Here is a 72,089-nt window from a genome sequence, read left to right on the forward strand (position 1 = left end):
ACAATATTTTATTTTCAGCGATCACAAAAAAAACATAATCTTGAACAAAGTCCAAACATTTATGATAAAGTAATTGGAAAGAAACAAGTTAAGTATTGCATATAGAACTGGCTCTTTGAGCAGTCTCTGAGAGGGAGCTCCTTTTTATGCAGGAAGTAAGGAGGTTTGAGGGCGTTCGGGTCCTCTTCACCTGGGCTGGCAGTCTTCTGGCTGGAGATGGAGTGTTTGGTACAATCCCAAGATACAGGCTTTTTAAGGAAGGCCAGGACCCAGGTCACCCAGGTTTGGAAGAGAGAATCCCCAGCCTGGGATTTTCATACTGCATACATAGGGTGATGCAGAAGAAGGTTGCTGGGGACCGGCATGACCTTCAACATCTGTTTCAGCGGATTTGCTTTCGCCTATTTTACATTTTGGGCTTCTGCAGCAGATTTCATTTGGAGAAAGGGTATCAGTTGCTAAAATTTATTTTTGAAAACTTCTGCTCTATACCATGGTCACGAGCTGTCTCTATGTCATAGGGAGGATGATTGGAAAAATAAGAAAAGAAAAAGGCTGGGAAAACCCTTTGATTGAACCAGGAGGGCAAACAGCAACCCACATTACATAAGAACCACATGCTAAAACTCATAAGCCTTTTTATATTATCAACTGTATATCTAATTCTGGTAAAAACACATTCCTAATTTAAAAATGATAAAACACACACACATAAACCAAGAAAACAACCCCAAACTATACTTCACTTGTGCCTCCCCCTATTCCTTCTATATAAGAAAAGGGAGGTAGAATGTGAGGAAGATACTACAACAGGAGGAAATTGGATGTCCCTTATCAGTTTTAGTATTGTCTGGAACTGGGGTTCCATTTTGCTTTAGCATTACCGAGGATTAGTCTGCTTTTCTTTCTTTGTATTTCTCTCCCTTCTTCTCTTTCAATGGTATCTTGAGAGACTTCTTCTGCCTCTTTCTTTCTTCTTCCTGCTCCTTACAAACATTGTGAGACTCAGAGAAAGAAAGTTAATAATAAGCCAGAGGGAAAGATAAAAAGATATACACTTGTCCCCCAAGTCTACAGAAGATTCTGGCTGAGAAAGGGGAGGTGGCAAAGGAGTGGGATTAGGGCCAACTTGTACAGGCAACAAAGAAGTGGAGATATTAGCCACTGGAGAATTTTTCTATAGGAGGAATTTAAAGTGGCAAGCTGATTCTCACACACTGGCTCCTACCCATGGTTCAAATGGTAACGTCAGTGTCCCTTCCTGGGAGAAAGCTTCCCTGACTGCCCAGCAAAAAGTGGCCACCAAATCACTCTCCACTGTATTACCTCATTTTACCTCTCTACACAATATTTATTATTATCTGGAATTTTTCTTATTTTTTTCTGCTTCTCTCCAGCCTTATCCTTATCTCCTTCCCCGCTAAAATGTAAGCTCCTTGAAGGGCATATATTGTCTGTTTCTTGCCCATAGACTATAAGCCCCAAGGCTGCAGGGACTTGGCTGGTTTTGTTAACATCTGTATTGTTCAAAGTGCTTTGCACATTCAACACTTCAGTGGATAGTTGTTGAAAAAAGAATCATGGAAAGAAAACCATTTTTCACTGACAAGGTTGCATTACGATGAAACAATTGAAACTTTCCATGAGTTGGAGCAATGGCAGCCACATTTCCTCCATTATAAGTATAGCCTCAGTTTTTAATCCATTGGGACCAACAAGGGCTAATGGCAAAGATGGACCTAGAAGTATCTTCTCTGTGCTGAACAGTGGAAAAGACACCATGAGAAGAGAAAGGAGCCTCCTTCTCACTCCAGGGGACAGGAAGAAGTTCTAAAGGAGGTGCTCACTGCAATGCAAGCACGTGTAGATCAGAATAATGCTGCAGTCCCTTAAGCTTGACAAAAGGTTTTTTGGTGTGGGGCAGATTACAATTATACTGAAATACACTATGAAAATATTCCTCATATGTTAACAGATGTCTTCTTCAGGTTGGTAAACATCAAGGATTTGTCTCAGTTGGCTATTTCTTTTTTTTTTTTTTTTTGAAGATTTTATTTATTTATTTAACACAGATAGAGACAGCCAGCGAGAGAGGGAACACAAGCAGGGGGAGTGGGAGAGGAAGAAGCAGGCTCATAGCGGAGGAGCCTGATGTGGGGCTCGATCCCATAATGCCGGGATCACGCCCTGAGCCGAAGGCAGACGCTTAACCGCTGTGCCACCCAGGCGCCCCTCAGTTGGCTATTTCTATCCCAAGTACTACCTATCTTTTTGCTTCATTATATTCTCCCTTCAAAGAAGAATAAAGGAAAGGCGTATGATCATTTACAAGTCAAGATGTTTAATATTAGCATTTCTTTAGTAATTTAAAATATACTCCTTTTAGAATATGTAAAGTACAACAAATATACACATATTTTAAGGTAAATAGAATAGAAATTCGTAGCAAGGGATAGGTTTTTTACACTGTGAATAGTAATGTTCCATTTTGGAGCAAATGGCTTTGGTACATGATATAAAGTAAAATAAAGATTGTCAATGCAAAAAAAAGTGAATTATAACAAATTGCTTATATGCTGGACATTAAAGTCTTCATAGATAGAGCGACCATATAATTTATCATCCAAATGGGATGCTTCTAAGAGTGAAAGGGTATAATGGTCATAATTAACACTGGGGCAACAGACCATAAACCAGCATAAACCAGGGAGTATGATCATCTTCCTCATGGGGACTCTTAATGACAACAAAACTACTTTTAGTTGTTTTTTTTTAATTTTGAAAAAAAGCCAAAACAAACAAAATAGCTTGTTCGTGTACTAAACACACAGTAGGCAACTGGTCCTTTTTTGATTAACTGATTGATTTGTTATAATAAAATTTAACTCTTTAATCTGAACATAAATTATTGTTGACAACTATTTAGAAAAAAAAGAGAAATTCAGTGGATAATCTACCTTATTTTCAAATTATTCTGGTCATTAGAAAATTTTGCCCTGGACCATTAAAATAAATCAGAATAGAGAAATTTGTGGGATGCCTGGGTGGCTCAATCCGTTAAGTGACCGACTCTTGACTTTGGCTCAGGTCATGATCTCAGGGTCTTGAGATCTAGCCCCACATTGGGCTCCTCACTGATTGTGGAGCCTGCTTGGGATTGTCTCTCTCTGCCCCTCTCCACCCTGCTCACACTCTGTCTAAAAAAAAATGGAGAAGTCTGCTGAGTACCATCTTTCAGCTGAAAATATGCATTTCATATTTTAAGATCATCTATCTCTCAGTATTGACCTGGGTGGGAGATAAAGTTCACTTCCAGTCCTAGACCTTAGTGAGTGTAGCCGTCAGGAGCACCATATTGAGAGGATTCTGAGGTCACTTTAAGGCTTAGCAGAAAGGCATGTCATGATCAGTTAGTCATGTCTGCAGGAGACATGGGATATGGGGCGATGGTAGGTGTGGCAAGTATACGTCAGAAAATTACTGTTAAAACAAATATTTGTCCAAATTTATGGCAATATCTAATACACAGTTGATTACAAAAGGAATAATTACACCTTGCTGATATTGCGTCTGCTACTTCAGTTCTGCCATAGTGAAATTAATACATCAACTACACCACAGGGCAACAATGCCATTGTGCTTAACTTGAATGAAGACAGCAGTTTCATCATGTACTCACATCATTGTTTTATAAATCTTTTAGTCCAAAATCAAAATAAAGAAAAATCAAATCCCTGATAACCTGAACAGAAAGTAGTAGAAAAAAATAATACAACAAACATGCTAATTAATGATCTTCTGTTTCTATCCTTATTTTGTTGTTGGAGACTATATTTTTATCTACCTAAGAGAATTTTAAGTCATAAAATGAAAATTCAACTTGCTTCTCCCCTTACAAACAAACACTAATATTTCAATTTTTAAGAACTATCTTCAACGTTTATTTCACCACCACATATCTTGTATTATTTATTCTTCATACAACAGAGAGATCTGTTCTGTGCCTTGCAATGAGGGGAAATAAAAAGTATATAACGGTTAATACTTTTTAAAAAATTCAGAAGGTGTACCTAATATTGGTGCTTCCTTTGTGACTATGACGTATGTTCCATCTTTGGATCTTAACTCTCTAACTTTAAAAAATAGGGCAGAATTAAACTCATTGCTGAAGGAGATCCAACTACAGATTGCAAGGCAGCTTTCCTGTATTAACTTTGACTAGGCAGCTCTACTTTTCCAAGAGTGAAATCGTATTGAAGTGGTTTTCCAAAATATTTTGGGGAAAATAAGAATTAATAGATGGCAACTCCTCATTCATGGCCCCCAAACAGGAAACGAATTCATCGGGCAACAGGGTCTGTTCTGGAATAGTTTTGTTGGATGAAGCATCTTCCAAAAGCATGGTAGTTTCTCCTTCAACTGAGTTTTGCATGTCCAGAGGACTGTGTTCTCCTTGATTTAAAATGAGGCTTAATTCTTCAAGAAATAGTGTGTTGCTTAGCGAATTCATACTTGAGACAGAAAAAGCAAAATTCGGGTATTTTTTAAACCTGGCATTTTCCCCTAGGTCTAAGGAATCAGCTGGTGGTTTGAGAGTTGAGGAAGATGTGTCATCATTTTTGCTGAGATGGTTTCCCCCAGTGAGAAAATTTGAAATCTGGGGTTTATACCCAGTGCTGAGACCAGGAATATACACAACTGTAGTGTTGGTGAGTAGTGACTTCTGCTGGCAGTCTCTTGTCTCCAGGGATCCTGTATTCTCTTCTGTCTTGTAGTCCATGGGCTTGTGTTCTTCTGGAAGAAAGATTTCTATCTCTGTAATCACCGGATCAACATAAAGGACCTGCTCGCTAGAATTATTATTCATAAATTCACTTTTTTCCTAGGAAGAAAGATTTTATTTTTATTTTACAAAAGGCATTTCAGGGTGCTAACTGGATAATTAAATTAGGACTGGAATTCTGCTTTCCCTCAGCTTTCCTTTCCCCTCCCTCTTCTGATATTGTTTCTCTTCCTATACAGTTTCCTCCTTTTGTTGTCCTCCTCAACTCCAAGTCTTTATTAAATTCTCCCACGAGGACACTGAAGAAAGGAATAACAAAAAATAATACCTATTTTAAGCACATGTCTTGGTTTAAAAATTTTAAAGAGAAAGATGTATCTTGCATATTAACTTGCGTATTATTTCAGTGCCTTTTAATATTTGGAAGTTTGATGTGTTGGAATATTTCTTAATATCATGGAGTGTTACTACAAGAAAATATCTTGTTGCCTAAATAAAAGAAAGGAAAGTGGGAGAATCCTGTTTTGCTTCTATTTTCAAATAAGGTAATAATAAATGCTTTGTGCTGAGGTTCTAAAGGTGTGCAGCTACTCACAATTCAGATGAACAGGAGGGTCAGTGAAGAAGGGTTCTATTTGTATAAAAGCCCGATGACTCTTTCGGGTAAGAAAATGTCTCAAGGCCTCACAGCTGATGGCTGGCTTCCTAAGGCAAATAACTCCCACCCAATGCTGTTATAAAATTATAGCCACTTGCTATGGACTGAATGTCTGTATTCCTCCAGAATTCATACGTTGAAGCCCTAATCCCCAGTGTGATGATATTAAGAGGTGGGGTCCTTGGTGGGTAATTAGGTCATGAGTGTGGAAGTCTCATGAATAGAATTAGTGCCCTTATAAGAAGAGACATGAGATTGTGATCTCTCTTTCTGTCCCGTGAGGGTACTGCAAGATGGTGGCTATCTTCAGGAGAGCTCTCACTAGGAACTCTGCCTGCCAGTATCTTAATCTTGGACTTACCAGCCTCCAGGACTGCGAGAAATGATGTTTGTTGTTTAAGCCATCCAGTCTATGGTATGCTATTACAGCAGTCCAAGCTGACTAGAGCGCTACCCGTTAGCCTTTGGGCAGAAAACAAAACTTCATCTGAAGGTTTGTTTCTAATTCCAGGAGCCCAGAATGGGAAGGAAATTTGGCAAAAAGAAAGACCTTGAATAAAGCAGCCTGAAGTGTCATTCAAATTTTCTTCAGGCTCAGCCTCCTTAGGGAACATGCTGGGTTTGAGTTGGGAAGGGAAGACATGTAGTCAAAGGTCAGATGAAAGTCAAAGAAACTAGACATGCTATAAGAAATGAAGAATGCAAGGTGACTGTGTTCCATAGAAGGAAGTATTTTCCTTACTTCAGGCTGGCAACTAAGTGATGTAGGTGGGAGTCAGACCATAGTGAAGGACACAGAAGAGCAACAGGGACCATTCCAGAGCGAAGACAATAATGGAAGAAGAGGATCTGACCACAACAAAGTCAGGGACAATTCTCTGAGCCACAGAAAATCCCCAGTTCCCTTGGATAATAATTAGTGGAGGAACAAAATAGAGCTACCAAGTGGAAAGAATACCAAGATTATAGTATTTATTATCTGTAGTTTGAGGAATATATGCTTGTCCTTTAGTTACTTGTTAACTATGTACTTCGTCACATATGTGGGTTCAATTGTCCTAGATCACCCCTCCACTATTAGTAGACAACATTATCTCCTTCAAAATCAGCCAGTTCACACCCTTTCTCACCTTCAAGTATCCGGAGACAGGAATCCTCCCTTCTGCCTAGGCGAATCTTTCCACCTCATCCCTGTAGACCATCCCCTCCCCTCTTCTTCACAGTCTTGTTTGATCAATAGTCTCTCTTTCTCTGTAATAGTCCCTCTTAAGTCTGTCCAATTTAGTATAAACATGCTTCTGACTCACGTCCCTCTGAAGCTACTGTTGTTCATTCATTGCACGAGGATATGAGAGCTGACCACGTGTCAGCATAGCTCCTTTCTCTACTCCCCTTTAGAAGAATGTCTTCATTCTCAATATCTGCTTCTTCACTTCAATCACTTCTCAACTCACCAGTGACCTCCCCCTTGTCACATTCCATGGAAGGTTATAGACCCTCTACAAAGTGGTCAGCACCATGGATCCTTGCTTCTTGACACTTTGCTCTATCTCATGATGCTCATTCTCTGAACTTCCTCTTCTGCCTCTCCCCTAGGACCTTGTCTATTCCAATGGAAAAGCTCTTAGTTACTCCTCATTGGCTTTAGAAGTAGTTTTCAACCTCTTAACAGTGTTTTCAACCTCAGCTGCATGGTGAAATCACTTGGGAAGCTTTGGATAATACTGATGCCTTGATTTCCCCATGCCCTCCCTCCCTCAGAGATCCTGGGATGTGGCCTGGGCATCAGGATTCCAATATGCAACCAAGGCTGAGAACTACCACCTTAGGGACTTCTCTGGGTTGGATAAGGAGTTGATTAATGGGCTCATAAAAGCTCCAAACAAAGCCACTTTCATTTGTTTTACAAATACTTGTCTTCCTCATATCTTTAGAACAAAGTGTTTCTAGGGGTGTCTGGGTGGCTCAGTCAGTTAAGTGTCCAACTCTTGGATTTGGCTCGGGTCATGATCTCAGGGTTGTGAGATTGAGCCCCATGTCAGGGTCTGTGCTGAGCATGGAGCCTCTCTCCCTCTCTCTCAATCTCTCTCTCTGCCCCTCCCCCTCCACTCATAAAAAAAAGAAAGAAAGAAAAGAACAAAGGGTTTCTAGGCTAAAAATATATATTTTTTAAGTTTGAACACTGTTGTCAACAGAATGAAGTCTGAGTTCTATAACAGGACCTTCTATGATCTGATCCCAGTCACTATTCCAGCAATATACCAACCACCCCTCTCATCAAGTTTTTAAATAAAGTAACACCTAACAAGCTCTTCTCATGCTGTGCTTTTGTTCATACTGTCCTCTCTATTTTAAATGTTTTCTGTTTCTCCTAAGCAACTCCTCATCTTTCCATATGCTTCCTGTATACCCCTATCATGTTTGGTCTCATTTCTGTCACTGCACTTACATCGACACACTGCAATGCTTAGATATGTCTGTCCCATCAGCTGAGTTTTGAGCCCCTTAATGGTGAAACCAGACTGCCAAAAAGTAGAAGAAGCACACATAGCAGAATCTTTTCCCTCCTCCATAATCAGCAGCAGTTCCTCCATAATTGGCAAAGTCCCCTATAATCTCCAGGTCTTCCCAGCACACCTTTCTCTTCTTTTTAAGATGGAAACCTGGCCCAGCCCTGGTGACACCATCTCCTACAGTCCTCTCACATTTATTTTCACCTCAGGAGTGAAGCAGATCTCACCAGCTTCTCCAATCTCATGTAATACAGAAGCCTCTTTGTGTCTTTGAGCCTCATTTTACTGAGCTTTTCTGCCCTTCTCCTCTGTTCCCGAAGTCATCTAACAACTATTGGCCAACAGGTGACTGACACCTGGCCCACAAGCTTCCTCTTCTTTTTTCTCTTTTGAATAGCATTGTTTCTTTCCTCCTTCTCTCTTTCCTTCCCCTAACTTCATCCCCTCATCTCTCTTAAGTATAATTTGAAATATGTATAATTCTGTTTTGACATATGCTTATACATTATGCTAAAATGTACACACATTTATTTATTTGAACAGAAATTCTATTCTAATTATTGGACTGCACCTTAGTCTTAGCTGCCACTTAGTTTTTATTTGATGGTGTTTGATTACCTGTAGCATTTTTACAACATTACTGTTTTCCACATTAGGAATATCTTCATGAAGCCACTTTGGTATTAGCAATAAGATTCTTCTTTTAATTCTAGGAAATAAAAATGACACATTAGAAGAAGCATTTTACTTAAAGATTGGTGCAGGCAATCATATAGGAGGCCAGGAAATCAACTGGAATGGAATGCATAAAACTTCCTGATGCAGATTTCCATCTCCTGCTTTAGAAAGTTAAGTGGGAAGTTGATTCAATATCTTTTCAGATTTTCCTCCTCTCTCTATTGCTCTGCTTTTCTCTAATGAGCCAGAACATTTCAAAACACTCACACTAGATTCAAGGTAAGTGGGAGAACCACCCTGGAAGTAAAATTGTACGCATGTTAAATATGGCTAACCATTATAAGCAGCTATCAGTGTGGAAAGGTTTGGAAAATGTAAGGGATATTTTGTAGAGCTTTTCAAGTCAACCATAGCCACAGAAAAATATTGAAGAGAATGCCATATAATAAAACGGTATAATTCCAGCTCCTCTAATTCTGAATTTGTGCTGATTCCATATAGGGCGGAGGTGATAGTGGTGGCTCCAAACGTTGTTTATGTGGATAGAGTAGGATCCTGAAGAAGTTGTCTTGCAGTTGTATGGCTCAGTGAGAATACTGGTTTTTACTTAGGCTGTGTGCTTATTAAGGACCACTAGGGTGGGGCGATGGAAAGAAAAGGGAGAAGCTGTGAATACCCCTTCTTCCCCAAGCTACCCTCGGCACTGCCACTGTGTCAGAAGCACTTTCTGCATTTATAGTACAAATTGATTTGAGCAGAGGTTGCAACAGGAACTTAGACTAAACTGATCTCTGGAACATTTTTACCTGTAAACAAAGTACCTGTTAGCAACAGATCGGACTTGTTTATATGTTTAAGCAGGTTTACTAAGGACTTTTACCGAGTAACAACCGAAATGCTGAATGAACTTTGCTCACTCAACTTGATCTTGAACTATAGGGTAAAAATAATTTCTTTACACATATTTATATAATGTTTTATGATTCAGTGTTTTTACTAATTCACACTCTTTCTATACTTAAAATGAGACCAAATTAGTAAGTTCATGCTATTACAGAAAAGTTTTTATATAGCATGCTGATATAGTGAGAACATTTACATATATATGTGTGTGTGTGTGTGTGTGTATACATATACATATATATATGTATATATTAACTCATTTTTGGTTTCAGTTTAAAATGTTTTCCAGTTTTGTTTCTGAAGTAAGTCTTTTATAAGTAAATGTATAGTTATAGTAAATAAGAATGTCTGCCTATGTATAAAATAGTTGTATTAATGTTATCTCATTTCATTTATCTTTTTAAAAGGAATACTTATTTAAATAATTAAATGAACAAAGAATTGTCCTATTTTCTTATTTGTCATTGCCAACTGGAAATTAATTTTTATGTTATTAATAATAAACTTAATGCTATTTAAAATTTCACAGTATCTTTGGACAATAACATAAATATTAATATTCTTATGTCATACAAGTTCAAACACTAAGATGTTTCTAGGGGCTTTATAATCAAGTATGTTTTTAAAACAACCTAAAACAAAGTTTTCTATTAGTTTATCCACCTCATAATGATATCAGGTATATATTTATTAATGGGTAATTCAAATTTTGAAATATTACTAACCTCCGAGGAAACACCTATGTAAATTTAAAAAATCACAAGTATACCTTACTTAGGATAGCTCATTCTCAATCTTCTTACTGCCTTTTGATTATAAATTTAAAAGAAAGAAAGATTATCTCATGAAGCAAGTGATGGCAGGAAAGAGAAACTCAGTGCCAGTTAGGCAAAGAACATTCATACGGTTAAAACTTGTGAGTCATTAGCTGGACAGGGAGACTGCCACATCGAACAACTCTAGTCTGTTAGCAGAGTAGAAATACTCAATGCATCTGGTAAAATTTAGAAAATGGAAGGCTTTGCTTTCCTCAAGGTCTCGTTTATCCATAACTAGGCATAGATCTTTACTAATTCCATATTGGGAAACAGTGATCGAAGGAGGCCAAGGAGAACGGGCATGGGAGCTGGATGCTAATAGACCGACACAACTGCTGTCAAAGGGACGGATTCAGATGTTGCCATACTTCTCTTCACACTGATTCAGAGGATTTGTTTGGGTAGAACTTGAGGCAGGTTATGACCTAACCACTTTAAAGAATCCAGGCACAGTGAGCAAGCCGTGTAGTTTAGGAGAGCACGTGGGTTGTGATGTTAGCCGGGTCTGGGCTCTTGGCTTAATGCTTAATGACCTTGGGCTGACCACTTCACCTCTTGAAGCCTAAAGTAAGTGATCTGTAAAATAAGCCTTCGGTTTTTCCCGGCAGGGTCATCATGAGGATTAAATGAATGACATGTGTCAAGAGTTTGGCATGGGTCAGTAATCATTAAACACTGCTTTTATTTTTTTCATTCTCTGATTAAAAATGTTGATGGGTTTTCCTAGTAAATAACTGAATTGACTAGTTTTGCTATATATGGTCTAAATCAGAAAATAGAAATTCTACAGAAACCTACCCAGTTCGCAGTGATCTGTTTAATATCCCAATCAAAGAAATAATTGACAACATAACAGCAAAGAAGACCATTCCTGATAAAAGTCTAATGTCTTGTTGCCTGTTGTCTGAAAGAAAGAAAAATAAGTTTAGCTAAGCATTAGTGTCCGTGGGATGTCAGAATCATTGTTTTCTCTACTCTGTGCAAAGCAAAAGTCATTGATCTCAAAGGAAAAAGGGAAGGGGAGAACAAAATTAACTTTTACCTTGGGCTGTGTGTACAGTGACTGTCTTTGCAAACTGCACAATACCTTTTTTCTGAGAAAATTGGGCCGCATATATCTGGTATCAGTGGGTTTCTAGAAGTGCATCTCTGGCAAATGTGGTCAACGTTAGACATTTTTTCTGAGCTTATGCATGCATATTTTATATAAAAGTGTTTAGTGATGAACCTCATTTGTTTTGTCTGACACAAGTGAGAATTCCCAATTGCTGGTACACAGTCTAAAGCTGGCCACAATCACAACTGAGGTTTATTGGGTTTTCTTTTTAACCTTTAGAGCAAGACAGAAGTTATGTAGAATTTGTCTCCACTCTTCTAAATTTATTGTTCATGAATGTTTTTCTGCCAAGAAAGGACATTTGTTCTACTTAAAACAATTTATAAGAAAGAAATTCAAGTTGCTGTATATCTTGCACTCATATTTTATCTTAAAAACAATGCTTTTCTTGCGTTTTGAAGCATCAATTAATCAACCCAATCTTTAAGCAATTAATATGATATATTCAACACATGTTACCTACTAAGCTCATTGCATTTTCTCCCTAGTACATGAAAAAAATCCTATTTTCTATTTTCAAATATAGACTATTATTGAGACATGACTATCACACTGGAGTTTGTTCTGAGTGATGATAGATATTGGCCTCCTTTCCATCCTCATTCCTTCCTTCCTCATTCCCTTTAGCAAATATTTATCAGATACTTACCATGTGGCAGACATTTCACTGGCCCTGACCTCATTATTTCTCAGTTGCTCCTGACATGCACCTGGGGGTCTCCAGGCTGTCTGGTCCCTCTCCTAAAGCCAACTGGTAGGCAGGGGCCAGGCCAGCATAGCTTAGCTTACTCCAAAGTGCCAGGGGTGAGGGTGGGGGACTCTGGGTGGCTCAATCGATTAAGCATCCAACTTTGGCTCAGGTCATGTTCTCAGGGTCCTGGGATTGAGCCCTGGGACCGTCCTGTATTGGGCCCTGTGTGGTGGGCTCTCTGCTCAGTGGGAGTCAGCCTGAGGATTCTTTCTCTCTCTCTGCCCCTCCCCCAGCTCACGCATGTGCCCGCTCCCTCTCTCAAATAAATAAGTAAATCTTAAAAAAAAAAACCAACGCCCCCCCTCCCCTCCAGCCCAAAGTCCCAAGGGAGATATGGAATTAGTGTTTTTCTGGGACTAAAACTCTAATTCTGAAGATTTCATACAACTAATGGTGCCACATACCTTTGGGCATTAGTGCCTAGGAGAGAATAGAGAATTTTCACAATAACATGGGGCCAGGCAGCCAGGTACAGGGGTCTAAGGATACAACAGAGTGATCAAGAGATAACCAGAGATACACGGGTTCACATTGGGCTCTGCCCTTTACCAGCCCCGTAACCTCGCTGAAACTCAAGTTACCTCTTCTGTAAAATAGAGATCATAACATCTATCAAATAGGGCTGCTGTGAGCTCCTGGCCTCCCCAGTTCCCACAGAAATACCAAGGTGTAGACCTAAGTAGGCATCTGTAATTAGAGATCTGTACTGGGCCTAAACACTTGGCTCATTGATTTACATGTACACATTCAGAATGGCCTCACCTTGCTTCATGTTTCTTCATAATACTTCACCACAACCTGACTCTTTTCTTCTTATTGTTCTGTTTATTGTTTTTCTCCCCATCTGTCCAAAATGGAAGCTTCATGAAGACAGGGCCTTTGTTCATTTTTTTTCACTGCTAATTGCCCATCCAGAATAGTGCCTGGCACATAGTAGTTGCTTAATGAATATTTGTTGAATAAGTGAATGAAAGTCCCAAGAATGTCAATGTAACCTGCAAAAATTCTGATACTATTCCTGCCAGATTTCAATGCAGGGAGATACATGGTCTACCAGTGGTCAGAGGTGAAATAGTATGCCTGAAGTTTTTCAATTTGAAATTTCTATTTAGAGTTATATTTGTCCATTGCACAACTCGATCTCACAACTTTTTATGCCTAAAATATTCAGGTAAGCTCATCAAAGGAAAATACTGAGTCATACTAATGAAACAGGAGCTGGTTTATACAAGACAAAGAACACAGACTTCAGGATTTGAAAACAGGATTTGAATTTTAGTCTGTCACTTCTTGTGACCTCGAACAAGTTCCTCAGCCTCTCTGAGCTCGTTTTCCCATCTATTAAATAGATATATAACACTTGTCTCAGCTGGTTGTTTGAAGATTGAACAAATAGTGTAGACAACCTCCTAGCACATGGTAGACACTGAAATACTGTTTTTTAAGAAGGAGTTTTGGGGTCTTGAGCCCCAGCACTCATTGAAATGAAAATGTATCCAACCCATAGCAAAAGCTGGCAAAGTCCACCTAAATCGTTCTTTAAATTCAGTTTTAAGTGGATCTTTATTGATTATTTTCCTATAGAAAGCATATAGCATATCTTATTATCAAGAAATTTATGCCTGACACATGATTTTTCCGTTGGAGGATTCAAACAGATGATTAGTAAAGACAATCCAAAAAACCCAAGTAGTATTTTCTTACCAGAAGTAAGATGTCCTTTAAAGATGGAAGCAATTAGATGCTCAGAATTCTGAGTATCATGTTGGAATGATTTCCATGTGATCTGGGGAACTTCAACAAAATGAAAATAGGGTGAGTTTCTTACATTTTGCATTCAGGTTACCCAGTTGCCTAAAAGAGTCTCTTCACTTGTTTGGAGATGATTAAAGTACCCTTTAATAGGCTTCAAAGTGAAATAAAAGCAAAAGCCTTCGAGTATGAGTGTCTTTTCTTCTCCTTTTTATTTAATTGGGCAAATCCTAAAGAAGGAAACACTGAAAGGACAATGAAAACTACCTAGGGTTTGTAAAACTTCAAGATGTGTCCTCTAATTTCATGAGGCTTCTAGGCAACAAATACCAAGGAGTTTTATTTAATTCATTGACCAAAAAATGCACAATAACTGGTCTCTACTTGATTCCTTCCAACGGATGATACAGTAAGTTTAGGTTTCCTGAAGAGCCTCCAAGATGTGTCACTTTTGCCTTTGCACAATCTTTGAGATACTGTTGGTGAACAGTACCTTGGCTCCATAAAAGAAGGCCAGTTTTGATTAGCAGACACTTTGAGGTTATTACACAGGGGTGGAATGCTATTAATGACTTCCCTCTGCTCCTTTCCCACTGGCAAAGATCCTGGCCAGCCCTGTCTAGTCATAAAGACTGTCAGGACACGGCTAATGAAAGCTTCTGACCGGGGTGGGGTGAGCAGCCTTGGCAGCTAACTCGCTTTCAGTCTGAACCCAAAAGAGTCCTGGAGCTTTCTTACTCATCTCCTCCCTCCTGATAATTAAAAGCTGCCAGAGGTGAATTCAAGGACACTATTCTTCCAGCTGACAGAAGACATTCCTGAAAATGGTTCTAAGCTCTGGATTCCCAAGAGTGCCTCAAGCCCTATTTATTCAGTTATCCTGATTTCAGTGTTCAGATTTTTCTTTTTGAAGAATTACTTGTGGGGCCAGGGAGAAATCATGACTTGAGGCAGGCTTGACTTCCACCGTGATATCACAGGCTTGTATAACAAGCTAAGTGGCCCAGACAGCTCTCTTTGAGAAAAATACCATGGAGTTTAAATAAAAAGCTTCCTGTGGTCTTTGGAAATTTTTGAAACAGGTTGACCTGGGTGCAGGCACAGGCTCAGTAGTTTTCTAAGAACAATGGGCAGGGAATTTTAGAAGGTGAAAACATCAGAAGAGCCAAAAGTTCTTTTCTGTGTTTTTATTCTGTCTTCTCTGCAGCAAGAGGAAAATGTTGCGCTGTGAATTGTGACAAATCAGAAATTCTTTTTGGCTTCTCAATGCTTCACTAAGTCTCTTTTGTTCCCGAGTATTTGGTTCCATCAAACTCTGGGAGTAAGGTTATGCCCCAATGGTCACCAGCCAAGTTTATTCACCTAAATGAGTATTTTGCAAGCTGACGTTCAGTCTTGGGGAGCCCAAGCAGGAGTCTGCATCTACATTATTTTGAAATGTTAAGACTAGACATATTACATTAAAATGCAATGCAATTTTCAACTTGGCAAGATCATGAGTTTATAGCATATGTTGCTAGATTATTTTTGTTTTCACTTTCATTATTTTAAAATTAGCATTTTTATTTAAAAGTAATATGTGGTGCTGTGGCTTTTAATGCAGGTTAACTTAATTCTGTTGTCTAAACTACAGGTGATTATTTAGCAATGAAACTTCGATTATTAATTTGCTTCACATAAAAATAATGTTCATCTCTAACTAGGGCTTTATTAGCCCTAATAGGGAGAATAAACAATCATCCTTTAGGGTCTTTTTGTTATCATAGTTTCACATCAACCAGGTGCATTAATTCAAATTAGATTAAAGTCACTTAAAAGAGATGATTAGTTATCAGAGGTAATTTCACAAAGAATCAGATATCTGAAGTGAGACAAATTATAAACAAGATAGAGAAGAAATCAAGCCAGTGGCAGAATTTTTAAGCACAGGACTGAAATGAAGCTGTATATAATATATCCTTCATGGTATACTGCCACCAAGTGGCTAGGTCATTTCTTTTAAATCATACCTAATATTTATCGTTATAAAAGCAGTAACCTTAATAGAGAGAAGAATTTTAAGAGGACAATAGAAAGGGAGAGAAAAAGAACAATCCCTAATCCTATCCCCTTAATTCACTTGCCGTTAGTATTTTATAGTATTTCCAGTATTTTGACACAGGAAAGCATTCACAAACGCAGAATGATGTACACACACACAAAAATTTATAGCTAAAAAACATCTGTGTCTGTCAGCTCTAATCATCAGTGCGTTGCCTAATGTGCTAGAAAAATCTCATGATATTTTCATTATTAATTTAATATCTATGGTGCTATATCCATAATGAGACAATTCTGTCCCTACTTGTTTCTCTCACAGCATGTGCCTGAGTATACTCAGAAACTCAAATTATCTCTAATTTGGTAAGAATCTTATACAAACTGGTATCAGACTTTAGAATTCTTCTTGCCAAAGACAGTGCATTTAAACGAAATTTAGGGGGAAGTTAGAGTAGTTTTTAAACAACAAAAAAAAATGTAGTCTCGTATTCTTGAACAATACTAGAAGCATATAACATAACTACATTCTGTACCCTATCAAATGCCAGCCTGTTTTAATCAAATCTGCTCAAAAGTGCTTGGTTTTAGTCATCACGTATTTCTTCTGTTTCTGAGGGATGATACCAAATCCGTCTCCTCTTGCCTCTCACTCTATGCCTATACCACGGGGCAGAGTGTGTTTTATTATTCTTTTTAAGTGACCATTCATTGAGTACTGAATATGCCCCAGGTAATGTACTAGACTTTACATGCTTTCTCTCATTTAATCCTTACAAAACCTAATCAGGCAGAAAATATTATTGTCCTCATTTCATGGATGAAGAAACAAAGGTGTAAAAAGGATAGGTGACTTAACCGAAGTCACCTAGGTAGAGGTCAAAGAGTGAAAGTTCCCATCCAGTCCTGACACGTAGTTTGTGCTGGTCACTGGCTCCATTAATTAATAACCTCACTTCTGCAGCAGGATGGCTCTGGATGGGGCGGCTCAGTCAGCCCTGCAACAGCTGCTCCCATGCTGAGACTTAGCCATTGCTCCTCTGGAGGTGGCCACAGTTTGTTAGAGCTGCCTGGCCTTGTAGGACTCCAGCCCACACCATGATGGGCTCTGGCTGAGCTGACCCATGTAGCACTGATTCCTAGAATCTTCCAGCCTACAGTTATTTCCTTCTGAAAGCCAACTATTTTCTTTGATTATACTATCAAGGCACACTAATTGTAGGATGCTTGAAAAGTATGGAAGAGTATGGAGAAGAAAGTGCAATTTTATGTTTGTTCACTAACTAGAAGCAATCATTTTTTAAAAATATTTGTCAACAGTCCTTTGTGCCTATCTGTACCCTAGTGGAGATCATTCTCTTTACTAAGTGTTGTGTCTTGTTTTTTCCTTTCTTTCAATATTATGTCATGAACATTTCCTTATTTTACTTAAAAAATGTCCAGAACTTTCATGCTAATAATAATTTAATATTTCATCATGTTTGTACTGTATTCAATCATCACCCTATTGAGAAACTGTCTAGCTTGGTGGTTTCAAACGCCATCTTTGGATTCAGACAAAACTCACTTCAAATCCTGGCTCCACCACCTGGAGTTGCATGGCTCTGGGTAGGTTGTTTAACCCCTCTGTGACCAGTGTCTTCATGTGTAAAATGGGATAATAATAGCACTTCACCCCTGAGATCTAATAGTTCACATCAAGCACTTAGTACCGTGCCTTACACAAATTAAAAGCTTAATAAGCATTAGCTATTGCTTTTAGACTTTTAGATTGTTTCCAAATTCTTACTATTATAATGTTTGTATAAATATTTTACATAAATCTTTTTTCCATATCTCTCCTTATTTCCTTTTTTAAAAAAAGATTTTATTTATTTATTTGACACAGAGAGAGCACAAGCAGAGGGAGCTGCAGGCAAAGGGAGAAGCAGACTCCCCACTGAGCAAGGAGCCCAATGTGGGACTCAATCATAGTACCCTGGGATCATGACCTGAGCGGAAGGCAGATGCTTAACCAACTGAGCCACCCAGGCATTTCTCTCTTTATTTCCTAAGGCTAGATTTCTGTTAATGGAATTACTGGTCCAAAGGGTATGGACATTTATAAGTCTTTATTTACCTTTGCCTTTGCTAATCTTGGTGTCAAAGCCATGCTACCTGAGGCCTATATCTTAAAGGCTTTGACCAGAGCTGACAGAAGAACCTTTCTAGACGCTTCTTTCAGTAGGTTCTAGATACAAGAGGTGTCATATTAAAAGAGACAAAGGGTGTTTTTCAAATTATTTTTCTTAAAACATAAACATCTCCTTTTGGGTTCTCTCTTCCTAATCTCCTTCTAATAATCGCAGCTGTTTCACAGTATTTACGTCCTATTTCCCCAGGCCAGTTTAGTTCTAGGGTTGAAATTCAACATTATTGGGCTAAGGGTAAGGGTAAGGATTCGACACTAGTCTGAGTCAGCTGACAAAGCAGAAGACAATGGGCAGACCTATCGAATAGGCAGCAGAAGCCCAGGGCAGGGAAAATGATATGTCAGAACAAACTCATTACCACACCTAGAAAAACAAGTCAAATGATGAATCATTTCATGAGTTACAGTGTCATCCTTGTTGTATTAAGGATAGGAGGGTGTGCCTAGACGTATTCAAGGGATTATCTTCATGCTTATGTTCCTAGCTCTAAGTACTTGGTATGCATAGGGAGAAAGAGGTAAGAAAGAGAAATATATGTATCATGATCACATGTTTAAAGAAAAAGATTAAGATAAGAGGAAAAATAAAAAGCAGTGGTAACCCAGGAAATTTTCTTACGTGACATGGAATACACGGAGTCATGGGTCTGATGTCAATGTGTAACAAAATTCTATGTGCAGGAATGGGCAGCTTCCAAGTCTTATTCAGTAGCTTAAGATTCTTCAAAAATGCAACCTTACTCTCAAGCATAGCATGTGCCTATTCCTGAGTCTGAATAGTCTAGTGGACATTTGTCATTTTTTAGTTGCCCGGCACCTGGACGTACTTCTTTGTGGGCATCCTAAAATAGGTAAGAAGCAGGTAAGGCTTCCCACTGTGGATGCGTCAGTCTCCCCATTGCCAGCAAGTAGCTACAAGCAGATGACCTAAACCTACCCGATCAGAAGCTTTCCTCCCTCCACTGGCATGGAACACTCAGCTCCAGGAAATTTCTTATAGCAGCAGCTCTATCCAGGGTCTGGTCACAGTAGCACCATGGGGCGTCCAGGAGGGCACGAGGCAGGCAGTGGCAGTGACCACAATGCCAGCTACAGGGTCTTCACCAGATTCTTCCTAGGCTGCAATTTTGGCTGCGGTTCTGGCTCCTGCTATCCCTTGTATCCTACTTATGACCATTTTGCCAGCCCTCCTACTGATTTCTAGCTATCTTTCTAATAATTCCTTTTCTGCTTAAGAGAACAAATTTGACTTTTTTTTTTTTTGGTAGTAAAAATTGCAGCAATAGGTGGTGGGGTTAGATAGGTGAGGAGATGTGGTAGGACAAATAGTGATCACCCTCCCCGTCCCCCCAAAGGTCCATGTCCCAATCCTTGGAACCTTCGAGTTTATAAATATATTTATATAATCTATATGACAAATATTTACTTGCTATATTTATATTTAGCTATATTTTATATAATTATTTGCTATGATTATATTAAATATTTATAAAATATTTACATATAAATTATATAATTTATATAGCAAATACACATTTATATATATATTTATGTAATTTTTATAACAAAAGTGACTTAAGATGGGGAAATTATCCTAGATTGTGGGTGTGGGTCCGAATGAAATCACAAGAGTACTTACAAGAAGAAGGCAGGAGGGTCAGAGAAAGAGATTGGAAGATACTATGCCTCTGGCTTTGATGATGGAAGATGGGGGTCACAAGCCAAGAAATGAGGGCAGCCTCTAGAATCTGGAAAAGGCAATGAAACTGATTCTGTCCTAGAGCCTCCAGAAAGAATGTAGCCTTGCTGATATCTTGACTTTAGCCTAGTGATTTTGGATTTTGGATTTCTTATCTCCTGAATTATAAAATAATAAATTTGTGTTGTTTTAAGTCACATAGCATATGGCTTAAGTTTCTAATAACTGGTTAAGCAACAATAGGAAACTAATACGGAAGATAATTACTTCCTCATAGAAGAGCATAATCTTTATTCTTTATTAGTGGATATTGTGAGCTTTGGAGAGACTGTAAAACTCTTATGCATTATTTTTTTTTATTTTGTAGAACTCTGCTTCTTTATTAAGAATAGGACATGAAGAAGATTAAATAAATCCAGGTGAAGAATCTAAACTGATTAATATTTCAGGGAACACTGTGTGTCTGTTTAACCTGGTTTAGTAACCATGAATCTACACATTTATGATCCATCTCAAATTAAATGAGTCAGAAACCCTTAATCACAAGTAACGGATTTTTTGAAAAGTACAATTCTGTGTATCAGCCTCTAATCTGCGTTCTATATAATATCACTTATATTTAGTTCCATTGACATAACATTTGTTTTTTTCTCTTGTAGTCACTAAAAGATCTGAAAAATTAATGAGAGTCTTTAAGGAGTCATTGGTAATGCAACAACCAATGGTGTTTTGTGAGAACAAAACACACTGTGGTTTAATATCTTGCTCATACTTGCCCTCCTCTGGAGAATTGTCAAAAAAAAAACCAATATGATTTCTCTGGGAAACTTTCCTACATCAAGTAGCAATTCAAGCAAGTTAATTAATCTTTATGAAATATGACTGCCCTTCCCTCAGGCCTCTGACTTGTCATTAATGGGATTATGGAGCCTGTGCCTTTCCTTCATTGCAAAGAGACTTGTATTGCAACACAGTTGGACAACAGTCCTGCGCAAAAGTCATCTGTTCACCTTTTTCTTTTTTCTTTTTTAATATCAGTAATATTGAATTTAGGCTACTGACTTTCACATTTTCAATGCTGACTTTCTACACTCACAAATTAGCTTCTCCCCTTTGGGGCTCTTTCTGTACTGCATAAAGACCCCAGGAATTTTTCACAGTGACTTTCCAGGTTGGTGGGCTAGAAGCTCCAAATTCAGCAGCCCTCAATGGTTCTCAGAGCTTCAGCCGGAACTTTACATCCAGAGGCTGGGCAGGGTCTGGGCGGAAGGGGGTAATATGGGACAGGGTGGCTCACTGGCACAACGGTCCTGCACCCTGTGCTTCTGGGGATCCTGGACTGCCACGGTGGGCTGGGGTGCTCAGTAACTCAGGAAGCAGTGGGCAGGAGGAAGAGGAAGCAGCAAGGTGACAGAGAGTACTAGAGATAATGGCCTGAAATTCTCATATACCCACCCTGTTCTGACCCCCAAAACCACTATTACTAAGGCAATAGCTTGGGCAATCAGGTCTCCCCATTTCTGTCCACATTTCCTGCCCACACTCTACATCATTTTTCATGACACTTCTCTCTCTTAAAGGGTGTGTCTAACGCCTAGAGCAGTGGTTCTTACATTTTACTGCAGAAGTATCACTTGGCTAGAGGCTCAGCAATCTGCATTTTAAACTCAGACCCAAGCGTCTCTAGTGCAGATGGTCCACAGACTCCATTCCAAGAAGCACCGCTTTCTAGATATTTTATTGGACCAGGACCAGCTGGAAAAACACATTAGCAATTGGCCCATGGAGGTCCTGTCTTTAAGAGAACCACTTTTTCCAACCACACCTTGTCTTCATCTCAGACTTCCCCATCCTATTCCCTAATCTCCGGGTTCCTGGAGTCCTGTGGTTTCATTTTCATTGCCATAACCCAAACCTGCTTCCACATCTTGCATTCAGGCCAATATAGAATTAGTCGATAGCATACTGTGGTTCCCTCTTTTCTCATGTATTTGCATTTTCATAACAAACATTACATTAAAAGTGAACTTCTCCTGGCATTGTTTTATTTTTAGCTAATGTATAGAGAGGAGGATTTGGTTCAGTGGCTGAGGGGAGGTTGACACAGGACCCTCTTAGGTCTCTTAGGAAGACCAGCAAAGCTATAGTGCAGGTGCTGGAATCGCACAGGATGAGTTATGCTCTGGCTTTACTGTTATCAGCTTTATAATGTTTGGCAAAACTGCTTAATCTCCCTGAGCCTTAATCTTCTTCATCTAAACAATTGGAGTAAAACTTTTATAGGGCTTTAGTGATGAGTAAAGGACAATTCATATGTAAAATGCTTACCACAGTACCAAACACATAGTAAGCATCCAGTAAATGTTAACGATTATCTATTTATATTATTATTTATATATTTTATAGATAATATAATACAATTTATGTATTCTGTATAATTTATATATTATAATTTATATGTATATATTATAACTCACATATACTATATAAAATTATATATAATATATAAGTTATATTATTTTCTATTATTTGCATATACTATTTATTACCAGGATAAAAAACTATGCATCTCCAATCTAGAGAAACTTCTCCTGTATGTTTGCTAAAGCCTGATATTATATTCTGAGGTTTATTTTTTTCTTTTTTAGTATAAGACTTTGTTTTCCATTGAAGTCCAAATACTTGGGGTGCCTGGATGGCTCGGTTGGTTAAGCCTCTGCCTTTGGCTTAGGTCATGATCCCAGGGTCCTGGGATGGAGTCCTGCATTGAGCCCCACATTGAGCCCCTGCATCCTTGCTCAGCAGGGAGCCTGCTTCTCCCTCTCCCTCTACCTGCTGCTCCCCTTGCTTGTGTGCGCGCGCTCTCTCTCTCTGTCAAATAAATAAATAAAATCTTAAAAAAAAAAGTCCAAATACTTTAAGGAAGGAAAAGAGAATAGGGCTAAAAAGTCACTTAACTCTTACTATAAACGAGTTTGGGGTTTTTGTTGTTGTTGTTGTTGTTGTTTTTGGAGACTAGGTTTTTAAAGACCAGGGAAAGTGATACAGAAGAATGCTGGGAGTTTGCAAGACAAGCCATATCTACTGCGTGATTTGCCCTGCAGTACCATCTTGGCATAATTTTGAAAACACATTGCTTTGAGATAAATCACCTACATAAGGATTTTAGAGAGTAAAATAGCAAATTCCTGCATGGAAGGATCCTAATTGCCTGGGCTGTCTTTCTGCATAAATAAATGAACCTTTAATTGGTAGAAAATTGGCTGGTCAAAAAGCCCCATTATCAAACAAGTTGGTTAATTAAAGTATTATAGAAATTGTATCTTTTATTTTTTTTTGATTGTGAAGCAATTCAAACTTCAGTTGCGAGGTTTGATTCTTACTGCTTTTGCTTACAAGGTATTTATGGTGCCATGTAATTTATTTTTTTATGATTTTTTTACTGTCTGTCTTCTCTAAAAGAGATCTTTGTCTCCTTTGTTCTCGGAGATTCTGCAGTACATAGCAAGTGGTTGGTGCATGGTAGAGGCTATTTGAATATTTCATGAATGACTAAGTGAATGACTGTCTTTTCCTAGATATCTTTTTAAAAACCAATTAATATTTAAAATTTATTAAAAGGCAGTTTGGCAACTTGCATCAAGCATCTTAAAATGTGCTTAAGTCTTGGTTCAATAAGATCTAAACACATAAGGGGAATTTATATAAAGAGCTACTCCAAGAAGTTTATTGATAATGGAAAAAATGGAATAATCTAGATATTGTTGAAATAGGGAAGTGATTCAATGTATTATAGTACATCCATACACTGTGTGGCCATTAAATAGATTTTTAAACTCAACAAGGGAGACTAAGTAGGAAAATCAGGATATAAAACAATATATACACCACAACACCAATCATTTAAAAAATGACAGAGAAATACACATACCTATGATTTTACTTATATGTGGAATATAAAAAAGAAAACAAATGAACAAACAACCTCTCTCTTAAATACAAAGGACTGGTGGTTGCCAGAGGGAAGGAGGGGGATGGGTGAAATAGATACAGGAATTAAGAGGTACAAACTTCCAGTTAAAAAAGAAGTACGTCATGGAGATGAAAATTACAACATAGGGAATAGAGTAAATAATATTATAAAGATGTTGTATGATGACAGATGGTGACTACACTTATAGTGAGCACTGATTAATGTATAGAATTGTTGAATCAATGCCTATACCTGAAATTAATATTCATTGTATGTTAATTATACTTTAATAATAAAAAACACATGCACAGGAAAAAACTAGTGTTAAATTCATTAAAATGTAAACAGCAGTTATTTCTAGGTTGTATATTACAATAAATTTGCATTGCTTTTACAAAAGAAAAAAGAAATTTTCGAAAAGATTTAATATTAGCACTTTCCCTACACATAGTCATCATTTTTCATTTAACGTGTCTTGGAAGAAATTTGTACCAGAAGAAGTTTATAGTTCCTCTTAGCTACATGTTAAATTGGATAGATGCAAGTTTTCAGGGATATTTAATTTTAACTAGTATTTTTTCCTCTTAAGTGATTTTTCCCCCCTTAGGAAACAAAGACTTTACATTTAGACTCATTGTGAGGTGGCTGTGGTTTCTGTTTTCTTCCACCTGAGGTTTAGGACCTTTGCCTTTAAAAGAGAACATTTGTAGTCCTATATTTAACTTGTAGAATACTTTAATAAGCTGTTCCTTCACTTCGATGTAATTGGTTAAAGAAAGAAATTGATGAAATTGCTGAGAGCTGGTGACTAAGAAAACTTATGTTCTTGTTTAGGTGCTATTAGTCACTAGCAATGTGCTATTTAGCAAGTCATGCCTCAGTTTTCTCATTTGTAAAATGGTGCCAAGTAGACTACCAAATATGGCTGGTGTAAAGATCAGACAAGCTTATACATAGTAGTACTTCGCAAGTGGTAAGTAAATACAAGTTATCAATTTGAGTCATCTTGCTAGACAATTCTAAATTTCATTTAAAAATAACAGTTATCAACTAAATTTTCACTATTATAAAATGGCATCTAAAGTCCTAAGAACTTTTAGCAATATAAACTTAAGAAAGAATATCTTAATTTAAAACCTAACTTTTAAAAAGGAAGTGATAGCGGCACCTGGGTGGCTCAGTCGGTTAAGTGTCTGCTTTCATGGGGGTAAACAGAAGGGGGAATGAGCCACGAGAGACTATGGACTCTGGGAAACAAACTGAGGGCTTCAGAGGGGAGGAGGGTGGGGGATTGGGATAGGCCGGTGATGGGTATTAAGGAGGGCACATATTGCATGGAGCACTGGGTGTTATACGCAACTAATGAATCATGGAACTTTACATCAAAAACTAGGGATGTACTGTATGGTGACTAACATAATAAAAAATTATTATTAAAAAAAAAAGTTAAAAAAAAAAAGCGTCTGCCTTCAGCTCAGGTCACGATCCCTGTGTCCTGGGATCGAGTCCCACATTAGGCTCCCTGCTCATCAGGGAGCCTGTTTCTCCCTCCCCCTCTGCTGCTCTCCCTGCTTGTGCTCTCTCTCTCGCTTTCACATAAACAAATAAAATCTTTTAAAAAAATAAAAATAAAAAGGAACTGATATTATAAATTGTTCCCTTGGTAATGCATTTCTAAGATTTGGGCATTAGGGGGCGCCAAAAGAACTGTTTCCTTAGTCTGCCATTTCTCTCCCTCTGCTTGTGTGGCAGCCATCAATGTTTATAAAGTATGCGCGAGTGCTTAAAAAAAAAAAAACTCAGTTCCAAGATGCTATATTATAATAAAGATGGTATTAACAATCCTGTGATTATAATTAAGTGCTTCAGCTCTGAAAAGAAAAATTTCACTCTAGGATATAAGCTACCTACAATAGGGAGCCATCTTGAGGTTAATGGGAGCCATTATGGAGTATTATGACATTTACAATAGATTCATTTTGTTTGCTTACTATTGAAGTCTATTTAGCCAAGATTTTATTGAATGACATGTGTAAATGGATAGAAAATTAAACTAATAATATTAAGAGCAGAGAAATATCTAAAGATAAACAATAGATCAGCCAGATTTTGCTGACAAAAGAATTAAATAATTCCATGTTTAAGTGTCTTAACTTTCTGATTACTTTGCATACAGTAGGTAATCAATACTTATTGATATGATTTCATTTGTGTCTCTCTTAGGAGAATATATTTTGTCAGAGTGGCCTAAAGAGTTTAACGTAACTCTTAATAATGTCTTTCAAAACAAAGTCTTAGATGATTATATGCCTCACAGTCAGTCCGGATGCTTGTAAGAAATACTTACTCTTGAGCGACCCCACAGCTACTCCCTTAGACCCATGGACACAGACCCTCTGGGAGCACGGACAATGAACATGCATACCAGGTGGTTTTAATTGGTTTTTATGCCCAAGGATGTTTGAGAACCATTACATAAATTGTAGTAAGCCTTAACAAAATCAAAGTAAAATGACAATTTAAAAGTAACCACCTGCCCGACAATAGTTTTGTCAATTTTGAAACAAGTCAAGAAGAAAATATATATATATATATTCAAAAGAAAAGCCTAAGAGATTAAATATATAAATACACTCACCTGTTTCAGCTGTTTTATGAGAAAAGGGTGAACTCCAGGGCTGCCAGTACTTTTTACCTGTTTCTTGGCATCTCACTTGAAATATATAATTAGTGTTTGACTCCAAGTAGAATTCTGACTGTTGCTCATATGTAAAATTGGTATCAAATTTTTTAACCTAAAATGAATGAATAACAACAACGAAACAATACAGTGTGCTTTGAAAACAAACAATTATTGCATTTAGGCAGAAATGTATGGAGGACCTACTATGTTCCAGGCACTCCTCTAGACCCTGGGAAAACAAAGAATAGGGCAGTCTATATAAAACATGACCATAAATAGTCAAATACATGTTATTTAACATTAGAAGTGAAATATACATCGCTTTGTGTTCGACAGTGCTCTCAAGCTTTTAAATCTCAGGCTAAGTCCAAAATGTAATATAGTCTTAATTTTGGAGTAGCTGATTTTAATGGGATAGAAGTGGAGGACCTAAGAGCAATTGTTTGAATCCAGACTTTCTTCCACCCTGCCCTTTCGATCTCTCTTTCTCACTCTCTCTGCAGTTGGACATTTACATCAATAATTCTTCATGGATGATGAAATAATTTCACTTGCTAGTGATGACTTTTTTTTTTAAAAGATTTTGTTTATTTATTCGACAGAGATAGAGACAGCCAGTGAGAGAGGGAACACAAGCAGGGGGAGTGGGAGAGGAAAAAGCAGGCTCATAGCGGAGGAGCCAAGGAGCCTGATGTGGGATTCGATCCCATAATGCCGGGATCACGCCCTGAGCCAAAGGCAGACGCTCAACCGCTGTGCCACCCAGGCGCCCCTCTAGTAATGACTTTTGGAAAATAATTATTCATAAACTAAGCTGTTAAATTGGTCCTTATTGTAGGCTTTTGCTGATTTATGAAGCGTATTATTATATATGTGTGTGAGAGAGAAAATAAAACATTTAAGAATGTTGAGCTATGAAAACCCAGTGGAAGATAAGCATGCACATAGCTGAGGTCTAAACTTACAAATCATTTTCTGGAGCACTATGACTTTCTATAAAACATAATGAAAGATGACCCCCTAACAAGCTGGTTCAAATGAGAGAGAGAAACCAAGGCATTTACATAACTTCCGTATGTTGTGATAAGTGGATTCACTGAAAAAAAAAAGTGAAGCACGATTGAAAGTAACCATAAAATATGTCTAGAAATGCACTTAGGCAACAACCAGGAGGAAAGAGTTACCAGACACTCATGAAAAAGAAAGTTGAAACTGTCAAGATTTAAAAAAAAAAAAAAAAAGAGCAACTCTCAAACCTACTGAGGGATTCTTCTGTGAAAACCCAATCTTAACATAAATCTTTAAAACCTTCAGTGTATTGAAAATGTAAAAATGATGAAAATATCAGTTTTGGGGATGTCATGCTCCATCTAAAGTATCGTTCAGAGTTTCCAAAAGCTGTGTCTCCATCCTTGGCTCTGGAATTTTCTGCCAAAAAGTATGACGGGCAGGCATTTAGGGTCTCCTGGGATCCAGGAAAGATTTTACTTGTAGCCAAGTTTGACTTTCAAATGCACTCTGCTTCTATTTGCTTTTCTTGGAAGGGAGTTGTTATTCTCTAGTATGTCTCTTGCCATTACATTTATAGATAAGTCCCCTTGAAGAAGAGAAATACACTAAAGTACAGCCAGAATTCTAAAATGGAAGAATTTTACAGAACTGTTAACAGATTCATTTCTACCATGAGGCAATCCAGGTGACTGCTTAGGGTCTTGTAAGCACGAGATGATACTTCAAGGTATTTTCAGAGGCAAAAATGAACACCGAGAGGGGTAATTGAGTGCCTATGTGGAGGGTATGATCTCGAGTGCAAGAAATATGACTTTAGTTTTTATAGCAGTTAATTTCTATTTAAAGCCTCAATTCTGATTGGAGGTGAGGCATAGAAACTTACTCTCCATCAATCTGAGGTACCCTCTTCTCTTAGGGTTACATTAAGTTTCTGGGAGTATCATTGGGTGGAGGGAAGGAGAATCTCTGACCTAGTAAGGCAGTTCTCTAATCCCCACTTCCTCCAACTTCCTACCTGGGGCAAGGCCCAGGGTGATGGGGCCCTTCTCAAGCACCTACCACCATCTAAACTCTTATGTTTCCTCTTCCTAACTTCCACCACCCCTCCAACTTCCCTCCTCTCTCTGCCCAATTAATCTTTACCTAGTGTTTGATGGAGGAGATGATGACTGAGAAACTATGTCTGTGACTAATCACAGTTCTTCCAAGTCTTTGTCTTACACCAGCATTTATACTTTTGAAATGCAAAGGTCAAAGGTTTGACCCTTTACTCTCTGTGTACTGTTCTATTGGCCTTACCTGGGAAAAAAAATGAATGCTTGGTTTTATGCGCTCCATGAACTACGAATCATTTTTACATTTTTAAATGGCTGTATAAAACTCAAAAGAATATTCTGTGATGCGTGGAAATTATATGAAATTCATGTTTCCATTTCCAAACTTAAAATTTTACAATGCGCATTCATTTGTATATTGCCTATGGCTGCTTTCTCACTATAAATGCAAAGTCGAGGAGTTGGATCAGAGACCTTATGGCCTGCAAAGCCTAAAATGTTTACTCTCTGGCCCTTGAATAAAAAGTTTTGCGACTTTCCGTGCTGACAGTGCTCTTGCAGACATGGTGAATGTTTCTAAAACCCATTGAATTTTCAGTAAGAGGTATAGCAAGCATCTACCCCACAAAGTGACACAGTATAAGAAGGGCAGGGACTCTCTCCAGGCCCAGGGAAAGTGGTGTTATGACAGGAAATAGAGTGGCGATGGTGGGCAGAGGAAGCCGATTTTTTGGGAAAAGTCTAAAGAGTACAAAGAAGATTGTGCTGAGACTTGAATGTGTTGAGCCCAACAGCAGATCTAAGAGATCAAGGGATGCAAGTATTTTGAACTGGGAGGAAGGGCCAAGTTCCAGTTCTAAGTTTCACGTTTTGTTTTATTATGAAGACAATAAAATCTTGAGGTTATGTTAAAAAAAAAAGGTTGCCAATACCATAGTCGAGTTTAATTAGAGAAATGGGTCACCATTAATCCACTTACTTTGAAGGTGCAGCAAAGACTTCTCCGCCTTACCGTCACTACTGTTGGGCACTTATTAAAGTCAAACAATAATATTAATAGCTAATGTTTCAAATGTTATCTACATGAACTACACATTATAAAAATCAATGGAGATACAAAAAGCGGTTATGGAACAGCCTGCCTTCCAGGGGCTTACAGGTAAAGGATGGGGAAATAGAAGTGTAGGCAGATATATAACATGGTAATGCTCCTGAGATGGGATACACAGAAGTGAACAAGGATTACTGGTGAAGACTGTGAGCTTAATTTTTAACATAAGTTTGAGGTGCCAAGGAGATAGTTCATGAAGATAAGCAACAAGTAGATAAATATTTTCCCTATGGTGTCAGCCCTGCAGGATCACCTGAAGGACTGGCTGGTTCACTTCAATACCTCAAAGTCTTTATAGCTTAGTTAAAAGGGGATGAAAAGCAACCTCAATTCAGTAATTTTGATTTTTCAGGAGGGCTTCCTTTGCTCTACCAGACTTGTTGCATGGCTCTCCTGGAGGTTAAGATGAAGAGTAACAACAGCATTACCGAACTTGAACTCTATTCCAGACTCTGGGCTAACATCTTTAGATTATTTGATCGTCCCCACAACCATATGAGGTAGGTGTTTGTCTTATTCCTACTTTAGGTATGGGCGTAATGAAGCACAGAGAAGATAAGGAACTTGCCCAAGGTTGCATAACTAGAAAGTGGCAGAACCAAGCTTCAAATTCTGGAACCTGTCCTCTTAGCCACATGGCTTTCCTGCATGGCTGCCTGTCTCTTTGAAGTAAAGAACCTCCCTCAAGTAGTACCTGATGGAGACACAGGTGAAGTAGAAGATCAAATCTGTAGTCCTTTATGTCTCCTCTTCTTGCCTCTGACTGCCTGTCTCCCTACAGGAGGCAAAGACAACACTTCATGCATGACCCAGATGATATTGATAAGGTAGCAAATGTTAAAAGTCAAAGTTTCATTCTGGCTCTTACTGACTAGACTTGGGTCATCTGGATAGAAATGGTAATTCACGTTTTTCTGTGTGAATGGTTATATTTAGAGGAAGCATGGTAGAAGGGATAGGATACAGGTTTTGGACTGAAGCCTGTTCTTTCATTTCCCAAATATTTTTGGGGTGCCCAAAGTGACATAGGGTCTGTGAGAGGCATTTAGTTACTAACAGTGTAAGTTTGAAAAAACCTGGCTTGAGGTCTTTCAAGCTCTACATCCTCATTGCTGTAATGGAGCTGGTACTAACCTGTCCCAAAGGACTGTTAGGAGGATTAGATGAGATAAGAAACACTCTTTCAGCTCCTCAGCCTGCTTCTGAGTTACCAAGTCTCACAATGGCATAGTAGCACCAGCAGGGGGAGCAGAGAACAAGAGTTTCAACCAGAAAACAGTTGGTTTCTGAAAACCTATTCAGAGATACTGATAGTGTAATTACTTTTTGTTTTCTAAACATTGTCAGAGCCTATAATCTCCGCCTGATTATGCTAAATAAGGGAGTTCTGTATTATCAATATCATCCTATGATCATGACACTAAACAAAAGGCCCCAGGTGTCCTATTAGAATAAAATTCTATTGACTCAATATCTAACATTCAGAGGATTTCATTTGGGTTGTTTTCAAATTTACCTAAATTCCACGTTTGCAAGAGGATTGACTGTGGAATTGTGGTTTGTTTTTATCCTGCTTGTCCCAAACTTGAAGCATAGGGTTGCTGGGCACACAGATGCTGTAACTATTTCATCAATGAATCCCGCAGGATCCACACGTGGTAATTGACCAAATGATGTGGAACATGGGCTTATATCTAAATGTACTGTAAACCGTAAAGTTCCTATCACATTTCTGATTTGAATGAGCAGGGGTAAATAAACAAGTTGATGTCAGGGATTTATTTTTAAAGAACAATCTTTAAAGTATGTCATGAAATCAGTGTAGTTTTACCTTCATCTTTTTATCTTTAAACATATTGCTCTGCAGCAAAACTGATGGTTAGTGTGACTCCAAAGATTAGTGTTAAATACGTATCATTTTATTTAACTCCCTGAAAACAGGTCAAGTCAAACATGATACATAACTCTTAATTAAACAGACAGAAAGTCCACTCCTTAATTAGCGTGACTAAATAGCGGTTTATTGTACTTAATAATAGAATGGCATTTCTTTCGAAATACACCAAAATCGGAACATTTTCCTTCGTCCGACTAGTCTTCTTCCATAGTTCAAATTAGTTTTTATTATAACGTTCCCAGGTGCTGTCACGTGACGTGATTGCATTAATGCACCTTGTACCCATGCCTCTCCTAAGTCGGTTGGTAACTTACCACTGATATTTAAGGATAGTTTGTCTAGACATTCACTTTTTACCTTAGTCTCATAGAAGACTGAGGCCTATATTAGTAACAAATCTTACATTTTGAGTTGCACTTTTAATTTAAAAAGAGACTCTCATGAATCTGAAGTTCTTCTTTTTTGAAGTTATTACCAGAGATGCTTTTAAATTTCAGCATAGAATGCTTACATTTTATATATCCTCACTGATGTAAATTTCACCCTATGGGGCACTGAATTACAAGGAGCCAAACAGATCCCTCTTAGCTGGACATTTGTCTGTTTAGCAACTTAAAAAAGGTAGGAGGACATTTTCAGGAAACATCTCTCCGTTTGGAAGCATATGGTAATGATTATTAAAATTAGAGTGGTTTAGGGACTCTGGGTGGCTCAGCCGATTGAGCCTTGGCTCTTGGTTTTGGCTCAGGTCATGATCTCAGAGTCGTGGGATCTAGCCCCGAATTAGGCTCGTACTCAGCTCAGGGTCTGCTTGAGATTCTCTCTCCCTCTGCCCCTCCCCCCCTTTCTCTTCCTCTCTCTCAAATAAATAAATAAATAAATAAAATCCTTAAAAAAAAACCAGAGTGGTTTAAGGAGCACCTGGATGGCTGTCAGTAGAGCACGCAGCTCTTGATCTCGGGACCATGAGTTCAAGCCCCATGTTGGGCAGAGAGATGACTTAAAAGACCCCAACTAGCTACAGTGGTTTGAGTATCAGACACACAGATAAAAACATGAAAAATAGATCATCGTAAGTCCACTGTGGGTTGGCTTTTCTTTCAGTCACTTACGTGCTAAAGAATAGTGAAAATTAGCTTACCTTCCATGTTTGGTTTGTTGTAGCCTTGTATCTCATTTCACAGGAAATATTTTTAATTGCTGTTTGACTATGCCAGTGAATTATGGTCTTGGGCATTGTAGTATTTATAAACTCAGCCCTGGAAATGATGGATGCAGAAGGTATCGCTAGATAAATAAATAAATAAATAAATAAATAAATACTCAGCAGTTTAAAACTTGCCTTGAGAGAAATCAGTATCTTTTCATCAATATATAGACATGTTAAAACTCAAAATACTAAAAAACAATTTCATGATCTAATTAATAATTAATGAATTTTTTTCTTGTTTTTATAAGCTACTATGTAGGAGAAAACTGCTGCTGTTAAGTGAAATTCTATTCAACCTATTTTCCATTTCTTTTAAGGGGTACTCTTATAGTCCACCTTTCCTCCACCCCCAATTCCCTTATAATCCTAACTAATGAAATTCTAAACTTTATTAACAAAAGAGACTGAAAAAGAGATAAAGGAGATATCTCTTTCCTCCTGCATCTGTTTAGGGAAAAATGATGTTTTGCATTCTAAATTTAGTTCAGAGACTCTGACTTGATAAGATGTTAAATTGAGACCTTTCACAATATTTTTATTCTCTTGTGTCATAGGGAAACTTATATGAATAATTAGATCTATTGCTAACTTATTTTTTTATCTATTAAAATAAATCTGTACTTGAAAGTGTGATTTGAACAAAGCAAGTCTCGTAAGACTCTAAGACTTTATAAATTATTGCCATGCTCTGTGATAATAATTTTCAAAGGGAAACTGAAATTCTGATGGGTTACGTTACTATTGTTTTGTCGTACTAGGAGTAATGGTGTAACTAGAATCTAGGTATTTCTAAACTGTATTAATTCTTATACATTTGTTCTGTCTGAACAGAATGAAATCATTGGCACTTCCCATTTCTCCTATGTGCACCACAGAACAATGAAAACCTATGACTTTGTTAGATGTATTATTTAATGAACTGAAGAGCTTGTATGTTTGTTTTCAAGGACCATTATTATAGCTTAATATTCTCTACGGATTAGTTTCCTTTTCATTTATTCTAGGTGTATAAAGTATTCTTTGGGAATATGATTGCTTTATTATTAATGATTTATTATCTAAAATTATATGCCCAGGTATATGATTTATAGAGAAATATAAAAATTAAAGATCTACTGTGCACAGTCCTATAATAAAATCCTCAGGCTAAAGCTAACATAGGAAGGAAGTAGCAATAAAATCAGTCTAATTAAAGAGTTTACTGTACTGAACTTTTATCATCTGAATGCCACAGTTGATTTCCTTTTGCTAGTGCAGGCTTCTTGTATTAAGGATCAGTATTTGCAGATTTTTATAGACAGGGAAATGTTTCCCAAGGCTCTGAGACCACTTGGGACCATTTAAGCACCCTCAGACTAAATTACCCACCCACTGTTCTCTCTCATCTCTGAGTCTGGCCTGCCATTGGTAGAGTAGCACAAGCATTCCTGAGACCCTTCTGCAGAAAGAAATACTCCAGGGAGGAAGCAAAAGTCTGTTTAGTCCTATGAGAAATGCAGATGGAACAGTAAGTCACGTTTAAGATAAAGTCTTAGCACAGGCAGGTCAATGCAATAGAAAGCTAAGCTTTTAGGTTTGCATGACCTCATAGTTTTCAAATAAACATGCTATATAATAAATACTTGACTATGTACTTTGTTAAATGGCTCAAATGTTGAATGTTTGCTCTCATTGCTTAGGTTTCAAACGTTCCCATCATTTCTTAGGTTTTAAAAAACTGTCAAATCCATTGTAGATGCCATGTGTTTAGGTTTCATTTGTACTGAAATGAAGAACCAGATTTGCAGTCGTTTGATATCTTCCCAACAACATATATTTACCTATGTGAGAGTTGGCGTTCAGGATGGCAGCTGGAAGACCCTGCACTTTCTTTATATATATATATATATATATATATATATATATATATATATATATATATATATATATATAAAAGATTTTATTTATTTATTTGACAGAGATAGGGACAGCCAGTGAGAGAGGGAACACAAGCAGGGGGAGTGGGAGAGGAAGAAGCAGGCTCCCAGCGGAGGAGCCTGACGTGGGGCTCGATCCCAGAACTCCGGGATCACGCCCTGAGCCGAAGCAGACGCTTAACTACTGAGCCACCCAGGCGTCCCGACCCTGCACTTTCTGCACTGGCATTTATTTCTCTGCAGGAGAAGCTGAAGCATCCCTCTCATGGTCGCTTCCGGACAGTGTTACTGTGCTATTAGCTTGGGCCTGCCTTTCAGCACAGCTTCCCTAGCTTAATTAAAGCCCAATCCTATAGCTGTTGTGTGAAACTTGTTCTCAGGAGAGTCCTCTGTCCCCAGTTTCATAGAACAGTTCGTTTATCTAACTTGCAGTGTCTCATCCTTCAGAGTGTCACAAACGAGTACAGCTCATCCATCAATTATCTGGTGGCTTTGTTGGGTGGAGCATACTACACAGTCAAGCTATGTTTTTCTACCTGAATTTCTAAGAGTCTGTTTTGAGATTTAGGGGGAAAAAAAAAGGAGGTGAAATACCAACTCAAACATGAGGCTCCTTGGTTCACAGTATGAGAAGTCAGATTTGGAGGTGGTGGCCAGAGAAGATTTTCCCTCTGTGGGAGTTGAGGTGGTGATTAACCTTCTTTGCAAGTCAGCAAGTCTGCAGGGAAATCTGGCTCTCCTCCTTACTAGCTGTGGGACCTTGAGCAAATTATTTTATCTCTTTATCTGTAAAATGGGCACAGTAATATCATGTATGATTGTTTCCAGAATTAAGTGTGATTTGCGTGTTAATTGTCTGGAACACTGTAAGTGTTTAATAAATGGATGTGATGATGTTAGATCATAAGATCACAATGATAATAATAGCAGTAATACTAGTACAAATAATTTAGTTCTAAAAAATGATATTGCCAAAATTATATAGGACACGGTAGCCTTTAAACATCATTAATCCACTGGGGCAACCTGTTTTAAGAAAAGGGCATTTTATGGCATCCTACCTCAAACTGTAAATTTACAAACACATGTGCACCACGGTCAAGAGAACTATACGTGGTGGAATACGTCATCACAGTCAGTCGTGTTTGTTTTCAAATCCAATATTCAGAGCATAAGGACAGACTTTTAGACCAATCCTGTTAGCTGGAATAGTTGAGTTTGGTTGAGGCAGAAGTTGAGAGGTTGAGGTATTAGTTCCAATAAAAGACCCAGTGGTCCCCAAAGGATACCCATATTGTACCACAAAAGAAGATGTCCCATCCCCTAGATCACTAAGCAGCAGGGAAGTTGTCAGACACATAGCATGCTTTTAAGTGAAGACTGAGGTTAGAAGATGAAGCTATTGGAATTAGAGCTCCCTAGCTCCACAGTCTCAAATTTTTTTATACCATCTAGCCTCGGTTCCCTCAAATGGAAATTACAGTCTCTTCTAGAAAACAGGGTTGTTGTGGGGGTGAAATGAAGTAATTTATGTAAAAGCAGTTAAAACTGAAGAAAGTGCTCCATAACTGTGAGCTTAACTGAAATCATCCTTAATAATACAAACAGAAATAATTGGTACTAGGATGTCCAAATAGAGAGTGATTCACTTGGTGCTCTTTGGCTGGATTTGGCTTTAGGACTAAGATGTAGCTGTAAAAGGCTCAGGGGCAATTACCTTTTGGAATTTATCTTAAGGAAAAAGAAAAGAGGGGCACCTGGGTGGCTCAGTTGGTTGAGCATTTGCCTTTGGCTCATGTCATGATTTCAGGGTCCTGGGATGGAGCTGCGTTGGGCTCCCTGCTCAGTGGGGAGTCTGCTTCTCCCTCTCTCCCTGCCCCTCCCCCCATGCTAGCATGCACTCTCTCCCTCTCTCATATAAATAAATAAAATCTTAAAAAAAAAAAAAGGAAAAAGAAAGCAACTACTATGAAAAAATTTATCCAAAAGGTTGTTCATGGCAGTATAGTTTATAATGGTGAAAATTTGAAAACAGCCTAAATCTCCAACAATAAGGAACTAAAGATGTTCATTAAAAATAATATTGTAGATTAAATCAATAGAAGTATTTATTCTATATTATAAATTTTAGAAGGCAAGGCCTAAAATATCTGAACCAAAACATGTTAACATTTGTAAAATCTGGCTGGTAAAAACAGATATGTCTATATAATTCACCATTTTTTATGTTTTTTGTAAAACTTTAAAAAAAACGCATAACTTCCAAAATAATATATACAGTACAATTCTTTAGTGTGCTGTACTTCTCATAACATAAGACTCATCACAGTTTATTATAAACCTTGTTTCTTTCCATCTTCCCTGGTATATTGCAAGATATTTAGGGCAGCATATACCTTGCTTATCTTACTCTCCCTAGCTGTTAGAACAATGCTTGAACAGGAAAAGTTCTCAATAAATAAAACCACATGCACCCATGTAGAAGTAAGACTGGAAGAATATACAACAAAATGGTAGCAGTACTTATCTTTGAGTGTCTTGGGCTGGTCGATTATGGGTGATTCTTGTTTCCTATGTCATGACCTGCAGGAACTTCAGGGGAACTCCTTTCAGATCTAGACTTCATTTGACTAGATCAGCACAAATGAGTTATTTAGTTGTAAAGACATACTAATACTCATTCTTTACCTATATCATCCAGATTAATTTGCAGTTGTTTTGAGTTCTCCATGCCCAATGCATTTGCCGCTTGGACCCACACCAAATATTTCTTGCCACTTTGCAATGAATCAGTGGAGATGTTAATATAACTTGAAGAAAGATATTGTTGCTCTTCTTCTGTCTCTAAACTTAAAAAAAAAAGGATTATGATGACTAGTTATGTTTGGTTTGAATGAGTTATTCCTCCGTTTTTTGATGCTACTTTTTTAGCCTTCTTTCAGAATACAAAATTGATTTCATTTTGAAAATCTTTAAAAATAAATTCAAGACTATTCAGGGCCACACTGTGATTTCATGGGCCCTAAATCCTTTTGCCTTTATGGACTCATTCTTCCATCAAGAAAAAAATAGTATATATGTGTGTGGGTGTGTGTATGTTTGTATAGATACATATATATGTTCATATAGATTATGTTTTACAACTGTTGATATAAAAGCAAATACATTAATATTACATCTTAAAACATTTTCTTTGACCTAATGGTTTATTTTTTCTTCTGATTTTATTTTTATTTTATTTTTTTGAGATTTTATCTATTTATTTCACAAGGGTTGGGGGAGAGGAAGCATAAGCGGGGGAGCGGCAGGCAGAGAGAGAAGCAGGCTCCCCGCTGAGCAAGGAGCAAGATGTAGGGCTCAATCCCAGGACCCTGGGATCACGACCTGAGCCGAAGGCAGCCGCTTACCAACTGAGCCACCCAGGTGTCCCTTTTCTTCTGATTTTAAATGAAATTAAGCATTTCCATGGACCCCTGAAAGTATCATGAGCCCTGGGCACTGTGCCCACTCTGCCTACTGGATAAGGTAACTCTAGACAGAGCTTGAAATAAATGAGTACCCTCTGGGAAGAGTACTGCATAGGAGCTCAGTACAAGGGCTTTGAGTCAGACCTTTCTACCAGGTGTAGAGTGAGGGGTAAGAAGGGCTCAGAGGATCAGGATAGGGTGAGAGATCTGGATGGCGTAGAGAAAGACCAAACTTCCAGGGGAAAAAAAACAAAAACAAAAAACAAACAACAATAACTAAAAAGCCCCACCATGTTTTAAAACAAATAAATGAAGTAGCATGCTATTTTCAAGAAAGTTCAACAAGTTCATTCTCTGGAGCATGAATGGGTAAGAAGTAACTCCAAGTAGAGCAGACAAGATGGAAAAGACTTCCTGTGGACTTTGGAACAAGAACTGACAGGATCTGGCAGCTGATTAGGTAAGGGAAAAGGAAGTCCTTTGCTGCCAAAGAGGATGGAAAAGATAGAGGGGGGAAGCACAGTTTGGAGTGACAGAGCTACTAAATTATCACTTCAAATTATGTTTATCCAAGTTTTTATTTTTTTTAATTTTTTTAATTTTTAATTTTTTATTTTTATTTGACAGAGAGAGACAGCCAGTGAGAGAGGGAACACAAGCAGGGGGAGTGGGAGAGGAAGAAGCAAGCTTCCAGCGGAGGAGCCTGATGTGGGGCTCCATCCTAGAACGCCGGGATCACGCCCTGAGCTAAAGGCAGACGCTTAACGACTGAGCCACCCAGGTGCCCCTATCCAAGTTTTTATAATTGAATGAGCGAGGATCTCTAATCCGCCAATTTAACTTAGTGAAATTTCAAATGTTACTTGTTAAGGCTAAAATTTTAAATTTTACTCATTTCCGTTAGCTTTGGTTAGCAAGTTTGAGCCTCTCGGTTATATCTGTTAAAAATTTCTGGGACACCTGGCTGGCTCAGTCGATAGAGCATGCGACTCTTGATCTGGGGGTCTCGAGTTGGAGCCCCATGTTGGGTGGAAAGATTACTTAATCAATCAGTCTTAAAAGTTTCTACTCCACAGTATTTTTAGGGGGTAGAGGTTGGTGGTAGCTGTGAGGGGAATATTGGGAAATGTTTCTTCCCTCCTTTTCTGGTTTCTGTGAGGAGAAACTGTCCTCAAACCTCCCCTGTTCTGTCTTGTTCTTCCCTCCCTCATTCTTCTTGAAGGTGGGCATGATTCTGTTTACAAAGAACTGGACTGTGCACCTCAGTCCCTTCCTCTCTCCTGTTTTCCCTTGGGAGTCAGAAGACCACAGAAATTACCTTTTCTGGTCTTTTCCAATAAGCTGTAAGATTTAGAGGAGTTGGCCCCTGAGTGGGGATGTGCAGCTGCCTAATACTGGCTGTGGTTGAGGGCAAGGGCAGTAAATCTGTTTATTCTGGGAAGATCAGTATTAGAAAATGTACTGTTGCCAAATACCAAAGCCATGCTCTCCATTAACAAGCTTTATCAGTAATAAATACTATAAAATATTTTAAATTTTTAATTATTTAAATATATGTTTTAAAATATTTAAACATAACCATTTTTATATTTCTATTTTCACCTATTGGCTTGTAATTTCTCTCAGTTGGTTTAGAATGCATGAGGAAAATCTGCAGAGATAAATACTGAGCCACCTCAGACTCTTACACACCATTATCTATAGACAGATCCATTCATAACATGAAAGTGGTTTTCACTAGACTTCACGAAGTTTGTATTTCTCGAACCCTTTGAACTACCAACTCTTTTTATTTCCTTTTTTTAAGCTTCTCAGTCAGATTTTGTGCATCCCTGGTAACTACATCCAAATTACCATTTCCACTTGTTCTTTAAGCTTTTTGTTGTGATTTCTGCCTTCACTTTTCCCATGAAACTACTCTTCTAAAATGGTGTCTTTTCCAAGGTGAAGTCCTTTGAATCCTCTTGTAGCATCTGACCCGCTTGATAACTTGCAAGTCTTACTTTCCTTGGCTACCCAGACCCTGTCTTCTGGGTGAGAAAGCCTACATCTTTTTCTCATACCAGCTTAGTGACGTCTTTCCTCCTTCAACCCTCCACTTGGGTTGCCCTCCTTACTCCTCTAACCCCACCACAGTGAGGGTCAGGTCAGCTCTTGGTGCTTGCCTTTTCTCTCAGCTCACTCACCTTCCTGGTTTCAATCACAACAATGGACAAAACATTCCAAACATACCGCTACTGAGTATCTGCACTCTCACTGGGAGTTGCACTTGGATATCTGCCTGAGACCAGAACTGTAGCATATTTACAAATGAATTGTCTTTGCATGCCCATCAGCACTTCTTGCGCATTTCTCCATTGTTGTCAACATCATGCTGCCTTTCTGATGTTCTCAGTTTGCTATTTTTAACAACTTTTTCTCCATCACTTAAGAACCAACCAAAGAAGGTGAAGCATTTCTTGAACTATTATTTTCTTATCTTTTGTCCATGTTTCGATAGCTGTGGCCATGGTCTAAGCCTTAGCTCTGTGTTATCTGTTTGGTATATTACTTGTAGATTCCTACATTAATTGTATTACATTGTGAAACCTAACAATATAGACCTACTAATTTGGAGGGAAATAACCCTGGAATTTGAACAAAGATGGAAAGACAAGTACCCTATATTCTTATATTTAACAAACAGTAATGCTTCACAAATCTGTATGTCTTCTTTGGTTCGGGGTCACATTCATTTTCTCTGTACTGTCCCTAGTGTAGTATTTGTGCTGCTGAGGCAAACACTCTTGGTTTCTTTATCTAGTACCATCAACTTTTTTCTGTCCTGGGGGACTGACTTGATAGGATTTGTGGGGAAGGAAGAGTTTAAAAATCACCATCATTTCATCTCTGCAGCTGCACTTCAGGTCTTATTACTACTACGGGTCTATTCAACAACTCCCCAAATTTCTCCAGCCCCACAATATCCCAGCCAGGAGTATAACTTGCCAGCCACTATGATGTGTTAGAATCCAGAGTGGTGTGCTTTCTGAGACACAGAACTCCAGGGAAGAAAAGAGGAACCAGCCTTACTCTACCAAGCAATAAATGCATTTATGAATCAAAATACTACAGAAATTATATATCTGTATTTTAAACTTGTTGCCACCACCAGAGCAGGATAATCTCAGCAGGCAACCAAAGAATCTCTCTAAGGCTGACAGGGATACCTTGATAGCGGTGAGGGGTCTACATGGAATGCAGGTGGCAGCAACTACTCTAGTTCAGCTCAGGTTTTTAACCCTCAGCGCGTATTTTCCGGTGCTGCCTCTTTCCTCTCAGTCACAGGGAGATCGCTGTGAACACCAGGAGAGGACAAGGACATGTCATAGTGATGAAAAGCAGAGGACTTGGGTTTTAGGAAAAAAACCTAGGTTCAAATCCCAGCTCTGCCACTCGATAAAATGTGCGACTTGGAGCCAGTTACTTAACCTGTGTACTTCAGTTTACTCATCTGTACAACAGAAAGAATAACATCGTTGTGATCATGAGTAAATAAGAAAAGTGAGTGAGATAAGGAAGCATGGAGCAGGTGGCTTCACACACTATAAAGGGCTTATTAAACACGCAATTATTATTATGAATTAAAAGATATTTATGACAAGACTTTTACACATTCTAAAGAATACAAATGAAACCTTAAAAGTTTCTATATTTCAACAAGTAAAATTTCTTTTATGCTACTTGTGTCTGAAATCAAATCATTCCATTAAATTCAGGTGTTTGCCTAGTTCCCTTATATTTCGTTTGAAATAAAACGGAATATAAATAAATTACAGAGAGGTTGTTTTAAGGTATGCTAACCTCATGCTCAATAAGATTTCAAATGTGAAAATAAGAAAATGGCAAATATGGGTAAGTAGCAAGTAGGGCATCTCTGAGTATTTTCCAGTTAGAGAAAACCACATGCATGTCCTTAATCGGTTTGTGGCTAATGCTTTTATCTTTTACAATGAGACCACAGTCAAAATGGAAATATATTCTTAAACCAACATTGGCCATAGTTATTAAGTAATTTAATTCTGCTTTCAAAGTCTAACTTCATAGTAGCACCTAGGTCACAAGCATTGTTTCAGATGAAGAACCAGTAATAATGAATGAGTGATTATAATTTGGGGGCTATTTTTACATAAAACTGTGTATTACAAAGTTTTCAAATTTCTTTTTTTTTTATTTCTGGTTTCGGGGTGCTTATTAATACATAATGGATTATTTGTTGAAGGGTGTCAGCATGATTTATATGTCTCTGAAATTTCCCATGCACCTCGCCCTAGTTGTATTTAATAGATTTTTAATAAACACTGCTAATTTATGGTGATAATGGTGAATAGTGCTTTCCATTTATTTAGCCACTCGTTCAACAAATATTTATTTAACATCCACTATGGTCCAAGCACTCCTTTAAACACTGGGAATACAACAATGGACAAAACAGATTTAAGTCATGCTCTTTCTTTCCAAGCCCATAGCGCTCTCGCAAACATAGTGAACGTTCCTAAAACTCACTGGACTTTCTGCAAGAAGTGTGGCAAGCATCAATCCCACAAAGTGACACAGTACAAGAAAGGCAAAGATTCTCTTTATGCCCACAGAAAGCAGCATTATGACAGGAAATAGAGTGGCTATGATGGGCAGACTAAGTCAATTTTCTGGAAAAAGGCTAACTACAAAGAAATTGTGCTGAGCCTTGACTATGTTGAGCCCAACTGCAGATCTAAGAGAATGCTAGCTCTTAAGAGACGCAAGCATTTTGAACTTGGAGGACATAAGAAGAGAAAGGGTCAATTGATCCAGTTCTAAGCTTCAATTTTTGTTATATTATGAAGACAATAAAATCTTGAGGTTATGTTTACTTCATTTGGTTGCAGTTGGTCTTTTAAGAGGGAAATAAACTAGTACCATCAATAAAATTCCCCTTGTGAGGCAGTTTATACTTGAAAAACAAAACAAAACAGATAAAGTCCCAACCTTCATGGAGCACACATTCTGGTGGAAACAAATAAATATATAACATACCATGTGGTGATTAATGTTTAGAAGAAAAATAAAGCAAAAAGGAGTTAGGAAGGGCTAGAAGTAGAAGTGGGGATTTTTTTTTTTTTTTTTTTTTTTTTTTAAGGAAGATGAAATGAGAAAGGCCTGTCTAAGAAGGTGACTTTCCTCCACTCTGGAAAAACAGCATTCTAGAGATATGCAAAGACCCTGAGGCAGAATCTTGCTTGTCCTGTTCAAAGAACAGCAAAGACATCAGTGATGTTTGGTATAGGTGAGGCCGATAGAAAGGCATTAAAGATGCGATCAGAGAATCTGGAGGAGGGAGAGATTTTGAAGTTACTACAAGGTCATACAGAGCCATTGAAGGACTCTGGCTTTGATCTGTGAGTGAAATGGGAGGTTTTGAGCAGAGGAATGACATGATCTGAGGCGCATGTGAAAAGAATTACTCTGGCTACTTGTATATAATAATAACTGTAGGAGGGCAAAAGTGGAGGCTAGGGCACCACTTAGGAAGTTAGGGCACCAGTTAAGAAGTTTTTTTACTAACCCAGATGAGAGATGCTATGGTTTGTCTCAGGACTGCAAAGTGGGTAGTGAGAAGAGGTCAAATACAATAGGTTTTGCTGATTAATTTTGTTAACAGCATGTTATGCAGGAATCTAAGAGGACTCCAGTGATGTTGACCTAAATAATATGAAGATGGAGTTGCCGTTTACTGATAGGGGAATGCAGTGTGGGTAAAGGAAACAGGGTGTTTGGTTTTGAACATGTTAGCTGTGAGATATCTTTTGGATGTCTAAGAGAGAGTGCTGAATAAGATGTTAATATCTAACATGATAGCTGTGGAAAGGGAGCTGCCTAGACTTGAGGTAGATAAATTAGGAAGTTTTACACTATAAATTTGCGTCATGTCTTTTAGGTAATGAGTATAGATAGAGATAAAAGGAGATCCTAGGAATAAAGGTATGGGGACCTATTGCTTTACTGGAAATGAAGAGGCATCAGTGAGGATCTGAGGAAAAAGCATCCAGTAAGGAAGGAGGAGAATCAAAAGGGAGGGGTGTCCTCCCAGCCAAAAGAAGGAAGTGAAAAGCTTAATTAAATGCTCCTGAAAAGGAATATAAGGACTGCAAAGAAACCCCTGGGTTTGCTAATGGGGAAGTTGTCAGTGACATTGATAAGACCTGTCTCAGTGCACAGCAAAAATTTTACTAAATGGGATTAAAGAAAAGATGAGAGAGGAAGTAAGAGACTGAAGGTACAGACAACTCTGAGTTTTGCCATAGGAGCAGAGAAATAGGGTAGTGGAGAGAGGAAGGACCAAGGGATTCTGCATTTTTCAAGAGGGCAGATGCTGCAGCTTGTTTGAAAGCTGATGGGAATGATCCAGTAAAGATAGAAAAGGTGATTGATCATGCAGAAAAAAGAGAGGAAAATTGTTGGAGCAATATCGTTCAGGAGACAGGAGGAGTAAGATCTAGCACATGAAGTGGGGAGTTAGCCTCAGGGCAACTGTAGTTATTCACAGTAGTAGAAAGGAAGACCAAATATATGGGTACAGATGTCAGTGCTTCAGTAGATGGGGGAGGCTTATGGTATTTCTCATTGCACCTATTTTCTCAGGGAAATTAGAAAACAGATCATCAATAGAGAATGAGGAGGGAGAAAAGACATTGGAGACCAGAAATGAGAGAAAAAGTAAGAAGTAATTATTGGCTTAGTGAAGGAATGACTTGGCCAGTGATAGGTAGCAGGATACTGGGTGGCTTTCTGGGCCCCATTGCGATTAATGGTCATGAATATAAAGTCCCATCAGTCAGTAAGTTTGTGTTTGTCTCCAGCCAGAATTAGCTTTCTTAGTACAGGTGCAGAATCAGTGAGGAAATGGATTTAAAAATATGAACTGCTTATTAAGTCCTAGAAGAATTACTGAAATATAACATCACAGCCTTAAAAATATTTGAAATCATGTCTAAGAACTCTTTCTGGCTATTAGGAATATGCATATGGAGGAGGAGAAGAAATGGCAAAAACAAGCAGGCCTTATGAATTGACAGAATAGGCAATTGGCCCTAGGGGGTCTAAAATGATATCTCACCTAAAAATAATTGTCCTACTGGTCTTTCATAGTGCCTGAAAATTCCATCATTGGTGTTATTCTGAAAAGTTTATGACCTTGTCATCACAGAGGTGGTGCTTACCTACAAAAAAATCTCTAGAGTTTAATGTAGTAACAAGAAGGCACAAAATGCTAAATAAATATTTGCTAAATTGGCTTGAATGGAATAGAATGAAGGGCCATCATGCATTCATTTTTATTCAACAAGTATTTATTGAGTAGAAGACACTGCAACAGACATTGCAAGAGTTTCCAAGGTAAAGAAAGAACATATTTACATGAAGCTGTTGAGGGCAATAGACAATAGCAGGTAGATGTTTATTAGCAGAATTTCTTCTTCTTTGGTTTCTCCTAGCATCACTTATTGATATATATAGCAAAATACAGAGGGGTAGAGGAGGGTATGTGAATGGCCATGCAGCTCTGCTGGTGGGATCACCACAAAGATACTAGGGGGAAAGGAAGCTCTTGAAGCAACACAGATAGAATTCCTCTATTTCACAACTTCAACCCAACACCAGAAGGGAAGCCCTGATGACCCATAGGCTGCAACAGAGGGAATGCATTTCTGCCCCTAGTGGAACAAGTGGGTGGACTGAGGTAAAACACCTTTCCTATATTTCACTGGAAAACAGAACCGCATGGGTTGGAAGTGAAACCTTGCAAATGCTGATCTCTCTACCTGTCTGCCAAAGTGGAAAATACCCTAAGAACCAAGGATCTAGAATACCCTTTTTAAACTACCCCAACCACAAACTTTTCCCTGGGGGGAAAGACTTTTTTGATAGTTAGAAAAATTAACTTTCTTTTCTCTAATTTTTTCAACTCGTTGGTGTGTTTTTAATTAATTGTAAGATGAACAGATGTTTATTCCCTTTTCCAATTTGTGCTTATAGGAGCTCATTCTTTGAATTTGTTGCAGGAGAATATTCATTTTTATGCTAATCCTTCACATCTTTTAGGTCCTTTTAAAAATATGACAAAATTCCATTAATCTGGACTTAATTCAGAATATGGGTTAGGTTTGTCTGAGTTTGACTGTTATTTAGATTTCAGAAAATATGGTGAAAATTTTTCTAATAGGATTTCAGAAAATATGGTGAAAATTTTTCCAATAGGTAAGACTTTGTATTATTATTATTTAACTAGACTGAAGGGAGAATGCAGGAAATGTCTATTTCTACTTATCAGAATAATCACTCAATAAATATTAATTGAGCAGTTACAATGCACCAGGCACCATTCTAGGCTCAAGTGGTACAGCAGTGAACGAAACAAAAATTCTTGCCCATATTGAGTTTACATTCCTAGTCTAAATGAATGAGTTTACTATTGACATACACACAACAGCTAAAAAATTAGTCTTTCTTATTTTTTCCCAGGAAAGTCTTACTTTCAGAGTGCATTTAAACATCTCTTTCTAGATATTCATCTGCTTAAAATTACTGTTACTTGAAAATAATGTACGTAAAATTATTGTTTATAATATCCTGCAAATGGTCATTATTTAATGGCCTTATGTTAATCTCCTCACCCAAATCAGTCAGGTTTTGATGTAAGAACAAATCAAACAAGCCTAGGATGTTGGCCCTGAGTGTTGCCATAATACTCTGCCTTTTTGTTGCTGTTTTTAAGCGTTTCCGATTTGCAAGTCATTTTTTATAGTTCGTGTTCTTATAAACTTTGGAACACCCAGTATGGTTATCCTCATTTCACAGAAAGCTACGGCTTGGCAAAGCTAAATAACTTTTCCAAGAACACACAGCTAGAAATTATGGCAGCTACTGTTAGATGACAGTGCTAGATTCTATCAACAATGCCCTTCTCCTAGCTTCCCATCAGATAGAGGAGACATGTAACCCAGTTCTGGCCAATGAAGTGCCAGTGGAAGTCCGTGGGGGGACGTTCTTTTTCCTTCACCGCTTTTCCTGTCTGGGACTCAAATGAGAAGCCTACAGGTGCAGCTTCTGAGGATTTAGGCCAACACACTGAAGCTCGTAGAGGAGAAAGGTAGAAAAAGCCTTTGGGATATCAGTGAGTAATGATGCCAGCTCTGTAATTCCTACCACTATGGCTTCTGATATAAGTAAAGCCCCATGTGTTTAAGTCACTGCACTTAGGTTTTCTGATATTTGCATCATAAAAGATACCTAACTGATAAATCTCAGAACTGAAATCAAAAGTAAAACTTGACACACACACCCCCCCCCCGCCTGTTCTTTCCAATGGATAGTTCTGAAAGCATGCTCTTTTAATAAATGTATTCTTAATACTTTCAAGGTGACTTTTTGAGTACTGAGAACAATCTCAATACTTGTAACTACTACAGGTATTTCTCACTTTATAAGCTAGATGTGTTTCTCAAAAAAGCCATGTGTAAGTGATTTAAATATATGTAACTGAATGCATTAATGGATTTTAAGAAAAATCTATAATAAATAGTCAAAATATTTGGAGGACATTTTTTTATGATACTAAATAGGAAATTAGGTGACGGTTGGCAAGTTTTTGTTCAACAAATATATCTTCTCAAATTGTGGCATGCTTGTTCCAAATTTATAATGCAATTTTATTGTCAGGAACCTGAGAAGGCAAGTAAGTGGGACCTGAAAGAATTAACTCATACCCACTAGGTTGGCAATAACCAGTAAGATAATAATAAGTATTGGCAAGAATGTGGAGAAGTTGGAATCTTCATATACTCCTAGTGGGAATGTAAAATAGTGCATTGTTTTAGAAAACAGTATGGCAGTTCCTCAAAAGGCTAAACAGAATTAACATATGACCCAGCAATTCTATTCCTAAGTATATGCCCAAGAGAAATGAAAACCTGTGTCTACCGAAAATCTTGTACGTGAATATCTCAGAAGCATTACTCATAATAGCCATGAAGTGGAAACAGCCCAAATGTCCATCAACTAACGAATGGATAAAGTAAATGTGATATATTCATGCATTATTTGGCCATAAAAAGGGATGCAGTACTTATACATGCTAGACCATGAATGAACCTTGAAATCTCCGTGCTAAGTAAAGAGCCAGTCACAAAAGACCACGTATTGTATGACTCTTTTTATATGAAGTATCCAGAGTAGGCAAATCCCCAGAGGATGCCTCAGGATGGGAAAGTTGAGGGAAATGGGGTGACTACCAATGGATACAGTTTACTTTTGGCATAAGAAAATGTTCTAAAATTGTGGTGATGGTTGCACAACTCTGTGAATATACTAAAATCATTGAATGCTATACTTTAAATAAAGTGAATTGTATAGTATGTGAATTATACTCTATAAAGCTGTTATATTAAAAAGAAGAAAAATAACCAACCAACAAAGAGCAGTTGGGCCCAGGCGGTAGTAAGAGTCCCAGGAGATAGCAAAAATCCTCAAGGCACTATGCTTTCTCTGTCAATCAGGCACTATCTAGCTTTTCTGTGAGATTGCACTGTGGGGGTTGCTCCCATACTGCCTTCATTTTAATTCCTAAAGTTGACCTTACAAGGAGACTCTTAAGTTTTCTTATCCTCTTTTCATCTGGAAAGGACTACTTTACCCTAGAGACAAAAGGTAAGTGGTTAAGTCTCAGACCTGTGTTAGAACCCTGGCTCCCTTACCATCTTAGCTAAGTGACTTTGGAGAGGTAATATGAGTAGTGTTAAGACGGGGACAGTAATAATAGTTACTTCACAAGGTAGAGCTGAGGATTGAAGATGTAGTGCACCTGACAACATGACCTATGCCTAATTTCCATGTTTCCATCATCTCTTTGATACCTGACCTTGCCTCTGTCTAACCCCTGCTTAGAATGAAAGGTGTGAGCGCCTTGCCCGTGGCATGTAGCTGGTAACTGCAGGCTTAGCAATGTATTCATAAAATCTGCCCAGTTTCTACACAGAATTTCTTGAATGAAGAGGTGTTACTTTTTATGTTTCACTTAATCACAGTTATTCTGAGTACATCATAGGTGGAGAGAGAGAGAGAGAGAGAGAGAGAGAGAGAGAGAGAGAGATTGGAAGATTATTCTCTTTTACTATAACTATTAAACCATGTCAGCAGAAGGTAACGAGATTGGGAAGAAGGCAGTCAGGCCATTTCAAATCCCACCTCTCCCTCTCTGTAGCTGTGTGGCCCTGATGTATCACCTAACCCCACCGAGCATCAGTCACCTTGTCTACAAAAATCAGAAAAATAATCCTATGTACCTCACAAGGCTGTATAAGGGATTAAATGAAGTAGCACATATAAAGCTTTTGGCCAAATGCTTGGCAAATAGTAAGGGCCCCATAAATGCTTTTTAAAAAATAAGTAGTTTGGGGATTTTTTTGAGAGTTACAAACAGAAAAATGTATACTTCAATTACACTATTGAAGGCATTCTTTAAAAAACAAATAAACTAAACAAAATGAGAAACATGGATGGATGACCAACTTAGCCCAATTTGCCCATACCTTTTTTTTTAATCAGTGGTTTTATTTCCAACTTTTAACAATAACAGAGGATTCCAAAACAGACTAATATACATGAATATAGTCTAAGCGTAACAAAGAAAGAATTCAGCTATGTACATTGGAGGGAAGGGGATTTTTTTATCAACCTTTTCCTATTTTGCCATTTCTGAACAAGCATACATGTTTTCCCAATTTAATTTACTACAAAGTAGTACAACTTTTACGATCAACCATTTATCTGTAAGCATAAAACTTAAGAGATTTGGGCTGGCTGGACATCTTGGCTCCTGAAGTCTGGTTATTGTTAAGAATGTAACAAAAGAGTATTTCCTGAAAGCTCTCCTGGACTCCACATAGAAAATTATCACTTTCGCTCAGTTATTACTTTCAGTTTTAAAACTGAAAGTCCTGGGTCCTGGGAACTTCCGTAGTCTCAGACAAACCAGAAAAGATGGTCAGCCTGTACAGACACCAAATTTAAGATTTGGAGATCATTATTAATAACTAATGGCTTCCATGAATTTAGTGCTAATGGTGGACCTGGCGCTGTGCTACATGCTTGAAAAGCCAAATTCCACTGATGATTAGAATAAACCTGTGTATTAGGTTCTATTCTTATACCCGTTTTAAAGATCAAAGAAAAGCAATTTGGAGAGGTTGACCAAATTGCCTAAACACTAGTAAGAGGATAGAGCTGGGATGAAAGCAAAGGTCTTTTTAAAACTATTCCGTGCTGTATTGCCATTAGGTCCCTGCCCCCCGTTATATACTAATGAATTAAAGGACAGAATGTTTATAGAACGCATTGTCTCAGAGAATGAAAATATGAATGGCCCAAAAAGGGTTGGGGTAGCTTCACTGATGATAATTAGGGAGTTGGGGGTAATCAGTGTACGTTTACTGTTTAAGACTCATTTTTTGGGGGATCCTTGCTGGAGGCAGAACACTGGCTGGACTGGAGTGCAATTGCTCATGTTAAACTGTTGCAGGAACCTACCTCTTCACGTACACCACATACTTTGTGTCTATGTAGGTGGGCTTCCCGGAGTTCCAGGTACAAGTCATGTTGCCTGAATATTCATAAATGACACAGGTTACCTTGTCAGGAACGTCTGGTGGATCTGCAACAAAATGTATCACTTAGGAGCCACCCTAGAAACATAAACTTCTTTATAAAGTAGTTAGTTGATAAACTTTCCATTTTATTTAGGAAAACATCCCAATCAGCACTCAGTACCTCCCTCATTCAATCCCTACCACCTCACCTAACAACCTACTTTGCCATCAAGCAATACTACTCTCCTTCGTAATACTTTGCTATATTCTCCACTCCTTTGGGGATACTAATGTGATCGAGTTTCTCCCATCCAAAAAAAAAAAAAAAAATCACTCCTTAAATCCTCTCTCTTCATCTACCGCTGTATCTCCTTTTCTTAACAGCTAAACTAAGGGTCCTATATTATATTGGTCTTTTACTTCAGCTCCCATTCGCTCTTGGACCCCAGACAATCAAGATTCAGACCCACAATTCCATCAAAACCACTGTTGCTATGGTCATTAGTGACTTTCTAATCAACAAATTCCGAGATATCTGTGCAGTCACCATTGAGTATGACTTCTGCAGCATATGTAAGTAAACTGTAATACACTCCTAAAATATATCCCAAAACAAAGATGTAGACGATAATTTAAGTATCTAGCCTCTGGAAAGTACTAGAAATATGTTTAATTAAGGAAATTCTGGCCATATGATAAAGTGAAAAATGCAGGTTGCAAAACAGTGTAATATAGAGATCTCATTTGAGAGGGAGACAGAGAGAGGGTTTGGGAAGGAGGAGAGAGAAGGAGAAAGGGAAAGAGAGAGAGAAACTAAAACTTGAAAGACATATTTCAAAGTAATTAAAGAGGGATTGTTAGTAGTGAGATTGTGGAATTATAGAAATGATGGGTATTTCCTTTCTGCTGGTCTAAATTTTTAAAAACCTTCTCTTGTATCCAATTTGATTTTACAATTAAAAAACAATTTCAAGCAGTAAGAACATACGAAAGTACTTTGAAACATTTTGGTTACAATGGGGAGAAACTGGACTCCAAATAAGTGAAAAGAAATATTTAAGTTTTATTTGAGTCTTAAAGGAGGTAGGTCTGGAAACATAAACTTGAGTCATTTTGAATATTGATTGAGTTGTGATCCCTCACTGATTACGGTGATTTGTGCTAAAGTTATTTTTCCCCTCTGGTTTTAGATAGAGTGCCATTGATTTGGCCATCATAAAAGACAATGGTCAATCTTTTGGGCTATGTTATTCCAGAGCATTCTATATAGAATGAATATTCAGGGTTATAAATGCCTCATGGTTAATTAACTTTGCAAAAGATCAAACATTATATACACACATGCAAATAAGTGCAATATTTGTTAACGTGAAGTATGTAAAGATGGTAGTATGAGTACAGTTGTGAGAATAAGACCGGGTTGTTGCTAATCTCATTGCCAGTTTATCCAACATCAAGGATGAAAACCCGCTGTACAGCCAGGTATCAGAGAGTACCCTGAAACATACAAGGATGAGGTTTATGTGTTTGCTTTTTCCTACCAATCCCATCCCTCCCCTGTTATTGGAGCATTTACTAATCACTGGCCAGATTTCTTGCTAATTCAGAGCCTAGCCAAGGATCATTTTCTACTGAGAGTTTCTTGAAGGTAGAGTCCCTCTTTTTGAATTTCTAGCATTTAAAATATTTTTGGTGCGTGGCAACCACTCAGGAAAGTTTATCTCATAATTTGATTGGCTTGCATAATAAAATGATAATGAGGAGAATTTAAAACGCACAGAGGCGTTATGCTTCTGACAAAGATCACTGCAATTCCTTTCCCAAGGAGAGCTCAGGCCAGCCTAATTGTGCCAGGAATTATACTAGATCGCAACGTTAAAGACAAATATTCAGGGGCTTTTGTTGGATAAAAAGTCTGCTTTCCTCACTATAAGTAGAGGTCAAAGATGGTCAAAATTTAAGTCAAATATATTTAAGCTTTTGAATAAATGATTAAGTGGAAACAGACTGTTCCATGTAGGGTTTACTTTAATTTGGTATTTTTAAATGAATAAAGACATCATGTAGTATTTTTATCTCATGATTGGTGTGGAACTGATAAAATAAACTTCCCATAATATGTGTACATTTAACCACAGATGAGATTCTAGGAAGTGTTTAAAAGGATGACTAAAAATGGAAATTGTGATAATAATAGTTCATATTTCACAAATTACATATTAAAGTACAGAAGCTTTTAAACATATTTGGATTTCTCTTCAGGGAAAGCACTGACTCATTTATTTTCTCTCTCTTTTATGATTTGTTTCCAGTCTTAAAAAAAATACACATAATCATTTGATTCAAAACAGTGGTGATAAGTTAACATAGTAAAACTCACAGGACAAATACCGTGTGATCAAAGGAACCCAGTGAAAGCAGTCTGATTTCTAGAGTACCACAAAAACCCTCAAAAACCTTTTTTTGACCTACTTAAATAGGAAGCTTTGTTTGCTAAGAATGCAGAGCCCAAGAACATGGGGTTCTTGGGTCCAAGAGTTAGAGTCAATTCTTACCTGGCAGTTACAATTTCACACTCATAACCAGAGCCCTCTGTAAGAAGTTAAATAACAAGGTAAATAAATGGAAAGAGTGGTGTTCTTTCTAAGCAGCCAGCAGCAGAGAATCTAAATTCTTCTATGATATTGTCCCAGGAGGGGAGCAAAGGCTGTTCTCTGACCCTGAACATGGCCTGGGGGTTGCGTTTGGGAATAGAGGCCCTCAGCCAGCACTGGAAGAGCTATTGGGGGTAATTTGTCGCTCAAATTGCAACCCAAGGAAGGAGGCATACTTCTTTTGCCTCCTTTCTTCCTCTGGCTTAAATTAAAAGCTGACCTTTCCCCATAACTGTGAAAATTGCTTATTTGCCCTCCAAAGAAATTGTGTCTTCTCTCAACACCCCACCTCCACCCGCAAAGGATAAATAGTAAAATATTTAAGCATTGTTATTTATGTTTCCTGAGGATGTGGACAAGCTAAGGCGTCCTCATACATCAGATTAAGATATCTGCCTGTGCCTTCAGTTCCCATAATTTAGGGCAAGTTTAGTATGCTATTATCAATTTAAGGCATGAGTTGGCCAACTTTGTTCTTTGACCCCAAAACTTACTCCTCTCCTTCCTCAATTCACCTCTACCACCTCCAGTAGCTCTTCTTTGTTTTGAAAATCATGCAAGATCAGGTTCCCAGAATTAAGTACAATGGCCTTATTTAGAACAAGGAAGCCTCTGGCTTCTCAGGTGTCCACTCTAGGGGCAAGTGGTGACCACCAGGTGGTCTTGCTCTTGCTAGTTAAGGTCTAGAGATGAGGAAGAATAAGAACTCATATTTGATTGTCAAAAGTATGAATGAAGGGAGCATGACAAAGATCCCAAAGCCCTCTATCTTTCTTCACTGAAATTGGATCCAGATGCTCTAGGGAATGAATCTGTGGGTTAAAACCGTGCTGAATTTATTGACCTATTTCTCGTAATACCAGAACCAAGAATTAAGTATATAATTATACAAGTGAGCTCATATTACTATGATAGCTTACAAATCTTCAGAATACTATAAATACAAATTGAATTTGGCAGGTATTTTTAAGATGAAAGTGATTTTTCTTTTTCTTTTTTTCAATATTTTATTTATTTTAGAAAGGGAGAGAAAGCCTGTGCACAAGCGAGCAGGTGGAGGGGCAGAAGGAGAGGCAGAGGGAGAAGCAGATTCCCCTCTGAGCAGGGAGCCCTATGTGGGGCTTGATCCCAGCACCTTGAGATCATGACCTGAGCCAAAGGCAGCCGCTTAACCAACTGAGACCCCCAGGCAACCCCTAATTTTTTTCTTAATATTTACAGTAACAAAAAATGATTCACATTTGGGACAGTGGGATTAGGAGCAGGGAATTATGTCAGAATCTCCTCATGTTTTATCAAAAGCATGCAATTTTAAGGGTTTGGGCACACTGGTGTTGTACTTTAAAGTGTGTAATATATTTTCAAATAGTTTATTAAAATTTGGTGCTTACTATAGCTGGTATAACTGGCTTCATTTCACAGACATGGAATCAAGGCTCGGACAGGTTAACAGCCAGTAAGAAGTATAGCAGGAACACAAAGCTAGTTTTGCAATTATTTTTTCTCCCTAAATCTTAGCCTCAAAATTTCTTGATGAGATCCACTTCAAGGTGGATGATATTAGTTTGGAAAGGAAATAAATAAAAAACATAAATGCAGAGCAGATGAAAAGAACAACACTTAAAATCTGAGGACCCTGTTCCTCATGTGTGCTGTTTGGGCAGGCTGGTGTTAAAATTTTGTGTGTGTGTTTTTTTAAAGATTTTATTTATTTATTTGACAGAGAGAAAGATAGCCAGCAAGAGAGGGAACACAGGCAGGGGGAATGGGAGAGGAAGAAGCAGGCTCCCAGAGAAGGAGCCCAATGTGGGGCTCGATCCCAGGACCCTAGGATCATGCCCTGAGCTGAAGGCAGACGCTTAATGACTGAGCCACCCAGGCACCCCTAAACTTTTGTTTTTTGAGTGCATCTGCAACATTAAAAAATTTGTGGAGTTTACATTGAAAATCTATATTTCTGTCTTCTTTTAAAGAGTCAAAAAATTTAGGAATATGGGATCTCATAAATGATAGAGCTGGGCAGTGGCTGTCCCCAGTAGATCATCTATGTGCTTTCCTCTCTGCACAGATCCTACCAGCCTCCTTGATTCATAGTTTACCAACCTGGCCCCTGGAAGCATTTAGGTTTGCAATTCCTATATTAAACTAATACAAGAAGTAAATTATATTAATTTGTCTATTTTTAGAAAATGTTTTATTTTTTAATTTTTTAAAAGATTTTAGTTATTTACTCATTTGACAGAAAGAGAGAGAGAACACAAACAGAGTGGCAAGCAGAGGAAGACGGAAAAGCAGGCCCCCCCACTGAGCAGGGAACCTAACCTCCCCGTTGAACAGGGTACCCTACTCAGGGCTGGATCCCAGGACCCTGGGATCATGACCTGAGCTGAAGGCAAACGCCCAACCGACTGAGCCACCTAGGCGCCCCGACAAGATTTTAGACTAGCTTGCTAGATTAGCTTTCATTTGAATTTTGAATGCATCCCAACACTTACATCCAGCAGAAATGTCTTTTCCACATATCAGTGTCTCTTGAAAATATCCAGGACATTCAGCAGTGCAGTACATAGAAGCATGTGGCTCCAGAAAGTTGTTATACCAAAGCCGAGCTGTCGTTTTGTTAATTCTTGTGACTTGAAATCTTTCTTTGATGCCATTTTTATAAAAATAAAGTTTCCTTGGTTGGCAGTTCTTAATTGCTGCTTGACAGTATATAGAGATATTCATACCCATCTTAAAAATTGTGGCTGGTTCTACCCAGATGTGGCCAGAGCAGTTTATATTTGTAATTCCTGGAAACAAATAGATAAAATTTTAAAAATTCCATGTAAAACATTAAGACAAGAGATTCAAAAGAATATGCTGTTGCATTTAAATTTTCTTTTCTATTAACTAAATGATTTTCATTGGAAAAAAGTTTTAGGACTAACTATCTTTTAACTGATTAGTTTATTATAATGTGCTTTTACTGTACGTCTGTTGATGCTCAGCAACATGGGACAAAACTAGAGTCAGCCTTTAGCTACTCTAAGAGGAAATATAATTAGCTCTCCTATTTTAAAGTAGAGAACTGAGGCATTATGAGGCTATGCCATTTTTCAAAGGTAAGGTTAGAAATAACACTTGGCACTGCAGAATCCAAACCCCATTCTCTAGCTACTCAATCAGTAGTTCATTGTTCTGTAGATAATGGCTACTTTTATCAGAAAATTATGAGTTTAGGGGCTCCTGGGTGGCTCAGTTGGTTGTGTCTGCCTTCAGCAGGTCATGATCTCAGGGTCCTGGGATCGAGTCCCGCATCAGGCTCCCTGCTCAGTGAGGAGCCTGCTTCTCTCTCTCCCTCTGCCCTTCACCCTGCTTGTGCTCTCTCCCTCTCTCAAATAAATGAAATCTTTAAAAAAAAAAGAAAATTATGAGTTTAATGAATAAAATCATACTAATGACAAAAATTTATTGCTTGATAACCACTTAAAATTCGTCATTAAGTTAATAATATGGGAAAATGTTCTGAATATATTTTGTTAAAAAGCAAATTGTAGAACAACATATTTAATATAGGCTTAATATCAGAAATAGATGAATGAAGAGAAACACACTAAGATATTAACAATGATAATCTCTGTGTGTTAGACTAATTTTTTCATTTTTAATTACATTCTTCTGTGTTTTAAAGATTATATAATGAATGTATTACTTTCATAACCCAAAATAATAATTTAAAGTCATTTTCATATGCTCAAATGACAGTGCAATGCAATATCAGTTAAATTAAATTCTCATCAAGGAAAATTTATTATTGTCTTTTTCTGGAAATACTTGCATTAAAATATCTTAAAATCTTATCAAAATAGTGATAAAGGCAAGTATTTGATTTTAAAAGGTCTTTAGACTTCAATGCTTAAAGAATTAACTTGTATAATACAATTGTAATTGAATATTCCATTTACATAATGAACATTTATGCATAAATTATAAGTATTTAAATGTTGAAGTACTGATAAAATAATTCCATCATTATTAAGAGAACATCAAAGCCAAAGACATGAAAAGGAAGTTTTAAGAAAGCTCCAACTGCTTTAAATAAGGTCAACAATTCAAGTTTAGACAAACTGAATCTCTAGGACTTTAAAAAATATGTGAATACTATCATGGAATTATTATGAGTAGTGTTTGAAAAACATAGCGAATATAAAAAAGTCAGAAGACTTCAGATTTGAACAAATGTTGTTCTGGTTTTCAAAAATAGAATAAAGAAGAACCCCAGAAACTTTGGACCACTGAGCTTTACTACATTCAGGAATAAATTAGTAAGTCAATGATTTCTCAGTACCTAAAAAAAATCAGTAATTAGTGGGAATCAACACAGATTGTGTAAGAATAAGTTACACAAATATGTTAATTTCATTTTTAATAGGATTAGTAGATTGATCAGAGGAATGTAAAACTTTTCTAAAGATTTTTTTAAATTTCAGCAGAGCTATTTAAAAAGGGGAACTTGGAAAAAATGTAGTCTGGATGCTATTAAAACTATTCATAGATTGAACAATAATATATAAAATAATTTCTTTTATCTCTTTTTTAAGATTTTATTTATTTATTTGAGAGAGAGAGAGAGCATGAGCGGGGTGAAGGGGAGAGGGAGAAGCAGACTTCCTGCTGAGCAGGGTGCCTGATGCAGGGCTCGATCCCAGGACTCATGACCTGTGCATAAAGCAGATGCTTAACAAACTAAGCCACCCAGGCGTCCCTGTAAGATAATTTCTAATGGACAGCTTGAGGGTCTCTAATGTCTTTGCAAAGCTTTCTACAAAGTCTAGAAACCTACTTTGATGTTGCTTGTCTCCCGATAAATGAATTTTTGCCAACTGCCCAGGACACAAAGCCCTCTGTAGAAACTCTCAAACGCTAACAGCTATCCTGCCTGAATTTCTGATGATCCCCTTCCTGGATTCCTCAAAGCTGCTTACGCCTGTATCTGTAACAGTGCCAGATGTTTGTGTGAATTGTAAGATGGGAATGATAATAGCACAATATTATTGTACAAAGTTGTGAGGAATAAAAGGGTTAGCATAGTGCCTGACACATAGTAACTGTCAACAAATGGTTTGTGGAGTTGAATTAAATCCAAATGTTTGATGCATTATCATGTAACAGTTGTAACAGTTCAAAGATAGAACATGCCAACTCAGAATAATTAGCTTCTTCATGGAAATGTTCATATATGAGTTAGAGGTTTGTTCCTTAGGGATGCTTGAGAAAAGATTCCTGCCATTAGGAGGGAGGTTGGACTCTTATTTCATTCATGCATATAATTTTTATGTGCATGTAGTTTTTCCCAATCTAATAATTGTTGATTCTTCAGAGATCTTAGCATAATGCCTTGAAAATAACAAACACTCAACATTTTTTTGAACAAAAAGTAACAATAGGTACTAAAAATACTATACCTCCATGACACCAGTTGAAGAATATGTAAAGAGCTATTATCACATCCCATTGAATTGTGACCTGATTCATTCCTGAAACCAGGTAAAAGCTCTTTGTTGCCCTCTAGAAAAGAAAAAAATATGAAAAATGTTTAAATTGCTATATTTTAATAAAATAACAATAATAAAAGGCCTTATGTTTTTTCCTGTTATTATTGCCTTTGATGAGACCATTTCAATAGGAAGAAAAGAAGGAAGGATGGAAGAAAAGAGAAAGGGGAGAATGGAAGGGAAGAGGAAACAAAGAAAAGTCAGTGGTGTGTGAGGAGGTGTAATACAGAGAGAGAAGTAAAGCAAAAGAGTTACCTTTTGTACTCTTCGAAAGTCACTATGAATTACGTTAGTAGGACATTTTGACCCTTGATAAAATACACTTTCTTCTAATCTTGTCTCTCTCATCAGAAACCCTGCTTTAACTCCCGATGCTAAATTCTCCTGGCCAGATTTCTGTGCCTAAGAAGCTCCAGAAGTATCGGTCTTTGATGAGTTAAGCTTGGGAAAAGCCAAAAATTGCAGTGCTTCAGAAAGAAAGCATTCAAAATGAGGAAAGATGAAGTGAGACAAAGCCATAGGTGCTCTCGCCAGTTAAATTTATTTAAAAAAGCCTTTTCATCTTTGGACAATTCAAAAGAAACAGTTATGTAAATTCCAAACAATATTGCCATTCGTTTACAATTAGAGTTGCGTTATTTAATCGGTTACTCAATAACCAACATTAGTTATTTTTATCTGTTTAATAAAACCTGAGCCTTTCATATAAAATAGAAAAACAAAATCATGACTCATTATATAGCATAAAATATCTGATAACACTTTTTTCTTAAAGATTTTATTTATTTGTTTGAGAGAGAGAGAGAGAGCACGGGATGGGGGGATGAGCAGAGGGAGAGGGAGAAGCAGACTCCATGCAGAGCGCAAAGCCTGATGTGGGGCTCGATCCCACGACCCTGAGATCACTACTTGAGCCGAAATCAAGAGTCAGGCACTCAACCGATTGAACCAACCAGGCGCCCCATCTGATAACATTTTTTAAAAACTGGGATCCCCATGACCCCTATGAATATAGGAATCCCTTTTATAATGTGTTAGCAATATTAAGTTTTCTCTTTATAAATAATAGGCAAAACCAGGCTTAACATGTTCCTGGTAGGAAGTTAACTACTCACCCGATAGAATATATGCAATAATTATTATTTAAAGTGATGTGATATCAGACAGTATTTTAGATCCAACTTTCATCTGTAGCCACTATGTGCCATACCACAAGAAATTATGAGAAAAAACAACCTGGCCCATGTATTTCCAAAAGAACATATAGGTGTTTTTAAGTATTTAGGTAATCATTGTCTCTTTACCTGTCCACTTGCTGGAAGCACATAATTCCACTTCAGAGCCAGGTTGCTACCTTGTTGCCTGCGTCATGTCCTCCTTCCCCACTGCCTGCTTATCAGTAATCACCAGATTTTCAGCAACGAGGCAAATGGAAATGTCAGCGAAGCCCTGACCTACATTTCAGATTCTTGAAGAGAAACTCAAAAACTGTCCAATTCAAAATGACTGGCTCACATGTCACTATTTGGGAAAACCCAGATTACTGAAAGTGAACTGCTTTGTCAGTACTTTTTTTCTCAGTTTAATTTAAAATGATCTGTCTCATCTGAGAAGTAGAACACATATGTAGGCTCTACCTATCAAAATATAACACCAAAATATACAAAATTATAATGCTTAGTTGTTGTTTTTTTAAGATTTTTAAAATTTATTTATCTATTTATTTATTTGACAGTGAGAGAGGGAACACAAGCAGGGGGAGTGGAAGAGGGAGAAGCAGGCTTCCCGCTGAGCAGGGAGCCTGACACGTGTCTGGATCCCACAGTCTTGGGATCATGATCTGAGCCTAAGGCAGACGCTTGATAACTGAGCCACCCAGGTGCCCCTAATGCTTAGTTTTTAATTTGCAATTAAACATACCAAAAATATAATGTTTAGTTTTAATTTGCAATTAAATATACCAAAATACAATGCTAATTTTAACTTGCAGTTAACATTGATATTTATTATGAACCAGTTTCTTAAGACAGTTTAAATGCTACTGTTGACCATTTATTCACCGAGCATTTTTGAGTGCCTAACGTGTCGGGCATTGTTCTGAGCATTAAAGATATAATGGTGATTAATTACTGAACAGCTCTTTTGTTGTATTGTTTATAGTGATTCAATTACAGATCAGTTAACTATCACCCATGCTTTAACAGGATTCTACAAGCAAATAAAAAATTACCAAATATTTGGGGCATTTATAGTCAACGTCACCAGGGGCTTTTCCCAGCATATTCTTTCTTCCCACGTCCTTTATTGCTTCAACATGACTATCTTTTCACTCTGTGTATTTCTTTTTATTGTAAATGACAGTTAAGTCACTTGTTTCAATGAAATTCTTTTTAAAAATTTTTTATTATGTTAGTCACCATACAGTACATCATTCTTTTTTGATGTAGTGAACCTTGATTCATTATTTGCGTATAACACCCAGTGCTCATTGCAATATGTGCCCTCCTTAATACCCATCACTGAGGTACCCCATCCCCCCAAGCCCCTCCCCTCTGAAATCCTCAGATTATTTCCTGGAGTCCATAGTCTTTCATAGTTCGTCTCCCTTTCTGATTTCCCCCCCTTCAGTTTTCCCTCCCTTACCCTAATGTCCTCTGTGCTATTTCTTATGTTCCACATATAAGTGAAACCATATGATAATTGTCTTTCTCTGCTTGACTTATTTCACTTAGCATAATCCCTCCAGTTCCATCGATGAAATTCTTAAAGCCTTCCATCCTGCCTTTTAAATGCTTATTATATCATTGGTACCCAGAGCATTAGAATACTCTGGGGAAACATTTGAAACATTTCTATGCTCAGATTTATTCTAGACAATAAAAATTAGAATTTTTGTGGGTGAAGACTGGGCATCAATTTTTTTAATCCCAAGTGATTATAATGAAGAGTCAGGCTCGAGACCTACTGGATTATAAGAGTAAGAGTGTCTTTGAAGACCACACAGAAGAAAGGATTGTCACCTGGGTTTTAATGATTAGTAACAATTTTCCAAGCTGTGAAGGAGAGGGTGTGGGAAACATTTCTCATACAAGAACAGAAAGTGCAAGCAATAGAGATGTTTTGGGACTGGCTGGTTGTTTCTTCGGGTTGAAGGAAATAGGATATGAGCTGGAAAACTACGGTCAGTAGCAGAACATAATTAATTACTGGGCCTTGTATTCCTGCTAAGTAGTTTAACCTTTGTCTTAAAATCAGTCAGAGATAACCAAGATTGGTAAGCAGAGAAATAACATAATCAGATTGGATTTTTAAAAGATAATTCTAATTATTGTGTGGAGAATTGAATGAAGATGAAGAGCCCAGTTAGGAGGCTTTTGAAAAGCAAAAGCTAATGAGGTCCCAAAACAAAGCAGAGGCAGTCAGAACTAAGGGGAAAAAATGGAACTGAGAGTATGTGAAGGAAGATTAGATAGGCCATGGTGACCAGTAAAGGAATGGAATCCCCTGGAGTTATGCAGTAAACGACACATATGTGTTTGTGGGGGGGTGAGAATTCAGGAGCACGAAGAGCCTCTGGTAGTGATTTTTGCTGACCCAGTAGATAACAACATTAACCGAGCACACAAAAGGAGGAGTGGTGGGGAAGGGATGAGTTTGGTTCTGGTTATGTTGATTTGGAGGAGCTTACAATATGTTCAGAGAGAACTGTCTGGTGGGCTTTCATAGATACAGGTAAACTTGGGAGAGAAGTTTGAGCTGGAGATCCAAATTTGGAAGATTTCAGCCTGTCAATAGTATTAAAACTTAGATTAGAATAAGAAAACTGAGAGGGCATATCCAGAATGATAAGGGAAGGAAGTAGGTGGCCAAAAGCAGAAAATCTTACCAAAGGACAGGAAGAGATACAAGGAGTGTGTGGCCGACATCAAATGGTCAGAAATTAAATATGATAAGAACTAAAAGAAAATATTGGATTTGACAGTAGTCTTCCCTTGGAAAAGTTTCAGAAAAGAAATGGAGGTAGAAAGGGAATTGAAGTGAGTTAGAAAAAAAAAATAAAGAGGATATTGGCTAATCTTTCAGGAATTTGGACTGTGAAGATGACATTGATGGAGAAGAACTCAGTGCAAATGAGGATTCATTTATTTTTTTAGTGGGGACCAGTGGTGGTTCCTCTTCTTTGGTGAGCAGTCTGTTCACATCTTTAATCCATTTCATTGGTTGGTTTTTTTTCTAATTATTGAGTTTTGAGAGTTCTTTACATGGTTTGGAAACCAGTTCTTTATTATATGCATTTTACAAATAGTTTTTCCTAGTCTGTGGCTTATCTTTTCATCTTACCAATGTCTTTTGAGATAAGAAATTTTTAATTTTGATCAAGTCTAATTATTTTATTGTTTCATTTGTTTTGTCCTGCTTACATTTTCATCAACAATTAATACATAATCTTGTCTTATGTGTGTTTCTGTTTAAAGACACCTTACTTAATCTATACTGTTGACTAACATTGAACTCAGGGCCAACAACATAATAATTCATGCCTGAACAAAGCTCATCTAACACATGGAGTTTCTTTGTAATTTACATTGCAGCCCTGGACTCATGAACACTAGACAGTACTTTAGGACTATGCTTGGGGGCTGTTTTAAACAGTGAAATCACCAAAGAAGTACAAAATGGGGAAAAAATGTGGGACTAAGAAGACCTCCCAAAAGACGCTTGTTTATAGTACAAGAGCTGAAATGATTTTTTTTTTTAGCTGGGAACTTGCACATTGGGTGACTCAAATTTTTCACCACTCTGCACATGTCTGCAAATTACTGACAAGTGCTGCTAGTATTGATTTGGGGGTTACAAGTATACTTTAGCTGGTTAAACAATTCACAAATTTGGAATCAGGGAATGATGAGGATCAACTACATCAAATCTCAGATATAAGTGGTTTGATTTCATTTGCTAATCAGAAAGTATGAAGACCCACTGTCTTGGCTTTTTCTCCATAGACAAGGTTGCCATCTGGGTATACCAGGACAGTCTAATTTAAACATGTCCCAGAGTAATTATAAAGAACACTCCACTTTATTTTCAAAATTATTCTAGTTTAGATGATATATTGTCACTCTTTTATAGGTCTACAAGTAATAAACTTTGTTTCTTAAAAGTCACACTATTTCAAGTTTTCTCTGGTATTTGGTAAAAGTTTGGAATAGCTGTTGGCTGAGGGGAATGAAAAGGATGGTTGAGTATAAAATGCATGATCCTGAAAACATCATATTTAATTAGTAAGCATAGCTTGAGCTAGTACATCATAATGGAGCATTTCAAATTTTTTCCCATATTTTAAAAAATCCTCTTTAGGGCTCTTAAGGCTAGAACAGAAGAAAACAGCTGAAACTGTTGTACTTATGTAATTGTGCCTTTGTATAAATTGACCTGCCTATTATGCATTGAAAATATCTCCTGTTTCCCTGTCCAGAGGCAACATTGTCATAAACTAACTGGCTACTAGAAGGAACTCCTTGAAGTAGTTAGGATCTCCCAGTTTAAGAAGTATAGCTGGACCAAGACCTGGAATGTTAAACGGGTTGCCTAGCAACACTGGTCTACCCACTGGGGAGCGGGCCTAGAGGGCTCTACCTTGCCTCAGGACAGAGATGCCAGTATGTTGGGGGAAATGAGCAGAACAGGGAGTGGATTCTTGACCCCTGAAAAGGGAACCTAGTGACTTTCGACCCTGAAGAGAGATGGAAAACCCATCACCTCTATCTGGGGAAGTGATGCAGCAGCTCTCGTGTTTTTAATAGTCCTGGCTTAGGGGGGTAATCTGGTTAGAGACGGGGAGTAGGAAACTAGTCCTGAGTTTGTGCTTGCATTGAGGGTACACTGTTTTTACTTAGATTACTGCATTTCTTTGTGATAGCTTTAACAGGAGTGAGCAACTGAATATTATCGTGTGTAAAGCTCCTCAGACATTCCATTGGAGGTACCATTAAATTTGCAAATCCCATTAAGTAGATTTGATTTGGGAAGCTTACAATTTTGTAGAGTGATCAATTCTGTATGAAATAAAGAAATCAGTATCATGGAAGGGTGGGGAAACTGATGGGTGGTTGGATAAGTTGGATTTGATGCAGAGAAGATGGCAACAGCTACCCAAAGGGGCCAGAGGAAGTCCCTTGATATATGGGTATGCTCAGGGAAGATGCTTGTACATATCTGGTCAATTCTTGGTAGGTAGGGTGCTGTGGTACAGCCTAGTCGGTCTCTGTACCTGGGTGGAAAATAGGGGTCCCCATTTGAGAGGGTTTCCAGTACTATAATGGGTAAAGTGTGATTGCATCTGCATGGGTGGGTCCCCAGAAATTGAGGATAAAAGCAGAAAAGCTCACTGTGACTGTGGATGGACATGTACAGTGAGTCACCCTTCATAGCCTAATTAAGATCATTTCTGTATATACTGTGTTAAGGGGCTTGATCCTGGGGTAAAGAACTCTTTGGCACTCTCCAATATACTGTAGACTGTATGTGTAATTGACGTGAAGACTTATTTTGCTAATTTATTGGACATTCTGCCTTTCTGTTGTTATAAGCCCAATGAAAGGGCTGCATATTCCTGAGTGCCTTCCATGTACCAGCATACATGGTACTTGGGGCTGTGACTAGAGAGAGGATGTTAATGGCTTTCAAGGACCCTTCAGTGGGAAAGAAAATTGTATTTAAAAATTAAAATGAAAAAGAATAAAATGCTAATGGGAAGATATGAGAACAGTTAAGGAAGCAGAGAGGAATATACAGCAGCCTCAGGTCCACATTTTTGTAAGCTTCAGGCCTCGGGCTCAGTTTCTTGCATGTTTCCTCCAGTTTGATCACACTTGTGCCTCCGAACTCGATTTTATGTTATCAGCATATCTTTTTCAACTGCCTCTCCTGCTACCCCATCATCCTCCAGTGGGTATGTACCATACCATGCTGACTCAGCTTCACCAGTGGTGTCCAACTCTGTGTCTGGGACTGCCCTGCTTTTCAACACTTACAACTCTGAGTAATTATGAAAAGTAAAATTTTAGTTTAGCAGTCTTTATTTAAGAAGGTAACAGAAAATGTTACTCATTTCAGAAAGCTTTTCATCAAAAATATTGAACTTATTTTTCTAACTTCATGGACTTGAAGTTATGTTTTAATTATCTCGAGGGTAGTCGTACCTGGAAGAACTCATCCTTCAAATATGCCAGATTAATGAGGTGTCATTTTGTTAATTTTCTCAACCACTGAATTAATAACCCCATTATTCATAAAGAGATATGTAGACTCTTTGCAGAGAGATAAATACCATAAATCTTATGACTCATCCAGAGGATGTTACCTTTATGCAGCTGCTCGATTCCTCTCAGCATCGAACACCTGATGGCACGTTCAGCTATGTTGGAGACTGACATACATACAGGCTGAATCATCGCTATTTCCTGTAAGGTGTGCATTAAAGGTCAGCTTTACCTTATTTCCTATGAGCGTGTTAGAGACTTAAGAATGTTTAGAAGTGGAGATGATATCAAAACCTTGTCCTCATTTCTAGCTCTTGGACAGCATGTACACTTCTAAGGAGGTCAGTTTCCTGAGTCTTGATTTCCATCACGTGCCCTTTCCTAAATTTGATTCCTCTGAGAATGAGCCTGGGTATAAATAGCTGCAGGTGCCTTACACACTTAAGGCTTCTCTAGTCTTGACCTGCATTTTATATATATTTTTAGAAATCTGAAGCTTACCAAAATACTTGTATTTCAGCCCATGTTGAGATACTACTTTAGCCAATTTGGGGATATTTGGATCCATTTTGGAATAGTCTGAGTGCCAGGCATAGGAAGCAATATGGGGACTTGTGATTCCTTTTTTTCTTTTTAAGATTTTATTTATTTACTTGAGAGAGAGAGAGAGAGAGTGAGCGGGGGAAAGGCAGAGGGAAAGGGGGAGGGAAACTCAAGCAGACTCTGCCCTGGGCTCAGAGCCTGATACAGGGCTCAATCTCACAACTCTGAGATCATGACTTGAGCCAAAATCAAGAGTCTGATGCTTAACCGACTGAGCCACCCAGGTGCCCCAGTTATTTTCTTAAATTTAAGTGAAATTTTTGATGGACTATTGCAGTTTTTCCAGACACATTGGGTAAAATTCATGTGTTAAAATTTTACTTGATTTTTTTTTCAGATTTAATATACTTCATTCCATAAGCTAGTTTGTGGCATATTTGTTCCTATTATAGCTTAGTTGAACCTGTTTCATCATCTAAAATGTTAAAAAATTTCTATTGTCTATATAAAAGGAAATAAACGTTTTTAGACTTACGTTTAATACTTTAGATATTAATTAAAAATATGCCAGTGGGTACGTGTTTTTAAAAGCTTCTTCTAAGAGTATTTAAGGAAAACATTTGGAAGATCCCTGCACTAGAGATCAACTATACAAGCCAATCAAAAACCATGGCGGAAAAAAAATATCAAAATATCAATAGTGGTTTCTTTGATTATTGAATTATGGTTACTTTTTCTCCTTTTGCTTTTCTATAACTTTCAATTTTTTAGAGTAAGTATATTATATATAATAATTTTTAAATCATTGAAAAAATACAAAATATGGGCAACCCTGTCAGGACCCCTCACTCGTGAGAGCTTTTTCTGTGTCTTCACTTAATAAACTTTTATCGCTTTACTCAGGAAAAAAAAAAAGAAAGAAAAAAGAAAAAATACTAAATACATTAAGGACAAGGAAAACTTTAAATGAAGGGATATAAAGGGGAGTTTACTTCCTAGTTGATTCTAAAATATGTGACTGCTGATATGTCTACTGATGTACACATTTCATTTATGCAAACTTAACTATAAGGGGCAGGAATGAGAAGTTTTTCTTCTTATAGAAGAAAAATGAATCCTTTTACACCTTTTAATAAAATAGACCTTAAGCCTTTATGACTCAAAGAAAAGAAGGCCAATGAAAAATGCAACAATAATTGTTTTTTAAATTGAAATAAAATCAACAAATAAAATGATATATGTTTCAAGTGTACATGATGATTTGCTGTATATATATATATATACACACACACACACATATATGAAATGATATATATGAAATGATTACCAAAATCAAGTTAATTAACACATTCATAACCTCACATACTTTTTTCTTTTTTTTTTTTTTTTATGAGAACATTTCAGATCTACCCTCTTGGCAAATTTCTTTTTTTAAAAAAAGATTTTATTTATTTGAGAGAGAGAGAGAGATGTGACAGAGAGCATGAGCAGGGAGGAGAGGGAGAACCAGTCTCCCTGCTGAGCAGGGAGCTGGATGCAGGGCTTAATCCCAGGACCCTGGGATCATGACCTGAGCTGAAGGCAGACACTTAGTTGACTGAGCCACCCAGGCATCCCTAAATTTCAAGTGTTTAATACATTATTATTAACTATAATCACCATGCTGTACATTCGATCCTCAGAACTTATTCATCTTATAACTAAAAGTTTGCACGCTTTAACCACCATCTCCCCATTTCCTCTATCCCATAGTCCCTGGCAAATACCATTCTACTCTCTCTTTCTATGAATTTCACTTTTTTTTGGATTCCCCATATAAGTGATACCATATAATATTAGTCTTTCTCTTTCTGTCTTATCTCACTTAGCATAATGTTCTCCAGATTCATCTGTGTTGCAAAGGACAGAATTTCCTTCTTTCTCATGGCTGAATAACATTCTGGTGTGTGTGTGTGTGTGTGTGTGTGTGCGCGTGCATGTGCATGTGTGTGTCATATCTTCTTTACTCATCTCATCAGACACTTAGGTTCCATATCTTCCTTATTATATATAATGCTGTAGTGATCATGGGTTATAGATATCTTTTCAAGATAGTGATTTCGGTTCCTTTGGATATATACCCAGTAGTAGGATTGCTGGATTATATGGTAGTTCAATTTTTAATTTTTTGAGGATACTTCATAATGTTTTCTATAATGGTTGTCCCATTTTACATTCCCACTAATAGTATACAAGGGATCCCTTTTCTTCATATCCATGACAACATTTGTTATCTGTTGTCTTTTTATAAAAGCCATTCTAACAGATGTGATGTGTGGTTTTGAGTTGCATTTTGTTGACGATTAGTGATGTTGAGCACCTTTTCATGTACCTGTTGCCATTTGTGTATCTTTTCTGGAAAAATATCTATTCAGTTCCTTTGTCTATTTTTTCAATCAGATTATGTGTTTTGCTGCTATTAAGTTGTAAGAGTTCTCTATATATTTTAGATATTAACCTGTTATCAAATATATGGTTTGCAAATATTTTCTCCTATTCCATAGGTTGCCTTTCCATTTTGTTGATTGTTTGCTGTGCAGAAGCTTTTCAGTTTGATGTAGTCCCACTTGCTTACTTTTGCTTTTGTCACCTGTGCTTTTGTTGTCATATCCAAAAAGATCATTGCCAAGATCAATGTTGAGGAGTTTTTCATTCATGTTTTCTTCTGGGAGTTTAGGGTTTGGGAGTCTTACATTTAAGTCTTTAATTCATTTCAAGTGAGTTTTTGTGAATGTGGAAGGTAGGGGTCCAATTTCATTCTTTTGCATGTAGATACCTGGTTTTCCCAGCACCATTTATTAAAGAGACTATCCTTTTCCCATTGTGTATTCTTGACACCTTTGTCAAAGATTAATATATGCATGAGTTTATTTCTGGGCTCTTAATTCTGTTCCATTGATCTGTATGTCTGTTTTTAAGCCAATACCATACAGTTTTGATTACTATAGCTTTATACTGTAGTCTGAAATCAGGAGGTGTGGTGCCCTCAGCTTTGTTCTTTCTCAAAATTGTTTTGCCTGTTTGGAGTCTTTTTGGTTCCATACAAATTTTAGGATTGCTTTTTCTATTTCTGTGAAAAATGTCATTGGAATTTTGATAAGGATTGCGCTGATTCTGTAGATTGCTTCGGGTGGTATGGACATTTCACAATATTAATTCTTCTAATCCAAGAACACAAGACATCCTTCCATTTATTTGTATGTTCTTCAATCTCTTTCATCAGTGTCTTCTGGTTTTTAGTGTTCAGATCTTTTGCCTTCTTGGTTAAATTTATTCCTAAGTATTTTATTGTTTTTGGTATTACTATAAATGAAATTGCTTTCTTAATTTCTCTTTTAGATAGTTTGCTATATAAAATGCAACTCAGTTTTGTATGTTGATTTTGTATCCTAAAACTACTGAATTTGTTCTAATTGTTTTTTGGTGATGCCTTTAGGGTTTTCTATATATGATATCACGAAATTTGCAGAGACCATTTCACTTCTTGTTTTCCAATTTGGATACCTTTGATTTTTTTTTTTTCTTGCCTAATTGCTCTAGCTTGTTGAATAGAAGTGACAATAACAGGCATCCTTGTCCTGTTCCTGATCTTAGAAGAAAAGCTTTTCACTGTTTTTTGTTTTTTTAATTTTTAATTTAAATTCAATTTAATTAACATGTAGCATATTACTAGTTCCAGGGGTAGAGTTTAGTGATTCGTTAGTTGTATATAATAGCCAGTGTTCATTACATCAAGTGCCCTCCTTAATACCCATCACCCAGTTACCCCATCCCCCCACCCACTTCCCCTCCAGCAACCCTCGGTTTTTTTCCTATAGTTAAGAGTCTCTTATGGTTTGTCTCCCTCTCTGTTTTCATCTTATTTTATAAAGCTTTTCACTCTTGAGGATGATATTACCTGTGGGATTGTTACATGTGGCTTTTATTATGTTAAGATACATTTCTTTTATACCTAATTTGTTGAGAGTTTTTATCATGAAAGAATGTTGAATTTTTTGTCAAATGTTATTTCTACATCGAGATAATCATATGATTTTTATTCTTCATTCTGTTAATGTGTATCACATTTATTAATTTGTGTGTGTTAAACCATCCTTGCCTTCCAAGGATAAACCCCATTTGATTATGGTATATGATCTTTTTAATGTGTGTTGAATTCAGTTTATTAGGATTTGTGCATTTCTGTTTATCAGGGATATTGGCCTGTAATTTTCTTGTGTCCTTGTCTGGCTTTGCTATCATGGTAATGCTGCCCTCTTAAAATTAGTCTTTTCTACTTTTTTTGAAAGAGTTTGAAAAAGAGTAGCATTAATTTTCCAAATGTTTGGTAGAATTCACAAGTGAAGTCATTTGGTCTTATACTTTTCTTTGTTAGAAGATTTTAGATTACTGATTCAATCTCCTTACTACTTTTATGAGTATGAATGACCTATGTCATTCATATTTTCTGTTTCTTCATGATTTCGTCCTGGTAGGTTGTATGTTTCTAGGAATTTATTTTTTTTAGGTTATCTAATTTGTTGGCATATAATTGTTCATAGTATTCCTTTCACAATCCTTTGTATTTCTGCAGTATCAGCTAAAATGTTTCTGCCATCATTTCCGATTTTATATATTTGAGTTTCCTTTTTCTTTATCTAGCTAAAGGTTTGTCAATTTTGTTTATCTTTTCAAAAATCAGCTCTTAGTTTCACTTTTGATCTTTTCTATTGTTTTTCTACATTGTTTCATTTATTTCTGTTTTGATCTTTCTTATTTCCTTCCTTCTGCTAACCTTGTGCTTAGTTTGTTTTCTTTTCTAGTTCCTTCAAATATAAAGTTAGATTGTTTATTTGTGAACTGTCCTTTTCCTTAATGTAGGTGCTTATGAACAATGAAACTTATTATCATTAATTATTATTATTAATTATACTGGCTTTGATGGAAAATTTTATCGTTTGCTAAAAACATAGAAGTTATTAGAAGAAAAAAGTTTTCTTTATCCATTCCCTACTGTCAATTGATGGGAAAAATATTTATGAATTCTTTCATGATGTTCAAGATATTTTTAGAGAATTTTTCAGATAGAAAAAAATATAACTCAGCGTGACCAAAGCACATGTTCATCACTCTGTTTTGCAGAAGCAGATCCCCTCCTTCCCCTGGTCTTCACATATAATTCTAATAATTCTA

At 37.4% G+C, this 72,089-nt stretch overlaps 1 protein-coding gene, 1 long non-coding RNA gene and 1 pseudogene across 2 annotated transcripts; 2 read left to right on the forward strand and 1 right to left on the reverse strand.

The window, feature by feature from the left end:
- Nucleotides 1-3,856: 3,856 nt before the first annotated feature.
- IL23R (interleukin 23 receptor) lies at nt 3,857-60,462 on the reverse strand. The gene is made up of 11 exons (XM_026497852.4): nt 60,378-60,462; nt 58,984-59,086; nt 56,032-56,328; nt 50,824-50,947; nt 37,445-37,605; nt 32,772-32,917; nt 26,512-26,668; nt 13,926-14,015; nt 11,152-11,257; nt 8,573-8,663; nt 3,857-4,882 (listed from the first exon to the last, which is right to left on the reverse strand). Exons 2-11 carry the CDS (start codon nt 59,051-59,053, stop codon nt 4,229-4,231), a joined length of 1,896 nt encoding a protein of 631 aa, XP_026353637.1. The 5' UTR covers nt 59,054-59,086; nt 60,378-60,462; the 3' UTR covers nt 3,857-4,228.
- LOC130543447 (uncharacterized) lies at nt 4,557-30,233 on the forward strand. The gene is made up of 2 exons (XR_008958809.1): nt 4,557-4,709; nt 30,086-30,233. It is a non-coding gene; the product is annotated as an uncharacterized LOC130543447 (long non-coding RNA).
- On the forward strand, nt 42,685-43,062 carry LOC113254290 (60S ribosomal protein L36a-like; annotated as a pseudogene).
- Nucleotides 60,463-72,089: the final 11,627 nt, after the last annotated feature.

Source organism: Ursus arctos, unplaced genomic scaffold (genome assembly GCF_023065955.2).
Source record: "Ursus arctos isolate Adak ecotype North America unplaced genomic scaffold, UrsArc2.0 scaffold_12, whole genome shotgun sequence".
Lineage (NCBI taxonomy): Eukaryota > Metazoa > Chordata > Mammalia > Carnivora > Ursidae > Ursus > Ursus arctos.

What these genes read in the sequence shown, in the direction of transcription:
- IL23R (XM_026497852.4), bottom strand. Translation starts at nt 59,053, where the DNA reads ATGAATCAGGTCACAATTCAATGGGATGTGATAATAGCTCTTTACATA. An exon ending in TATGTGGTGTACGTGAAGAG is followed by an intron (nt 37,606 to 50,823) that starts GTAGGTTCCTGC and finishes TTTTTTTTTAAG; the next exon opens with TTTAGAGACAGAAGAAGAGC. An exon ending in CAACAAACCAAACATGGAAG is followed by an intron (nt 26,669 to 32,771) that starts GTAAGCTAATTT and finishes CATTCATTTTAG; the next exon opens with GTTAAAAAATTTGATACCAA.